This window comes from Apiospora kogelbergensis, assembly GCF_038363985.1.
Source record: "Apiospora kogelbergensis strain CBS 113332 chromosome Unknown utg000018l_segment0_segment0, whole genome shotgun sequence".
NCBI lineage: Eukaryota > Fungi > Ascomycota > Sordariomycetes > Amphisphaeriales > Apiosporaceae > Apiospora > Apiospora kogelbergensis.
Window position 1 is genome coordinate 55667 of NW_027117435.1, and position 68842 is coordinate 124508.

Below are 68842 nucleotides of genomic sequence, written 5' to 3' on the forward strand. Positions count from 1 at the left end.
AATTGGAGGGAGCATCGACTCATATACGCTAACAACGGTGGGTTCTAGACCTGGCCCGCTAGTTGCGCTAGTGCGCCATTGCTACGGCGTGTCTTGACGAGGAGAAGTTCTTGCGCGGGGAGGTTGTACAGTTGGCCCTAGTGGCGCGGGGTCGCGCATTGACTGTGCTTATGTTGCCCAGTATTGCGCTAGTGCGCCATTCAGTTCTGTGATTCCAATATACTTTGCGACGAGTAGCATCGGCGGCTTTGAGCTATCTAGTAGACGAACCACCCACCCTCGATTCTCTTACGCGTACATGCCCATCACATCCTTGTTATTCCCAGTTAGTCCATTCTGAATAATTGCCGGGCAGCGAGTCCTGTCCCTGGTGGTCTGCTACTAGGTACCTACTGGAGCAGAGAGGAAGGGAGTTTTTGAGTACACCGCGTCACATTGTTGTCACGCCTTAGTGTAATTACGGTACTAGGTCTTCTATTAATCCAATATATTTTAACATATTCCAGGCCAGACTGGCTTTTTACAAAGATTTTAGGTTATCAATCAGCTACCTGCTCTGCCCCTTCTTTCTAATCTTTCTCAACCTTTCTCTTCTCTCTTCGCTTATTTAGTCTCTCCGTCTATCTAAATATTTTTTTAGTTCCTGCCTCTAGCTTTGGAACTCCACCACAGTATACCTTCAGAGCGCGACGCATTTGCGCACTTACACACCACCAAGGTCACGCCGCCAAGACTTCCATGATTCAAGTCCAGCCAGTCAAAAATGGCAAGAGAGATGCCAACACCTCCAATGGAGGGCAGCAGTGTAAAGATCTTCACTAGCTCATCCGGCTCTAGTAGCGCAAGAAGGCATACCGCCAACTCCAAGGTCACCAAGCCAGCACACCGCAATGCGAAACGCTCAAATACCCACACCGCCTATTCGCCTGTGCATGAGCACTTGCCCTCATCGCCGCCCAGCGTCTCCAGGATGGACCGTCACAAGCGGGTATGGAAGGCCTGCGAACGTTGTCGGATGAAGAAGATCAAGTGCGACGGCGAGTTCCCGTGCAAGAGGTGTAAGGACGACGGCTTGGTATGCACAGCCGGAACGCGCAAGAAGACAGGATACAAACAATTACCCAGGGGTTACGCCGAGGTATTGGAGAACACTCAGTTTGCACTGAGTGCAACTGTACAGAAGCTTTACGCCATGGTCCGGAGTAGTCAGCAATGGGATTTAGGCGAGCCCGAGTTCAATGACAGAGGTCAACCTGTCATCCATGATATTGCGACAAAATTGGGGTGCATCCGTCTCAACGCGGATGCGGATTTGCCCCCTCATTCAGTCTTTCCCGAGGACGAAGCAGGCCTGGCCAAATTGGCCGCCGAGCTAGAAGTCCAACAGAGGGAAAGGGAATCACAGGCATCAGTTGAGGTGAAATCCGAGGCGGGCTCAACATGCAACCGCACCGACCGGGCCAATTCCTCTGAGCTAGATCACTCCGATATCGAACAGGACAACCGCAAAGTGTCGATTAGCGAGTGCAACAACGTCCAAACGCTTTCACCGAAAAGCTTCACATCGTACAATGACTTTGACCCGAATACTGTGCTTATTACGGGTATTGACCCCGCCCCAGCCATGTTTCCCGTGCAACCACCCTCAGGACCGACCTCGCACCAGTCATGGAACATAGAGGGATCCGCCTCCATGGATATGCCACCGCAATATATACAGAATATGGACGTCGATATGGTCGAGACAATGCTCAACCAAGGCCTGGTGGGATCGGAATTCCGCACGATCAAGCCCCACATGATTTCGTCTCCCAATCTCGGAGTCATGCTCGGGGTCGGGGATCCGATGATATACTCGGGTTACAACATGGAACCACTTTGGTCGTGACTCGGACGGGATATTCCGGATAGTAACTTATAAATATGGTAACGCGAATCATGGTATAGATAGGACTCCATATGCGCATCGGTCCTGACGTGTGCCATTGTTGGTCGTCGTCCACTTGCAAATTGATACTCATCCGTCCGCCGAGTCTAAAACGTTTTTGGGTATCTCAGCAAGCTCTGCATTTGGACCATGGGCATCATGTGTGTACTCTTTTTCTGACGTACAGAGTCTAGACTGGTCAAGCTGCGGTAGGGCAGATGTAGGCCTCAGGATGCAGAGCTGCTGATGGTACCGCCGGTCCAAATGAGCAAAGCCTGAGAACAGCCGCAGCTTTGGGGTCGATGCTCACTTTTGAGTCCTCCAATTCTTAAGTGATGGTGGGGGCCGAATCGACCATTCTGGTCCGCCCGACCATAGTCTCCAATTGTACCCTTTTCGACGTGGTGCGCCGGTCCGAATGGAGCCAGAATCATCCAGTAACATACAGTACTGTCTTTTTGCTGCATCAGCTCGAAGATTGTCACGGGCTGTTTTCGGTCCTGATTTTGATTGGCCCTTACTGTGAAGCAGAATCGGAACCGTTGCGCAAGTGGCACTGAGATACGGAATGGACGCCGGACAGACAGCCTGTGACGCAACCCATGTTCTGGTGCGCAGGACAGAGCCTGGTGTTTCTCCCGCTACGCTTGTACCGTTCCGACCTAGAGGCCGGTCGCCCGGAGCCTGAATCATCCAGCAGCGTATTATCCTTTCGCTGCATCCGTTGAGAGCTCAAAGATCCTCGCACGCTGTTTCCGGCCCTGGCTACATAGCCTACAGATATGTTGGCCCCTACTGTTGGAGTGCAGCGTTGGAAGAGTAGTAATGGCGCACTAGCGCGACTAGCGGGCCAACTCCGCGGCCTCTCTGGACGGCGCAAGAATTTATCCTCAAGCTGGGCCATAAATCATTCTCGCCAAATTGCGTTCTAGTATCAGAACAGCAGCTACCCAGTCGAGCCATCTTCACCCAACTGGCATCTGAAATCACGCCCATCTGCGCCAGGAGCGGTGCGGCCTCCGGTTCCTACCCGAAAATCCAACTATTTCTCGTGTGTTGTTTCTAGCGCCGTGATCCAATTCCACATTGATCCGCAATCATCCGGCAGCATGTGTAAAGGCAAGGCAAAAGCCGTGCTAGAACATGGTTTACGCAAGCACCGCAGCTAGCACGACAGAAAAAGAACTCAAAAATATGTATATACTGGACAGCATTTTCGTACGCGTACCTTTGACTGGCGCGACTGTACTGTATCACGCCATCTTTGTGTGATACTCTTCAGTGATATTCCCTCGCTCAAATCCACTCCGATGGCATCTGCCGAAGCTCAAAGGAGATGCTCATTTCCTTCCGAGAGCCTGCACAAGTACAGCAGACTAAAACGAATGTTGCTTTGGGAGACTACCAAAAGCAACTAGACGCATTTCTCGAAGATATACAGGTACGGCTGCCACATCTCTAGTAGCTCTGCTTTTTCTCTAACGAGACGTTCGCAGAAGATGGACGAGGGCGAGAGAGGGTGGACGAGCTCTAGGCATAAGCCGTTGCAAGATAATGCAGTAGCTCTACTGGAACACTTGCCGAGAAGTGCGAAAGGAGATCGGGATCAAAAAGGAGTCAAGTGTAGGAAAGAGGATGAGTACGAGGAGACACTGAACAGAGCAGGACTGGGCACTAGTTGGGAATGAAGGTGTACGCGACCCTAAGCGAACAAGACTGAGCCTCTATTCACTTTTGATATGTCCCTGCAGACTTTCGTGACATGCCTGACTGTCGATGTGCCTAGAGGAACCGGGACCTGCTGAGTATGGCTCGGCGAGGGAAGAATTGCGAAGTAGATCCTGGGCAGACCAACCATGTGAAGGCTCATGCAGCAGCTCTCATCTCTAGCAACCCTCTCTTCTCTACTGCTCATTCCCCGAAGGCATGCAGCATGCCATCCAACGTCCTCGGTTTGACTCAAGCAGGTCACCCCCCCAGGATACCGGCTGACAGAACATCTACTGATGATCGCCCCAGCGCAATGGGATATGCGGCAAAGGGGACGACGGTAGAAAGCACGCGGCCTAAGGCACTGGCGCCCACTTGTATTCCATATTTCACATCGCACGTGAGAGAGGTACCAAAATGTATTGAGTTTATTTCTTTGTTCGCAGCTCGGCATTCGCCTCGAAGCTTCCTTCTGCGCCATCTACGCCGGCTGCAGACGATTGTAGAGCAGGCCACGCTTCCGAGAACAACCCTCGAGCCGATCCGCACCATGCTTCCTTTTCGTCTTGACCGCAGACACCTGCCGGTGTTTGGGCGCTGGCCGGAGGACGGCTTGGTCAAAGTCAATCACCATAACACGCCCGCGCTCCACGTTCCACAGCAGGTTGGCATCGCGCAGGTCACCGTGGTCCACCCCCGCCGCCCACACCGCCTCCAACGAGCGACGCCTCTGCGCCTCCAGCTCCGCCGCCTCCATGCCCGCGTCCGACGCTGTCTCGCCGCCCCACGACATGAGCATCATGTGCACCACCCTCCTCCCCCCGGTAGCACGTACCCCCAATCCAGGTGCACCAGGCCCAGGTGCACAGGCACCACCCAGCCCTCGAGCATCGCCAGCCGCGCGTAGACCCGGCACTCGTGCTGCAGCTGCTCGAGGCCACCCGACAGTGTCCCCTTGCCAACAAAGGTGTAGCCGTATGGTCCAAGTTCCACTTTGAATAGCACGCCGGTCGCACCCCTCTTACCCCACCCACCTAGCCCTAGGCAACCTCGGTATGGACTGTCGCGCAGCTGCTCACTGACCAGGCGTGTGAACTCGTCGGCCGTGACAGGGTGCCGCAGGCCATCTCCGCCCGCGACACGATGCGCGAGCACATTCGGGCAGCTGTCGTCGAGGGCCCGGCCCCTCTTGAGGCCTAGCAGGCACGCCTGCGAGCAGTATTGCCGCGTAGGCGCCGAGCGGCGCGTCTCGCCATCCTCTTCGGAGCTGCTATGCGATAGGCCGCCCTTCCGCTTCTCCACCGGCCTTGTCCACGGCGGCGGTAAGTCATCTTCCGACCCGTCCTCGTCCTCGTCCTCGCCCTCGTCATCCCGGCGAGACGACGCCGGTGGCCTACAGGACGACCTCGGCCACAAGGCGACTTTCCGGCCAATAGGGCTTTCGTCGGGTACAAAATCTGGATCGGCTCGTCGTGCAGGGGACGATGACGCCGCCTGCGACGACTCCGTCTCCTCTGCGGAAAACTGCGCGGCATCCTCGTATGGCTCTGCCCATGTCTTCAAGACCGCCTTCGCGCTCTCCAGAGCGGCGTCGAGAAAAGGTCCCTGAAGCGCATCCGATTGGAGACTCAACAGACAAAAGCTGCTGAGCTGCGCCACGGCCGTGTAGATCCGTTGGTTCGCCCAGTTTTCGCACGATGTGTCGTCCACATCCTCGCTGGGCACACACGGGTGGCAGAACAGCGTTTGTGGATCGGCCCGGTCGACGTGGAGTAGCAGCAGCGACTCGCCCGCCGCCACATAACCATACGCAACCCCGTAGGTGACCATGTAGTCAAAGACTTGGGTGAGCGCCATGGCCAGCCGTGCTTCGGCTTCAAATTGATCTCGCCCGGCACCCGTCCTCGACGTAGTCCTATTCACTTGTTCGATGACTTCCATAAACAAGGTCTCCTTCGCAATGGCCAGCTTCACATGCTTAGTCGCAATTTTGTGGGCGGCCTTGTAGTCATAAACAAACGCCAGGCTTTCGTCCCCGCCGGGCCGCGTTCAGAGCCCGGCTCCATCCGGGTTTGTCGATCGAGGCTTCCTTCTCAGCTCGGATGCTGCTCGTTTTGTTCGGCCCGGCCCTACGCCGCTCTGGCTCTTCGGTATCCAGGTCCTAGTTCGGCAGTGGGCTTCCGCCGCTAGCGTGCGTGATTTCGCAGTTGTTGTCGCTGAATTGCAGCTGTTCGACCTTCTATGTGCTGTTCGGGCACCTTGGGTGCGGTGGAGACCTACAAAGTCTTGAATCTGGCGAGAGTGGGCGTGCGTGAGTAGATCTCTGCTGTGCGAGGGCGACGGTAAGACTTACTGTTGGTCGTGGTGGGTCACTTCGGATCGGACAGCGTCGACCTTATCCAGCAGCTCATCCACCTTGTGCAGCAGTTCTTGGGTGTCGCCCGACGTTCTTCGTATACAGGACAACACATAGCTGAGGGACCTACGGCGGTGGGGAGCCGAAGGGGCCCGAGTTGAGGCCTTCTTGGTTATCGAAGAAGTTGGGAACGTCTGGAAAGGACAGTAAAGGCTTGTTTGGAGGCTGGAGCTGCGTCGCAGCCGGAGCGACGGTCTTGGGGCGCTTGAGTAAGCGCAGGCGCGGGTGCAATCGCGGGTACAGTGGCGTGACCTGCTAATAGTCTGCGCCGCCGTTGTTAGCGCGGACGCGGCACAAAGTATCGTTGCGACGGAGGCATGCCGACGTGGATGGACGTGACGGGCGAAGGGAAGACGTTCCAGATGGAAGGAGAGCAAGGCAAACGAGGATAGTGGCAGATGCAACGGAGAGAGCTTTGGCCCACAACTGGTATAGTATTTATGCGGCCACTCGTGCGGTCGGATGTCCCGATGACTCATACGTTTATCTTCGTCTCCTTCGCGCTGGCGTTTCTCGTGGCAACGAATAGTCGCAGGAATGTCGGCCCCTAACATCGTGCAAGTGCATATTGCTGTTCGCGAAAATGAGCATGGGCGGCTGGGTTGGGTTGAAAGACATGACTATTCAAAGCCGTCCAGCAGTCTCGCAGTGATCTAAGACGGCTTGCTCAAATTCGGGCAGCCAGTACGAAAGGCAATGCTGCTGCAACTGCTGGGAAGGATCGGCCACTTCAACGTAATTTGGCTCGGCGTCACTGCTCCAGGGTGACAGTAGCGAGTGGTGCTAGCAGAGTTCCTAATCGCAAAGACCTGGACGAGATGGATGAGTTTCTAGCTGGCCTGTGCATGACCGCTGCCCCACCACAGACGAATCATAGCTTCTAGATATTATCCGCAGTGCACTGGAGGCGAGCCCACTCATAATATGCTCACTGCATGGGGACTACCATTGTGGATTTCTTTTAACAACGAGCAACCACCTCCAATTGAGTGTAGACAACACCGCCGGCGGAGATTGCCTCAATTGCAGTTGCCGACTCTCTATTCTCTGGCATCCTGAAATAATGAGCCCTTTTGCGCTTTGTGACGACCAACTAGTCCTTGCCAACGCTGATTCTGGAGCCAGTCTCGCCCATCTATCGGCAGGGTCGAATCCGTCGTAACCAGGGTCTGTCCAAGCAGCTGAAAGTAAACCCGGATAGATTCAATATCCTCAGCATATTGACGGTTAGAATCGAGTTGTTTTTGGGTGTGTTGGAAGTAATCGTGACGTTTAAAGAACCGCGCGGTCCAGGGCTTGCCAACTATTCGGATTCCGCTAGTTTCGGGTATTGAATGGCGCTCTTTTAGGATCAGATTGGCCGCATCCTCTACAAATTCTCTTTGAACCAATGAATTTATTCGATCAAGCCGGTCAATATAATGACATACAGCAGCTTCTTCGGCTTCTATAAGCAAAGCGTGGGCTCGCGGCCGGTCGGAATATGACTGGTGGCCTCTCGGTTGATTTCAAAGGGTAACTCGCGTCACGTCGTAGTTGGCCGACAACTCCGAGATATTTGTCAAGACTGCAGACTTGAAGAAGCAATGTATTCTTGCATACAATACCTTCCGGTGATCGCGAAAAGCGATGTATTCGATAGAAATAACGCGGTTGTAGTATTGAAATAGCTGTATCTGACCGATCTGTTCATTTGAGTGATCAACACCCACTGTTGTTAAGATTCGCTTGGGCTCACAAACCAGAGTGGGGGCGTGGCACGAGTGTGGGATCCTCTTCATTGGGCCACCGGGTCAGACCCCACTGAGGATGGATTAGTGGTACATTAGATATTTACCCGTTCAACCACCTTAAGATCCCAAGCTTGAGGCGAACAGTTTATTCAGATTCTATTAGTCAACACAACTTCATTGAGGGGAGCTTGTGATTTTAACTTCAACGACCCTATCCAGCCAACTAGCTACTCTCGCTACTGCACTTACTGATGCCCTGTATCTGTTACATTACGACGTGCATGCTGCATGCATTCTACTTGCTTATGTGGATGATGTCCTCCCACCTTGCTACCCTCATCACATCACTTCCTATCCGGGAACGGCTACCCTCCTCGAATTGGGCAATAGTCCTTGGAAAGCCCGGGTCCGGGACACCTCCTCCCAAAGTCCAATCTGCCAGCTGCGAAAGATTGGATATAAAATGGCCATGCCCGTACCTGTCCATTAAGCCCCCTCCAGTCATAGTTCTTTCCAAGGTTGTGGGGGCCCTGCATATACCCTGACCTCTAATGTGTCACTACATATAGATCCTCTCACCAGGGTAAGCCCCATAAAAGGTTCGGGATCGCATGGATTAAACTGAATATTAATATCGCCCAAAGGGCAGTCGAAAGAGGAAATAAGGCCGGGCAAGATGGGTCATCCTGCCTGCCTGGGTTTCATCGTTTTTGTTAGCACCAATTGTCACTTTGCTTTGACGGGCACGTAAGCAGACACACGGGCATAGTGGGCATCCCTATGAGAAAATTAAAGTCTGATAACTCCGGCTCTCCCTACTACGCGACGGCTGTTTTATACCACCTAGCTATATCACGGTCGCATCATGTGGTTATGTCAGTTGTCATCGATCTGCTGTCTCTCCAGAGACCCTTTTCAACGATGGCTCGGCTTTCTTCAACGTTGGCACTATGTGTCTTGTCCGTCTTCGCTGCCCTTGTCACAGCTCAGAATGCTACACAATCGGCGAGTTTGGTATCAGTCCTACCTTTGATCAAGGACCAATTGCCAGAATGCGCTGTATGCAAAACCCCACTATATACTGCACAACCTACCTTGCCGCAACGATAATCTAGACTAAACACTAACAACTGTATAGAATGAATGCTTCAAGACCAAAGTCGGGTCGAGGACCTGTGTCGAAGTCCACGACTTCATCGTCACGGAATCTAAGGATTGCATGCGGGCGAGCTGCACAACTCACCAGTTGATGAGTTCGTCACATTGCCCGGTCCTTCTGTTCCAAAACCCCTATACTCACACTTTGGGACGCAGGTGCCGAGAAGCTTTTGACAACAACCTGCGGAGTCGAGCCACGGAATATCCAGCCCATGATCCGGACCGTTGCGTGGACACTCTGGGGAATCGCCGCATTTTCCCTGGCTGGGCGTCTACTCGCCCGCTCCTCGTATTTCGGGGGCATGTTGTTGGGACACGATGACTGGGCTATCGTAACATCATTCGTCGTGCTTACTGCAGTGACCATTGGTGCTGAGCTGAGTATATTGAACCGAGAGAAAACCGTCATAGTTAAGAAGCTGTGGCTAATGTGCAACGACAGTGGTGGTATACGGCCTCGGTACCGACCTGTGGACGCTCGACGACATTCACATCAACATTGTGCTCATTGTAAGTTGCTGGATGCTCTCAAAGATCAAAATCTCTATCTGAATACGGAGCTCCACTGATTCTGGTGCCAAATCCAGCTTTTCTACATCGCCGAGTTCGCCTATGTCATCGAGTCCACTCTTACAAAAATATCGATTCTTCTCCTCTATCTCAGGATCTTCCCAGATCGCAGGTTTCGCAAGCACGTGTTCATACTCATGATCGTCATGGCACTTTTCTGCGTGGCGTTCGTCGTTACTCTCCTGACATATTGCGTGCCCTTCGACTACACGTGGATGAGGTGGAACAACGAAAGACATGGCAAATGCATCAACATGGATGCGCAGACGTACACCTGTGCTGCATTGAATATTGTCCTTGATATTGTCATCTTCTTCATGCCAATACCGCAACTGTTAGTAGATCGATTCCTAGCTGGCTGACCTGATCGCTCATTGAGCAAGATACTGACATTCCCACCCCCTCCACTCAGAATGAAGCTCGATTTGTCATGGAAGAAAAAGATGGGTATCATCCTCACCTTCCTAGTCGGGCTCTTCGTGACGATATGCAGCGTGATCCGGCTCCACGCCCTCATCGACTGGACTCTCAGTACGAACCCGACGATGGACTATGCGAAGCTGGCGGTGTGGTCGCTGGTGGAACTCGACGTCGGCGTCATCTGCGCCTGCATGCCAGGCATGGCGGGGCTCTTCCGCCGCCTCAAGAAGCGCGGCACCGAGTACGTCCGCTCGCGTGGCAGCCAGAACGACTCCCAGATGCCTGCCAGCTCCAGTCGACCCGGCTTCGCCTGCAATGGCATCACCAAGACCACAGTTGTATCGGTCCAGTGCACCCAGGGCGGCGGCGGTGACGACGGTGACAGCGAGTCCGAGGTCGAGCTTGTACAGCGCTCCAAGGAGAATTACGAATTCCAAAAGGGTTATGGCAACGCTATTTGAAAGGAAAGGACGTTCTTATGTTGGAGATATATAAGCCGAAAGGACAATACAAGAATAAATAACTTCACACAGAATTGAACTTGGGGGTCTCATGATATTACGGCGTTGAAGTCTATCATAGATCCTGGACCGGAAGCAGGCGAACGGGCGGCTTTGGTGAGCCATCTCCAAATGCGATCAAGTGGAGTCGAGTAGTCCATGACGGACGGCTGCGTTTCGCTTCGATTTAGTGGCAACGCACCGTTCCTACAACTGGTTGTCCCCTTGCCTCGCTTCAATACACTAGATATGGCGCGTAGTTAAATTATTATAAGCAGTCGTGGAATTGTCTGAATCTCCTGATGGAGAGAGGGGGCCCCCTCCTCGAACATAGCAGCCACGACTGCACTTCCTTCTAGCACGCCACCCTCTAATATCCTCGGCCCTGGCAGCGTTCACTGTCGTCACAGTAGCGATCCGAATTACGATGCCGGTGGACGCGGCTACGACCTCACTGCGATATCTGTTGGACCGCGTCTCTCATGCGGTGACAGACATCCCCGAGCGAGTGCTTACCATCTGACCTGCGCATCGCAAAAGGCGCTGAGTGAACAATTATCACGCGATCGCCTTATTCGGGAAGGGGGAGAGAGAGATAATTATGCGGGGGAGGCGCAGAGATGGGGTCACTATTTTTTAACATCTTTAAATCAAGTTTGTTGCCTCTATGCAGCTATCTCGATACGACAGGCATGAGATATATCATTCAAAAGGCGTTATATTGCTAATTATGAAGACAAGCCCACTCCTTCACGGTATCTCTATAATCCTCAGGCCCATACGGCTCCGTCACCTCCGCCAACCACCAGGCCTTCCGATGCACCCGCAGGCCCTGAGCACCGACTAGGAGGTCCATGTAAGGTAGAGCATCAAAGACAAAATCAGGAAACTGCGCGCCGTGTCCTGCAGGATAACGCCACTTGCCAAAGCGCGCATGCAGGACCGTCTCATAGCGCAATTCGTCCAGTCCTTTGTTTTATTCTTGTTCTTCCGCCGATGTACATGGTGAAAGTGGAGGCAAGACCTGAGCCGGCAGCTTGTCGTGGAAATAAGCGTTGATCCAAAGGGATTGCAGGTGTGCGATGGGCGCTACGCTAAAGTTCATCATGGCACCGGCGAAGGCGATGTCGCGGAAGCGCAACAGGTGCTCAGCGACAGGAACCATGAAGCGGTAGAGGTGGTAAGGGGTAGCGGTATATGGCTGTACTGATGATACGGTGGCGTCATCTCGATTGGAGGAGGCGCCTAGAGTGGCGAGCAGTGGCTGGAGGGTTTTGTTCTGCGTGGGCTGATTCTTGAGTCGGGGGAAGCGGGAGAGAATTTCGTGGTCGGCACTGTCGACGGCTTTGATTGTCCAGATCGGGGCATCTTCGTTATTGCCCGGGGTAGTAGATGCTATCGGAATACCGAGTTGCATGTCGATGCCTTCAGGCTTGTATTTGATGCTTTGTGCATGTCTCCATCCAGTGGTACTCATGAAAGCGACGGTCTGGAAGGAGATACCGTTGGACAGGTGGACAGTCTGCGGCGACAGCTGGTCGATGTCTGCTATATGGATAGTGACAGTGCCGTTTTTGACCAGGTCGAAGAAGTCGGTGGGGACTCACAGGTTCAATCAATAATATTAGCACATCTGCCAACCACCACGTCGATCAACACCACGAATCCGAATTCACCTATTCTCAAGCCATGATGCTTACGTATATCAAAGGCGACTTCCTGCCACGCCTGGAGGATGACCACGTCGAATCTATGTTCAGTTTAAGGCAGTTCAAAGGCTGGTTAAAGGCAGAACGCGTACGAGATACGTACTCCTGGGCTTGGAACTTCGGCTTTGACCTTCAACAAACCGAGACTTCAAGACGGTGCTGGGTCTGCAAGATGTGTGTGCTGCAGAAGAGCCGAAAGCCTGGTCATTTCCAGCATACAGGGCTCCAGAATGCTCTCAGCCACTTGTACAACAAGCACCAGATTCAAGCACCCGGTGACAAGCCCGAATCACGCGAGGAGAAGCTTGCGCAGTCCGGTCCCGTTGCCCTTCGATCCATTGCCACCATTATGGGCCTGAATACCCGAGATCCAGCCGAACAAGCCTTCATAAATAAGCTGATCGAACGATTCGATCACCGGCGCTTCCAGCAGATGCTGACTGAGTGGATTGTGGCCCGAAACGTGCACTACAGCTGCGGGGACTTTCCGAATCAGCAACGAAAAAAGCGAGACCGAAAACCTGCAGCATCACCATTGTTCACCTTGAGAGGATTAACCTTTAGTTATGCGACAATGCAATTAACGACCCGTACGGATCATGGTCTACGTCGACGCACAAGCCATCTGCGCATCGCTTGAGAAAGAGGAAAAATGCCCGAAAAGCATGCCGAACCCCCATCGTGTGAGGCGCAGCGAGAGCGAGAGATACAACGTTATTACCAAGGCTGGCTTTCTGCCCATGGTTCTGCCCTCGATGTTGCTCTCAACGTCAATAACCTCGCGGCCGCAGATTTCATAGACGTCGGCTATGAACCAAAATATCCCAAGGACGAGGCCTTGGCCGCATTTGCCCAGCTCGCCGTCCTGTGTCTGAACGTGAAGCGCGCCATGATCTCGCTGATTGACAAGACCCATCAAATGGTTCTCGCCGAAGCCACACGCAGCCTTTTTGTTGGTCTAGTAAGAGATACCCCATGTGCTGAGCCTGGCTAGGCAGCGCCATGCTCGTCCGTGAAGATGCCATATGCGAACACTGCCTAACCAATACCTACACCGCTTGCGATTCGGCCAATACCCACTCGACGTTTTCCGCTGCAGCCCTTGTTGTGCCTGATTGCCATAATGATGAACGCTTTTATACCGGCCCTACATCGTCTCCGAGCCCGGCGTGCAATTTTACGCCGGTGTGCCCATCGTGTCACGAAACAGTTATAAGATTGGTGCATACGCCGTGCCTGACGAGCGACCCCGTCACGGTCTGACAATCGAAGAGCTACAATTTATGCAAGGTGTAGCCCAAGCTGTTATGGAGCACCTGGAATTGGTACAGGATCGAGTTGATCGATTTAAAGGGGAGCGTATTGTACGCGGACTGGCTTCATTTATCGAAGGAGGTTCACAACCAAATAGCCCCTCCGCCTCGTCTATACACGACGATATACGAATGACCTCACCAACATCCTGTCCTCCCCAACAGACCCTCGCAAGAGGAAAACGCCAACTATCCCGAGCGATTTCTTCAACACCCGCGACTAAAGGGTACTCGGTCGGAGGACAGACGTTGATAGAGTCCCCTGCGCAAAACATCTCTAAAAACAAGCCCATCCCCCGGGCGATGGGCAGAATAAGTCACATGGCCCACAACAAATGCTTACGAGAGCAACGGAAATCTTACATCAGGCTACTTTAGCAGACGGCGTCGTGTTGTTTGATGCTATTACCACTCCGGTCAAGAACAGTACGCGTAGCGCAACAACGAGTAGCTTTCGACCCTCTGGTCAAGATTTGTTGCGGCAGGTGACGCCGCTACGGAAAACAACTGGAGCCCAAGTTATGGTGTTCCTCCGGTTATATGACCATACCGAGGAGAGGCTTGCTAGTGCGTGCTTTCTGTGGACATCGATGGCTGGCCGCATGATGAACATGGACGAAGGCTTGCCGTACCTACGCGCCTTTAGCAATATCATGATGAGCGAACTTGAACGTATTAATACCCGGAAACGTGAGGTCGCAAAGACAACCTTTATTGCGAGCATGGGCCATGAATTAAGGACACCGCTACACGGAATTCTTGGTGCTACTGATATTCTCATCGAGAACGCCGCGGATTCATATCAACTAGTCGGGTCCAGCTTGAAGCTTTCTGAATTGCACGAGGCATTTTGGACGCAAGAGTTTGGCACGTGTTACTTTCTGTGATATGCTCGTTCTAAACGCTGATTCATTACCAACAGCAAATGGCCTTTCCTTTCTTCGCTACAATGTAAGACCGCAAGTAGGAGACAACCTAAGCTTCAGACCAATCAACCGCGCTAGAAGGAAGACCTACGTTGGCTTTAAGGATGGGAAAGCTGAGGGGCGAGAGAATGGCGAACTAAATGCCGAGGACACTTGAGGGCAAGGTCGGTAACAGTCGCGCTTGAAGATGGTCTTCGTCTCAAAGTCAACGCAAGAATCCCTTCTTTTTCCAAGAGTGAATGTACCTCTGCACCACGTCCGTAGAAAGGGGACCGACAGCCGCAAGAGTAGGCGAATCCTTACAGGCCTTGCTTGTATCCAACAAGAGGCCTCCGCAAGACATGCGGACAAAGTTATCTTCCAGGAAGTCGACGAGTTCCCTCCCCGCTGATTTCGTATGCATCTACCCACACTGGCTCCCAAGTGGCGTCAAACTTGATGGCATTCTCGAACACGATGGGGTTGGAAATGGTGGTAGGTAGGTGGTGTTTCTTGCTGCGAGCGCAACAGAGTCTATTGATTTTGCTGAATCCGGTATCGATAGACTGAGAAGCCGAAATAGTCGTATTGATGGTTGACATGGTGCGTAGTAGCTAGAGAAACTAGAGTAAAGGTATGATTTGAGGTTGTTTGTATGCAGGGAAGCTGTTGAATGGAATAGAGCAAACGGCAGTAAGAGATCACTGGGAGATAACAGGAGTAGAGTAGGTATTTATAGTGTGATACTCCCCTAACACCCTTGTAATTGTTATGCTAACAAGACAAAAAGCTTCCTTCCACGCCTTCCATTCGAGTTTAACGCCAAAAACTCACTCATGATGACCGGTATGCGAAACGAAAAGCTTCATTCCCCTGCCTTACGAGAAATTGCGTGGAATCTTTCTTGTTGAAGAACCTATCAACATTGTATGGGCACAGGACCTGGATTCGTGTAGTTTGTAGGTACCGGCCACCACAAGTTCACATGGATACCGGGGTCATTCTCCTGCAAGCACGTTAGGTATCACGATATGCTACCAATTTTCTTCTGCTTACTGAATAGGCACCAGGAAGATGGACTCCAGGGAACTCCCTAGTGCCCGACCCAGACACAGACAGCTGGGCGCATGCTTGGAAGAACTGTCTCATAGTTATAAGCAGGCCACCGCAAGATAAGACAATGTTCTTACTTGTGCACCGCCAATATTATAGGCGCCATGTAGACCGAGGTGCTCTACTCGAAGCAAGTAGTCTCCAGCGACTATACACTGGGGTATTCGGACAGACAGTTCGGTTCGTCCCTCCGACGGCCACGTCAGCTGTGAGATGCCAAAGTCTGGCTGTTCCTGAGCAATCTTGAACCAGACGTCGCCGTCGCCGTCGAACGTCTTTGCCGTATGCGCTTTTGGAGCTTTGGCCATGTAGAATGCCACTGGGCCGGGGTGTTGAATGCTTGGGCTGACCCGAAACCCCACTGTCTCCCCAGCTATGACCTGGCGAATTCCGGCGCTATAAGGGGGACTCCCCAGTTCGTCGCATCGGATCTGTGCTGCGGAGGCATTCATGACCGGGCTTTGGCTCTCGTAGTTCGAGGTTTGACGGACATAGCTGTGTACAAATGAGTCTTTGGTGGCAGGGGCACGCATAGGAAAGGGACTCACGCCCAGTCTTCCGTCACTTCACCATCATGTATCAGGTTAGGGAATATGTCTTCCAACCATATCAGTCACCCATCGCCTGGCAGCCGTGCTCTCGATTACTTACAGTGGGCGTGTACCAGGCCAAGCAAATGCGTAATCAGAATAACATGCTTCATTCTGCTCTCTTCCTCGTTGAATCCACGGTAGTCTCCGGGTTTCTCCTTAGTGAGCAGCTAGTAACTAGGGTCTTTTCACTTTCCCCTGTTCTTCATTTTGGCTTTGGTTCAATCAAAATAAGCCGCAAGACTAGATCATGAGAGTGAAACATGTGTCAGCTCAGCTTGCCTTGGTACGTAATAGCTCATGCAAAACGATGAGAACAAAGATATTCTACGTCTATCATTACCATCAGAAGTCCAGCGCACTTTAAGAAGGACCCATCAGTTGGGTAGCAGTTCAAGAACGTCGTCGTCTTAGTTTAGACCTATCAAGTTCACCATGTCTGTCGACCATCTTATCCAAACCCGGCTTGATCTTCATAATCGTGGTGATGAGATAATCTCTGATCTTGCCGAGACTGTGGTCTACTCCAAGGAAGAGAACGAATATCAGAACCAGCTTTTGGAATCATGCCCAGCGGAGATATGGCCTCACAGTTCTCATCACGCCGCATGCCCCCGGCCCGTTCTTGTCGGCCAACACCACCAACGGATGTTGCAGGAAATGTCTGAGTCACTAACTGCAGCCATTACTAGCATTGTAGAGCGGTGGTGGAATGATCGTGACGCAAGCTTTTCTCGGCGGATGCCCTTAGAGAAAGAGGAAGAAGGTATCTTGAAGGTGAGATACCAAATGCCCACCTACCATATTTCCTTTTCTCATACATAGTGCCAGACTGCTAATCACAAAGATGATCAAAGTGGATTGATCATGAAGTCGCACATGGGAGTATGGCTAGATACCGAGACTGCTTAGGAGCATGGCGACCGGACTTCCTTATCCATATGGACGAGGGCGGAGAAGAGAGATTCAAAGTCACAGAAATCAACGCTCGTTTCTCCTTTAACGGCCTGATGCACCTGGCCTATGGTCAAGCAGCGTTGCAGGAGAAACTTGGCTGCACAAGTGAGTTTGTCGGGGCAACCGATCCGGAAAAAATGCGTTTGGTCTTCCCCCATTTTGCTTGAGTAAATGATTCCTAACCAGTAGATATCACTAGGCGTTTCAGGGGTCATTTGGTATCTTCCAGCCAGAATACCCTTTGCATCTTCTAAAAGGGTTAGAAGAGGGAATTGATATTCACATGTTCATCCATGAAGTGGAGAGACGTTTCAACTTCAAACCTCGACTAATCACCCCTGCCGACCTAAGGCTGCTTCCAGACCCCAGTCTTGTTGGCGGATACCGTCTCTGCTGTGTTGTCGAAGATGTTGCTCATCTCACTTCTCCACCTGGATTCTGGACTGTTGACACACCGAGTGGCGAGATCTGGGAGGAAGTCCGGCAAGTGGGCCTGGAGCTGCATCAGCGTGAGTTAATGGGGTTGGGGCCCCAGATGCTGCGCCAGATCAGTCTTCGCTGTTTCAACGACCTACGCACGATCCTGCTGGTCCATGACAAGCGGATGCTTGGCATCGTCAGACAGGAAATCCCGCAGCTCGTCGTCAGTGGGGTCCTCACGTCGGGCCAAGCAGACACTCTGCTAGGTGGCATCGCCGAGACTCTTCTACCGGCCTCGGAAGATCTTGGCCGCTTCTTACAAGCATGCAGGGCTTCGTCCCAGTTGAAGGATCAGTACATCCTGAAGCCCATTCGAAGCGGAAAAGGTGACGGCATCGTCTTTGGCGATGGTCTTGACCATGCGGGTTGGATATCAGCCTTAGAGGCCCTCTTATCTCCAGGATTGAGGCTCGGTTCCGCATATGTAGTGCAAAGACGCATTGTACATTGCTTATACGACATGGTCTTGAAGGATTCGGTGGGGAGAGTTCGTTACCCGCTTATCGGAACGTTCCATATAGTTGGTGGCCAATTGCTTGGCCTGGGTATATGGAGGGCAAGCGACAGACGGATTGTTGCTATTTCATCTGGCGGTTCTTGGATGTGTTCTGTTATGGCTCGAGCTTAAAGGGGTCGGGGTTCCCTAAGGCTGTAAACTTAGTTGCGCACCTGATAAGTTGGTTCTACCAATATTATTCTCTCCACACTTACACAATGGTTCATGTCTGAGAAAGTAGATGAAATGCTTCACGGACCTGGTGGTAGTTTGAGCTCTTCGTTTTTCGTCAACGCTATCGCACTACGAGAAATGAAAGACATCGACGAACTGAGTGAAACGCCTGTGGTTCAGTTGCTGGAATGGGCCACTATCCAATATATTCACTATCACGACCTACTATGTATATTTAACTCTGTACTAACTTTATCGTTCTACTCCCGCGTCCCTAGGCAAATACTGCGAAGTGTGTCAACGTCACAACTCTCCTCGCACATCCTCCTAAAGGCTCCTTTACCGCTGCCTAGGTTCCAGAGGGTTTTGGGCGTATCATACTCTACTGCCTTTCCATCGCTGAGGACAAGTATGCGGTCAAAGTCGGCGACCGTGCGAAGCCGATGCGCGACGACAAGAAGGGTACAGCCATCAGTTCTCTCCCGGATCGCACGCTGAATGAGCGAATCGGTGGCCTTGTCGACGGAACTCGTAGCTTCGTCAAGCACCATGACTTTGGAGCGACGGATGAGACCGCGGGCCAAACAGACCAGCTGCCGCTGGCCTTGCGAGAGATTGAGTCCACCCCCAGAAATGGGTGATGAGAGGTCATCGAATGTTCCCGGGACCAAATTCACAAGCCGTAGATATCGAAACAGCTCTGCATCCGTGTAGCGACTGGAAGGGTCTAGATTGGACCGCAAGCTTCCCGAAAAGAGCGTAGGGGCTTGTGGAATAATGTCAAGGCGGGATCGCACGTCATGGAGCTTCATCTGGGACAGATCAACCCCATCGATGCGGATCGTGCCAGACTGGGCTTCGAGCAAGCGAAACAGCGCCATCGTGAGAGACGTCTTGCCGGCCCCCGTCCGGCCTACGATGCCTATCCTCTCATTGCTGCTCACAGTAAATGTAAGTCCCTTCAATACCGGTGGAGCGCCTGCCGTATGCGCGACAACCAAATTGGTGACTTCGATACGTCCCTCTGTAGGCCATGCAACAGGTGCATCATGGCCTTCGTCCGCCGGCTCGGTCGGAATCTCGCTGTATTCAATGACGCGCTCTGCAGCGCTCATCTCCAGCTCGGTACTGGAATAATGGCGAACTGCCCACCTAAATAGAGAGGGGTCATGTCAACGCCTATCCAATGCAGTGATGAAAAAATGAGCTACTCACATCAGGTGCGACGGGAACTCCAACGCGAATGACAGTGCAAATCCAATCAGTGCGGGGTCTCTGTCCGGTTCGACAAGAATGACAGCAATTATGAAGAAAGCAAAGAAGGAACCGACAGCAGAGATGCGCCAGCCAATCCACCGGTTAAAAAGCCACATGTGCCAAGTTGTAACAGTCCAGTCGTCGATTCTTAGGTACATCTGGTCCAAGTACCTCTGAGTCTGACCAAACGCACGTATCGTATCCATACCATCTAACGCAGCGCCGCAGAGGTCAAGTACGGGTGACTTGGCTACGCTCTCCAGCCTTTTCACGGGCATGGCGCCTTGTATATAGATACGCGCATAATACATGCCAACAGCTAGCAGCACGGCGGAGAAAACGGCCACCATTGAGGACACCAGAATGCCAGCAATGACGGCGCCAACGAGGCTCATGAAAGATGCAAGACATAATGCGATCGAATACCCGAGCTTGGTATCCACGCTTTGGAAGTCTGCCGTGAAGCGGTTCAAGACTCGTCCTAACGGATTTCGGTGATGCCACCCAATGGGAGCGCGGAGGACGGCGAAGCTTATCCTCTTGAAAAGCGCCTTCGAGGCTCTGATTGACGCACGGAACACGAAGAAATGCTGGAATGTCGCAAGCAGCCCGCCCGTGATACTCAGGAGAATGTAGATTACAAGGTGGAAGTATAGGTTCTGCTGTGGGTGTTGTCGTGTTCTGGGAGGTGCTGAGGAAGGTTGTTGCGTGGTAAACAAGGAGTCATGAGGCTCTTGCGTCTTGTCCGGGCCATTCATCCTCGTCCAGTATCTCATCCACCAGGACTTGCCAAATATGATGCCTTGAGTAACCAAAAAGACGGTGAAGATGATACTCCAGAATTTGTAGCCTCCACTGTGGTGCATGTATTTGGCGTAAACATCCCATTTGACTGCTCCCTGTTCACGGGCCTCGGCTTCAACGAGTTTGTGATCGAGTCGCGCCTCTGGGGCCATCGTGGGTCGACGCCCACTAATGTGCTTGTCCTTGATCTCGCTTGTTCCACCGCTGTTACACATTTCCTGGGCGTTCTGCCAGGCCTCACCAACCGATCTTTTCAGACCAGGAGCCCCGGTGTACACCACTGAGCCCTGACCAAGCTCGATAACATACTTGGCGGCGGGCAAACATAGTTCAGCGTGATGCGTAATGAGGATCCTGGTCCGTCTAGATGCCAATTCTCCATTCAAGCAGTGGTCGAATATATGGCGGCCAACTTGACTGTCCACGGCGCTGAAAACATCATCAAGAATCAAAATGGCCGCTCTCGAATACACAGCACGGGCAAATGTGATTCGCCACTTCTGCCCCCTGACAGGTTGACCCCAAAGCCGCCAACCTCGGTAAGCTCACCGCCAGGAAGCGTTTCGAGGTCTCTGTGCAGGGCACACGCCTCAACTACTTTCCAAAACCGCTTTTCATTGAAGGGGAGCCCGAATATGATGTTCTCTTTAATTGTGGTATTTTCCAGCCATGGTACCTGTGAAACAAAGGCCGTGGTGCCGGGGACGATCCACGAACCATCTGTTGCCTTGTGGTCGTACCTGTGGATCGGCAACGGTGTTGTAGGGGCGTTGATAGAGCCTGATAGAACCTTGGCATCTCCTAGCATAGCGGCTAGCATGAGGCTCTTGCCTGTTCCAGTCTTTCCCAAAATAATTGATAGTTCACCGTCAGGAAATGTTGCGTTGATGCTTCGAAGAATGAAACAGCCGGATGGAAGTGGCTATGTATGTCCCCGGAGGCCAGAAAATCCCCGATCTCGGCCAAGTGGTAGGTGGCCTGCTCCTTGCTGTATGTCCATTCCCCGCCTAACGAGCATACTAGATCCGGAGCTTGCGCGGCCGGCAGGCTCGCGTAACCCAACGGGCTCGAGTCTTCCACGTGTCGAGGTCGGTGCGGAAGCCATCTTTCAAAGTAAGCCAGGCCGGAAATACGAGGCAAGGCTCGGCAGGTCGACCGCTCCGGTGCCAGACGCAACAGGGAGCGCAGACATCGGGTACAGGTTCTTGCAGCAAACGCAAAGGCTCACGGGCTGGTTGTCGCAGGTGAAAGCCCTGTTTGAGCGATTCGTCCCCGTGGCCGACGCCGATCCCTTGGGCGATACCTTTTTCGGTCAGGTATAAGCCTTGAGACAGGGAGTATTGGGGCGAATTGGGCCATTCGCAAACATGATGATCCCTTGGCGCGGAACCACGTTGTCTTTTGGCATTGTATGTGTCGACCGCTGGTGCTCTATTCCTCTGCCAATGCGCTGGCCGTTTGTAGCTCGTCAACTCTTTTCGCACGAATCATGCAGCGCTGCTGGGCTGCCGGTCGGACAATCGTCGAGTAGGATGCGTCTACCGTGCGATGATGCGTGTAGGTCGGTCGTGGCATGCCTGTCATGCTGGTCTTGGAGGACTAGGTAGCCTCGTTCGCCTCAAGGAGTTGCCGGCGTGCTTCGGAGTTCGATGATTATTCGAAACAATGAATAACAACCGTGGTTGCTGTGCTACCGTCTCTTAATTGTCGTCATGCTGCCGTGCTCAAGTCGCCAGCTTGTCCCCGCTCCTGTTGTGCTCGCCGCCATGCTGTGTCGGATTTCGACTCATGTTGTCGGTCGTCTGCCATCGGTCATCGGCGTACGTTGTGCGTCGCGTTGCCAGGGCGATAGAAGAATCGTCATTTTCGTGCGTCCTAAATTACGTTGTTATGTCGGATAAGTCGATCATGGCATTTGTTGCTGTTTCGAGCTGTGACTGCAATTGAACTGGAAGCCTGGCCCCAGTGGCACAGCCGCCTTTTCCTGTGGCTGACACCAGCCACCCCCTGAACCCGCTTCGTCCACCGTCCAATATTCATGCTCTTTTGGCACGTGAGCCGAATAGTTTCCATGCAATGGTCACAATCACAACAATCTTTCAATCCAGGTAGTACACTTTCCTTTTCGATATTCTACCAACAATTCTACGGCAGGTCCTACGGTTTCTCCCCATACTATTTAGAACGTACACCCTGTCCTGCCTCGAGCACATTCATCATGAACAGGAAGTCAGCGGCTGGCAAGCCATGTACCTCAAACCGTGCCGTAAGTCTGCAACCCATTCAGAATGCGTTATTTGTTTCCATGTTTAATGAGATCAGTCGAACTATGGGACAGCTCTGGGAAGCCGGAGCGTACCGCCGCCAGAAGACTGGGACATGGTGGAAGCCAGAGCCCAGTATCTAGCTTTGAGGGAAGAGGTTCTCCCAGAGCCTATAACAGGACCCCTTTGTGTGGTCTATACTCCATAAAACCACTCCGATCGTAGGGTTTACTCGCTCCGAGCCGTAATCCTTGGAACCAACCGCACCCACAAACCCGGCTTCTCCCAAATGAGGTATATCTTCATGTTCTCTGCCCAACCCTTGCTTTGCTCCTCGAGTAAAATATCATAGTTGAAAAGCAAGCGCGCCAAGATCATGCGCATTTCTGAGTATGCTAAGCTGTTGCATGTCAGTCTGATTGTGTGAGGCAGTTCTCAGGAAAGGCGCCACACTGAGTAAAGAAGCAATTGGGGAGCTGGGGAAGTGGACAAGATAGTAGGCGACAAAAGTAGGGGAGCGTACTTCTTGCCAATGCAGTTTCTGCTGCCGTAAGAAAATGGCTCAAAAGCTTCATTCTTGTCGCCGGCGAAACGAGGGTCTTCGCCCAACCAACGTTCGGAGATGAACTCATCCGGCAGCGCAAAGTTTCCTGGGTATCGGAAAATGGCGCCTTGCCAAATACCGAGCAATGTCTATATAGCTATGTCAGTGGTCTCCATATTAAGATTGCGATATTGATGCAGAAACGTCTATGAGATTGGACGGGATTTGCATAAGAATATAAGCTCAAGGTAAACTTAAAGAGAGCGAGGGAAGTTACGTTCTTGGGGACGAAGTCGCCACAAATTACCTGCCCTTCGGGTGGCGTGATCCGCGGCTGGGACCCCGGCACGGCGGGGTACATGCGCATAGCCTCATCCAAAACCGCCAGTAGGTAACGTAGACTCTGCACGTTGAGTAGATCTATATCGCTTTCGGTCCGGAAGGCGGCGCGGACCTCTTCGGTGGCCCGGGCCATGACATGTGGGTGCGAAGCTAGAAGGTACGTGGCAAACGACATGACGGTCGCCGTTGTCTCAGAGCCGGCAATGATAAGCACATTCGAATTCTCGAAGATCTGTTCAGGCGTCATGTTTCCCTTATCCTTGCGTGTCATCGAGTCAATAAAGTCAGGCCGCTCGGTTGTCATGCTAAGCCGTTTGGCGACCTTCTCGCACACGAGCGACCAGTGCTGCCGCAGCTGGCCCGCGACGGTATTGCCCATGAAGAACGTAACTATCTCTGTAGCTAAGGGGGAGAGCTGTCGGCCGGCCGCAAGTGTGTTGCCCTGCTTGACCGTTTTAAACACTAACGCAACCCACGGATGCAGCTTCGAGCTCGCAAGACACCCGAATGGCTCGCCGAAAGCCAGATCGCCAATAATGTCGAACGTTGTATAGTTGAACCACTCCATAACATTCAAAGGCTGAGATCCTCCCGCCGAGTTCTCCCGGAGCCGCTTGAATAGGAGGTCGACATAGTGGCGGATCAAGGGCTGCTGCTCCAGCATGCGCCGCGCGGAAAAGCCATGGCTGAGGATACGGCGGACACCGCTGTGATCCTCACGGGAGGCACCAATAATGCTGTTACTGAACATGGCAAAGTGGACTTGGTCCTTTTCGTTCTCGGATTGTCCACTTTTCCGGTGGCCCATGACCTCTCGCCATACGTCGGCGCGCACATACGATAGTTCATTCGGCGCCGTTCGGATCACGTCTCCGTACTTTCGGTGTAGATCGAGAACAGTCTGCGCGCTTCGGCCACTCACAGTCATCCAGGCGTTGGGGGTGCGTGATGCTGCCCAAAGTTTCGGGCCTGGGAACTTGTGGAGCGGGTGTAAATACAGATTGTAAAAGGGTCGTAGGAGGAAGCAATAGGCGATGACGAAGGCGGTGACGATCTTCATTACGGACAGGCTCAGCCCAAATGGTTCATGAACCATGGCTGCAATAGGAGTTGACATGGTGCATACTTGATGCTCTATATCAGGTGCTGGCTCAATACATCAGGACAGTTGTGATAAGGTCTATTTTATATAGCTTCTGACGTCCTATGTAGTGTCTGCGCTGCGGTTCTACAATTGCCATCGAGAGTTGGTACCGAGACTGATCAGGATGCCTGTGCGTCTCTTCGGGTGGTTTCGTTATGGGAACCTGATCTTACAATACTTTTGCGAACGCGCCTTGTGGGGTTCGTTCATGCAGCACCAAATCAGCACAGTATAGCCACGCTGATTGGTGGACTGCTTAGCCGCGTGACGAAAACCGAGGCGCTTTTAAAACCCTAGATGTCACCGGCCAACGCAGCGGCCCCGTCGGATTCTTTGTCGGCATTACGGGGTCTGCCAATGGCCCGTTGGTCGCGGGGCCATGCTTCATTGAATTTGAAATATCCGGTTTGGATCCATGTAAAAGTGGCTCGCACCTTTCCCTGCCGCTAAGTCCGTGTAGAGGTCTTGCGGGCTAGCTAGTCGAAATTATGGACTAGCACTTCAAGCCTTATCAGCTATAGCACCATCGGCAGCAGCAGTAGATGCAGTACCCGCGTGGTCTCCCAGGTACGGGAGAGGGGCAACGTGGGCCCGGCACCCGCGGACACCAATGGGTTGCGGGATTGCAGGGTTGCGGGGTTATTGCGGGGCCATCGGGGGACGGACGACAATCAATCCCGTTAACAGCGCAGCCAGATACCCACAAAGATGGATTATAATCCATATGGCGTCCACAGGCGGGACCGCAAGACCTGGTTGTTATCGACTCACCCAAGACGGTCGGCATGGCCAAGAACGCTTGCTGGAACAGGCGGTCTATGCAATTGAATATTTTTTTTGAATCAAGTTTATTGTCCGTATGCAGCTATCTAGCTATGACAGACATTATGACAAACCTAGCCCTGATGAGGGCTTACTCCTTTCAAGCCAGGAGTGTCCAAATCCAGAAATTCCATCGTTCAACTTGATGTCCATGCACAGCCTGTTCGGTGAACTTAGCAAAAGGGAAGCTTTGTTTCCCGTAGGAACGAGAGCAGAGCTCCCCTTCCACGCATGGTAGTGAAAAGAACGCTAGTCGTGAGAGGGAGCCCCATAAGCTGCCTCCGTAGTTGCATTCGCTGTCTGCTGAAGTGCCGACAGTAGAGTAGGAGATGTGTTGTCGTCTGCCTCGTTCTGGCGCAATACCTACAGACGTCTGAGTCGGTTTTCCCTATGAGGTGTAAGTAAGTTGCTATGTATCCTATGCCTGTGCGTAGCTGGATATACGCGGACGTGACACTCCGAGGGAATCCAGAGTAGTCGAAGGGTTTCATTGCAAACTTTGGCGGCTTTCTAGCCAGCAATCGGTACTGCTTCCCCAGGCCGTGAACGCGTCGGCCATGGCCTTCATTTTGTTCTTCGAGGTCCCACAGCTGCTTCCATCTTTCTTTCACCTTTTGGTGAATCTGGCTCTTCAGCCAGCTGAGGGATACGAGCTGGTCTTGCCGGTCGTGTCGTGGGAGAGGCTTCTGAAGCCCCTTCTTCGCTAGCTTGTCGGCAATCTCGTTGCCCCGGATCCCACAGTGCGCCGGACACCAGTGGAGTTGGACAGGGTGTTGGATCTGACCCCTTTACCGTGCCGTGGGTTCCTATTATCGAGGCTAAAAGCGCCACCAGGTTGCTGAGGCTTATTTCTACCATCGGTAATTCCACTGCGGGAGTGCTTCGAAAGATGCGAGAGAGCACGCGATGAGTACTGGCGTACCGTGCCTGCGATAGGGTAGAGCCAGATGCGGAACATAGGGAAGACCATGGGTAGGTTGGTAGTAATCACGGCCACAAAGTTCTTGCGGACGGCCCAAGACCCGGCTTGCTGGGCACCGGTTACGGGTTCTGGGCGCCGGATGTATGGATTAGGACGCTGCACCACAGAAGAGAGGATTGTTGTCCACAGCATGCGGACGAATGAGTCCAGGTGGATGGAGAAAGAGCTCACCGTTATTATCGACACGCAGCGCAGAACCCCTGCAGCGGTCACAAAAACCCCACCCGAGAACATCACTATCAATGCAGCCTTCTTGACCGGCTTGATGCTCTACTGCCATAGCATGGGGATTGGGATAGTGAACAGATAAAGATCAGTCACAACATTGAGCACGACTCTGACGAAGATATCGATTTTCGAGATGGCTGGCTGGCAGAAATCTGCATCCTGGTTAGTCGTGATGTCCATGAAGTAGCTTCCGGTAGGGGCACATGCTGCCTGGGTCAGGATAAATCTGCCAATTCTTCTCCAGAGGCTGGCAACCAAGAAGGATGGAGAGAAGGACGGTGGTCCATGTGGATGCGATGAGTGTGAAGCCGACATAGATCCTCATTAGTAAGTTAAGGCCATCTTGAAGACCCCACTAGTTAAGGCCTCAGGGCCACGTGTATAACTACTAACTAGACGGACAGGCAGCTCGTTCTATACCCCCCGGGAGATTGGAGCGGCAAAACCGCTCCCTAGACGTTAAATAGAACAACCAACGAACGTCCTACTGATCCGCTTTGAGGATAGACAGCCCAGCCTTGACATACAAGGTTATCCAACACGCCACGCCGGCTTGAAATGCAACGGTACGCAAGGGCGCGAAGTCTCTGTTGTCCTGGAGCCAGACGTACGTGACATTGTAAACGACACGGCTGAAGAGGTAGCTGGCTGCTAGCAAATTAACTGTCTTGGCGGACAGACCTGCTATGTTAGCTGCGAGCACGGCGCCTATGAACATGGGCAACCCCTCGAAGCCGTTTAACGCAGCTGCTTGGCTTCGTATGAGGCGGTTTCTGATCTAAGTGAGGCACGCGTCAGCGGGGGTATGATGACAAGTAGGTCTCGTTACACAAGGAATACCGTCTACCGGTTCTTTGCCAAAGCGACTCACCGTCTTGTCTATCTGATCGCTCTTCTTGATCGATTCCACAAAGTCTCGCGGATTGGCTGGGTCGAGAATTTTCCGCCCCTTCACCTTGCCGTAGGTCGAGGGCCACATTGCTAGAAGCCAAGCGGCAGGAATCTGGATGTGAGTTTAGCATGCACCTTATCGGATGTAAGCTTCTACTTGATGGCAGTTGGCCAAGTAGCAAACGTACAGAGAAAATAGAGTAATTGCTGCTGAGATCGAATAGGGCGCTCATTTTGACGACCCAGTATGATAGATGGATGACCGGACCGTATTCTTCTGAAGTAGTAAGTAGGCTTAAGTAAGTAGGCTTAATGTACAAGTACTGATGCTGTCGACTACTTATGTACCTATCTATGATTGGGTGGTTACCTCATTGTTTCGACTCGGAGACATTTACTGAAAATGTTTAATGCTGACAAATCCGTGGAGATCCGGTCTCACTAATCTATCCGCCAACCCGCACCCACTATAAGTAGTGTAGGAACAATTGCTGGACAGGTGCTTTAGAAGTGGGGACAGTTTGTGGCTGTAGCGTTGTGGCTTTTGCGATTCGTGAAGTATGTGGGTTGTGCAGCCCCCGTCCCCGTCACTCTTCTTGAGAAATTAAGCCTCCGTTCTTGGTCTTTTGCCTGTCGCAACCCCTTGACACGCCCTACCTCTCTAAATCATTAGTTATCCCTTGAGAAATTTGTGTCTACTACCTCTTATACGCATCAATTGGACCTAGAGCTTCATACCAACTGGTGCTATCTAAATCCATCTTACGCCGTTCTATGTAGCTGAATAAAGAGCTTGCTGTTCTTCTTGGCCTTACGCTGCCCTCCCTAAAGCTTCCGCATGCGTCTCCTAATAGAAAGACCATCCCCTGACTCTCAAGCTACGAGAGCATCCATCCGGTTGTTCTCGGATATGCCCCAGTTTAATACGTCATCATCTCCTTTCGCGTCCAATCCCTCAACTCAACTGAAGTCGTACATTGGTTGCCTATCTGCTTCAAATACAGGCACAATTCATGACTTGTTCTGTTAGATAGCACTGGAAATGCATTGCTTTCCGATATATCTTGTTATTCACATAAATTCCCGGAGATTGAGCTTAATACCAAGGTATCTCTTGCCTCAACATATCGTTGGTAGATAGCCCTTAGGTCGTCGTACTTGATAGGCTGAGATGGGACCTGCTTTACCTCGGACTCCAATCCAGGCTTAAGCGTAGGGGTAGGTGCATTTTCGGCTTCGTTCAAAGGTGACATGGTAGTTGCAGATGGGGAAGACGGTAGCCGGATGACTGGCGTTGGCGACGGAGATACTGCAGGTGGAGCCAGTGCTGATAAGTCGGAAACCTCTACTGGTACAATTTGTTACTGTTCTGATATCCTTACCATGTGCGATCTCAGCTCTGTGTACCTTGAAGGGCGTATCGTAGAGGCTTTCGCAAGCTCGGGCTGTTCGAAAAATCCGTATGCCACAAAATAAGCATTTGGATGGTCTGTATATACTCGTTAATTATTTGCTGTACTAAATTATGGATGCGGCTTTACCGTTTTGGGGATAATTGTCAGCTTGCCTGGTTACTCATTATGAATCATCGCCTTGGTCACCTGTGGATGAAACACTTCACATCTAGTGCCAAAGACGGATCGTATAGCCAGGGTCATGATTGCAGCTTATCCCTTTGTGTTTATCTATATAAAATGCCCACCGCTTGCGGTTTTGTCTTCATCAATCTGCCTCAATCTGCCTCAATCTGCATCAGTCTTCCGCTCGTTACTAGAGAACCCTTCACTCGCTTATCTCATGTCGCTCCACTACCTCCTGAATGGCACTCCATTTCGGCCCCTTATTGATGGGAAGTCTGAGATCTCGCCATGGTATGTGTCATGCGTCGTCACGGCGATATTACTCGTCATCTTCATGTATGGCATGCGGGAGAGCTATCTGGACCTGCCGCGGCTAGACCCCAGAAGGCCCACGGAGCTGACGACATCCAAGCGACGTGCTGAGTTCTGCTCAAAGAGCCAGGAACTTTTGGCTCAAGGCACGCAAAGGTTCCAAGACAAGCCATATAAAGTCTACTCGGAAAACGGCGATGTAGTAATCATACCCTCCAAGTATGTGGACGAACTGAGGAACGACCCCAAGTTGAGCTTCGCGGCTTCGGCTGAGGATGTGAGTATTTCTTCCTAACATACGGCCGACGACCCGCGCGTGTGGCTACTCTGACGACTAGGGAGCATAGGACAGCCACGCATATATCCCGGGTTTCGAGCCGTTCCACGCCCCCTCTGGATTGGTCAAAGTCGTCAGTAACAATCTGACCAGATCACTATGTATGTAAACGCTACCAACAGATCGCCCCGCTATGTCATGTTATGAGGGGATCGACTAACCATTGTTTTGAAAATGTTAGTGTCTTTGACGGCGCCTATATCAGAAGAAGCCGCCGAGGCTTTGCGGGACGTTTTCACAGACTCAAAAGGTAAGCAATCGAAGCGACTTGCCCCCGCAGCGGGCGTACCATTAATACGCCGCAGAATGGTGCGAGGTCACTCCAGGCAGCCTCATGCTTGTCGTTTCTCGCATGTCGTCACGTATCTTTATGGGCAAGGAGCTCTGCGACGACAAGGAGTGGATCCAGGCTTCGTCAGAATACGCGGCTATGGTGTTCGACCACCGCTTTACCCTTTCTGAATGGTCCCGGCCCTTGCGCCCGATAGTCCACTGGTTCCTTCCGGGCTTCTCCGAGGTCCGCAGGCAGCTCCAGCGCTGTCGGGATGTTCTCCAGCCCCACGTCGACAAGCGAAACGCCATCAGGAAGCAGGCACTCGCCCGTGGCGAGAAGAGCCCGTTCAATGACTCGATCGAGTGGTTCCAAAAAGAGTCGCCAGGGACGGCACACGACCCGGCTTCCGAGCAGCTTACCCTGTCCATGGTCGCCATACATACCACGACCGACCTCCTAGCGCAGACCATGGTTGATATCGCGAAGCATCCTGAGCTGTTTGCACCACTGCGGGCGGAAGCCCTCCGGGTTCTCCGTGCGGATGGGCTCAAGAAGACGGCATTCCAGAAGCTGAAGCTGATGGACAGCTGTTTTAAAGAGTCGCAGAGGCTGCGGCCGATTATGGTTGGTACGTTGGGCCACAGTCACTTTCCTGGTGTTGGGCGACAAGACTTCTAACGCGCGCCGCAGCCTACTTTCAACGGATGGCCCTCGACGACGTCTCGCTGAGCGACGGCTTTAAGATCAAGAAGGGAACGAAAATAGCCATGGACGGCGCCAGTATGCTGCGCAGCCAGGATAACTACGAAGACCCACTACAGTATGACCCTTACCGCTTTATGAAAATGCGCGAGGTACCAAGCGAAGAGAGCCGCGCGCACCTGGTCAGCGTGAGCTCTAAGCACTGTGGCTTTGGCCACGGCCTGCGCGCGTGCCCCGGCCGCTTCTTCGCCGCCAACGAGGTCAAGATCGCGCTGGTGCATATCCTCCTCAAGTACCACTGGAAGCTCGCCAAGGGCACTGAGGACTTGAAGCCCCGGGCGATAGGTCTCAGTTACGCGCTCAACCCTGCCACCAAGCTGCTAGTCCGCCGGAGAGAGGAGGAGCTGGACCTAGAATCGCTGGAGTGCTAGAGGGCATGCAGGTGGGGAGTTGCCAATCTGACAGGGGCCGAGAAGCAGAAGGAATCACCGCGGTGCTCTGATAAAAGATGAATGCAAGGTATTGTTACGCGTCGAACCGTTTAGGGGTTCCGGCCTGTGTGGGCCAGTTACCCACTGGGCCAGAACAATTGGCTTCTAGGAGAGGTTTTCCCATTCGGTACTTGAGAGGAACTTTCCATCCTCACCTCAATAGAAAATACTCCGAGCACGGACTTGTTGGTCACAAGTCAGTGAAGCCTTTCACAAGAAACAGAGCTTATCCACCTCCACCGTGCCAAGCGACCGCTTCTGGACACCATATCTGTCCAGGGCGTCAACGTCAGACCCAAGCCCATGTTCCGCTGGCTTGGCATCTGGTTCGGTTCGGGACTGTCGTTTCGGGTCTACGTAGAAAAGCGACTGACACTAGCCAGTGGAGCCCTCCTAGGTATCCAGAATATCTTTTTTGGATCAAGTTTATTGTCCGTATGCAGCTATCTAGTTATGACAGACATTATGACAAACCTGGCCCTGATGAGGGCTTACTCCTTTCAAGCCAGGAGAGTAGAATCCGGAAATTCCATCGCTCAACTTGCTGTCCATGCACAGCCTGCTCGGTGAACTTAGCAAAAGGGAAGCTTTGTTTCCCGTAGAAACGAGAGCAGAGCCCTCTTTCCACGCATGGTAGTGAAAAGAACGCTAGTCATGAGAGGGAGCCCCATGGGCTGCCTCTGTAAATGCTGTCGCTGCCTGCTGAAGTGCCGACAGTAGAGGAGGAGATGCGTTGTCGTCTGCCTCGTTCTGGCGCAATACCTACAGACGTCTGAGTCGGTTTTCCCTATGAGACGTAGGTAGGTTGCTATGTGTCCTATGCCTGTGCGTAGCTGGATATACGCGGGTGACACTCCGAGGAAATCCAGAGTAGTCGAAGGGCTTCATTGCAAACTTTGGCGTCTTTCTAGTCAACAATCGGTACTGCTTCCCCAGGCCGTGGGCACGCCGGCCATGGTCTTCATTCTGTTCTTCGAGGTCCCACAGTGCGCCGGGCACCAATGGAGCTGGACAGGATGTTGGAGAGATTCTGCAATGCTGTTCACTTGCCTGGCCAGATAGCTAGTTCCTTGCGTCTGCCGGAGCGCGACCTGGCTGTCGGTAAAGATATAGCAGGGAGTGTTCCATGATCGGGCAATTCGCAGGGCTTTGTGTATGCATGTGAGCTCTGCGTCCGCAATCCGGAGGCCTGGGCCCAGATTCCAGGAGTAGCATTTGGCTGCTCTCGTGTGCGGAGTGAGGGAACAAAGGCCCGCTGCAGCCCTCGTCGTGTCCTCTCGGGTGTCGAAGGAGCCGTCCGTGTAGATGATGGCTGTGTGCTGTGGGATCGTTCGGAGGAGTTTACGATGTCTCTTCGCTGCCTCCTCTTTCCCTACGCTGAGAATAACCGGGCGTAGGAGCGGGCTATACCATGGCGGGAACCAAGATTGGTCCGTCCTCTCTATGTTCTGTGACTTCGAGAGACTCATCAGCAAGAAAATGAGGGACTGAAGTTGTGTGAGGAAGGGCGTTGAGGGTTGAGAAAGGCCGTGGTTGTAGTTCCCCAGAGCGGGTTGGTTTCGTGGTCCGTTGGTAAAGCCTTGTTTGACGGGGTGGTTGTGGGGTAGCTTGATGAAGCGAAGTGCATACTGGTATGCGAGCTTCATGTGCCTGCATTCCGGCGGGAGGAGGGCAGCTTCGACCTCCAGTGCTTTGGTCGGTGACCTGGGGAAAGCTCCCACGATCGTGGCCAGTGCTTGGTTCTGGAGCTTCTGGTACTGCCCCCACAGGGACTGGCAGCCTCTTCGTCCGAACCAGAGCAGGGATCCATAGTCAGCCACCGAGCTTACACAGGCCACGTATAACTGGCGCAGGGCATTCAGCCCGAGCCCTCTTCGCTGGCGGGCGATGCGCTGGATGCCTTGGAGAGCTCCGTTGGCTAGGGTCAGTCGCTTTTCCACGTGGGTCCGAAACGTCAGCCCAGAATCGAACCAGATGCCGAGCCAGCGAACCACGGGCTTGGGTATCACCTCGGCGTCCTGGATCGTTATGGTGTCCAGCAGGGGTTTTCTGCCACGGTGGAAGTGAATCAGCTCTGTTTTTTCCACTTCGAAGGTCGCGCCCGCCTTGTCGGCCTTGTCGAACAGTTCTCTCAGGGCGTCATGAAGCATCCGGCAGTTCTTCTTTGCCGACGTCGAGCTTGCTGCGAGGGCAAAGTCGTCCATGTACGACAGCTGCAGCGTGCCATTCTGTGCGCTGACAAAGCGGACATACAGCAAGAAGAGGATCGGGGAAACAGGGGAACCCTGTGGCAGCCCCGAAACTGCGTAGGATTTGGAAAGCTGGCCGTTGAACAGCAGTCTGATTTTGCGCCCGCAGAGAAAGTGAGTGGCCCAGCGGCTCAGCTCGTCGGGCAGATGGAGCTTCCGGAGGGCCTGGACCAGCTTTTCCGGTTGGACCAAGTCGAATGCGCCCAGTATGTCGAGGAAGATCACGGTGGTGATCTTCTTTTCCTGGAGGCGCCGCTCGATGTAGTGTTGTAAGAGTAGGGCAGCGTCCATGGCCGAACGCTGTTTCCTGCCGCCGATCTGCGAGCTCTCTAGAAGGTCCGGCTCGACGTTTGCCAAGTACGCTAGCCGATTGACAAAAAGCTTTTCGAGGAGTTTGCTTAGACAAGGGAGGAGCGAGATGGGCCGGTAGGCCTTTGCTCTGGAATAGTCGGGCTTGTTACGCTTCGGCAAGACGACCCCGATCGCGGTCTTCCACGCTGCAGGGTGGTAGCCGCTGTGGAACAAGGCTTTGTAGGCTTTATAGAACACGTGCGGGATGGCCGCGTACGCCTCGCGGATGATCCGCCAGTTGATGCGATCCTCCCCTGGGGCTGTGTCCTTCTGCGGAATAGCCTTTTCGATCTCGATCGCTGCTAGGGTAGGCCATTGCCAATCGCCTTTGCTGTTAGATCGAGCCCGGCTTCTGGGGCCGGCAGGTGATGGATGCGGCAGTGGAGGTAGTGTTCGTGGCGATGGAGGGTGATCCGACTGCTGTATTCCCTTGAACAGGGTGGAGACTAGGGCCTCGCATTTTCCCGAGAACGAGTTGACGATCTCTTCTTTCCCGCTCACCTCGTAGCGTAGCGCGAGTATGAATGGGTCTGTTCTTGGTTTGGTGTAACTATACGCAGTGAATATCTCCTTGCCATTGGCCTCCGCCAGAAACGTAAACCAGTGGTCTGTTTTGGCCCGGTCGATAGCCTGGAAGTAGCTGTTCCTAGCCTCCTTGCAAGCTGTTTCCATATCCCGGCTCGGATCCCTTTTGTATCGTCGGAAGGCTCGATGATAACGCATCCGCTGGACGGTTAGGTCTGGGCACCACCAGGCTTTGGACCTGTCGCATGGTCGCTTCACTGGGATCGACCCATTTGTGGCTTCTTCGATGGACTGTTGAAGCGATAAAGCGACGCTCTCGAAGTCGCCTCGATCGGCTGCAGCATCTATGGTGGACTCGAGAGAGACAGCAACCTCCCTGAGTTGTCTTCGAAACCTTTCCCAGTCGGCCTTTTTGGTGCAGAACTGGGGCGGAAGCGGTCTTGCTGTCTGGTATGCTGGGAGGAACGCTCGGAGGCTGACGGCCTCGTGGTCAGATCCCGTACCTGGGAGGTACGACCAGTCCTGCCAGTGGAGGCACCGGAAGCCGATGGAGAAGGCCAGGTCTATCACCGACGTTCTCTTCGAGTTCGGCCTGTGGAATGTCCCACCATGCGACTCTATGGCAGCATGATCGATAAGTAGTGTGGCCTGGACCGACTGGAGATGACATGTAAGACGCTCGGCGAGTGGGGAGCTTTTAGCCAACGGGTTCCACCATGGGTGGTGGAGGTTGAGATCGCCTACGATTAGTGCAGGCGTGATGGGCAAGTGGAGATCGAGAAACCTCTGTACTGTCAAGGAACCCTTCTCATCGGCCTGGTTGTAGATGTTCACGATGTAGAAGTTCTCTATGGGCGTGATGACCTCCAGGACCTGCATGTAGGGATCGGAAACGAGGTCGAACCGGGGGTTCACTTCAAAGGGAAAGGACTTTCGGATGTAAGTCATGACTCTGGGGCGATTCTGTATGCTAGAAAGGTCCGTGGACTCTTGTGGTACGAGCGGTCGGAACGACGGATGGGAGATACAGCTGTACAAGCCGCTTCCCTGAGGACCCTTGTCTTGGAAAAGATAGGGTTCTTGAAGGCAGAGGATGTGTGATTGGTGCTCGAGGGCAATCTGGAATAGGGATTGCAAGCTATGAAGCCCCCGATTCAGGTTGTGCTGTACCAGCGAGATCGCCTCTAGCATAGCGCTTTGTACACTTCGCACTTCTCTTTGTCAAAGGCCGTGTGTCCAGTCTGGCTGCAATTGGCGCATTTTGCAGGCGCGTGTGTGCAAGGGACCTTGCTATTGCAGTCCTTGCAGCTGTGCTCCTTGGTCGGATGTTTCCCAGCGCAGTAGCCGCACACGTACCGTCCCCTACAAAGCACAGGGTCGTGGCCCAGCTTTAGGCATCTGCGGCACTGTGTCTTTGGTGTGAATGACTTGAAGCGGACGACCTGGAGGTGCTGGCCTTGGATCCAGATTCCGTTCTTCAGGCATTCGGTTCCGTCTCCCTCCTGGACGGCGAAGACCATGGACGAGTGAGCTTTGCCTTCCGGTTTGGACAACCATCGGACATTCCCCTGAATTTCGATGTCGTTGAACCGCTTCACCTCCTCGGCGAAGGAGGTCGGACTTAGCGATGTCGGGACGAAGTGGGCCACCAGCTTAGGCCAGGTATCTGGCTTTTCGGCTGCCGTGATCGGCCAGCCCTGGAAGACCTCTTGCCATCTCTGTTGCTCTTGCAGCAGTTGCGAGGCCGTGAGAGAGAGCGAGGTCAGGACGACGTTCCCTTTCGGGGAGGCGTGTACGCCCTTGATTGCATTGCACTGGAGTCTGGCGTTGATCCGGTCCCGAATCAGCACGGGGTCGAAGCGAGGAAGTGCTTGGTCTTTGTCTTTGAGAAGAACAAGAGTGTGCTCCTTTCGGTCGTTTTCTTTCTGTTGTCCAGGTACAGAGGCGTGTTGGGGTTTGGTTGTAGCTTGTCCCTTATTGAGGACTTCGCTGTAGGTATTCCCCTTTTGGGTTGGGCCTGTTGATTTGGCAGTCAAGATCAGCAGCTCCTTTAGCTCGTGTACCTCTTTTCGGAGGTTGGCAAGTTCCTGGAGCGCGTTGCAGCAGTCGGGTGTTATGTTGGGGCTTTGTGGGTCGGCGTCTTGTCTGTGGCTAGTGCTTCCAAGTTCTGGGTCGCCGCGGTGTAATCAAAGCCAGAGTAGGACTCCTTGGCCTCCTCTACGAGCCGGAGGGCTTCTTGGAGCAGATGGCATGCTTTGGCCTTCTGTTGGGCGGGTCTGTCTTCGATCGTGTTCTTTCTGGGCGGTTCGGTGGGGCTAGGTGTGGGCACGTTGCTGCAGTCCGCACGGACGACGATGGTTGGGCCTTCGTCTATTAAATGGTCTGGTGTTCGTGACCGCGTACTCCTTCTTGGAGTTGTCGGCCATGGTGACGACCGAGCAGCTCTGTTACGAACTGGCGGCATCACCGTCGCTGGTGAGGCTGGAAAGCGCCCGTGATAGTGGTAGAAATTACTGAATTAGGAAGGTACCCTCGATGCAAAAGAAGAAAAGGAGGTGGATTGGGTTTTGAGCTCTGATCTCGTTCCTACGGGAAACAAAGCTTCCCTTTTGCTAACTACAACGAACAGGCTGTGCATGGGCAGCAAGTTGAGCGATGGAATTTCCGGATTTTACTCTCCTGGGTTTAAAGGAGTAAGCCCTCTTCAGGGCTAGGTTTGTCATAGTGTCTGTCATAGCTAGGTAGCTGCATACGGACAATAAACTTGATTCAAAAAAAATCAAAAAAAACGTGGATTGACAATAGGTCAGTTGTTCGTCAGTCTAGCCAGATCGTTCCAGCATGCCTCCGGCTGTGTTTTTTTGACATTTTGAAATGTATGTGTATGTGTATGTGCGGCCGAGTACAACTCTATAAGGCTTCATTTCCTTTCACTATTCACCTAACGCCATGTACGTAAGACATCTGTCACTGCTAGCCGGTGCACCCCAAACGCAGTTCATGCACTGTCTCTGCTCGAACGGCAGCAGAAAACTTCGCTTGGCTTCTTTGCGTGATTACTAATAAGCTCTCTCCCAAACGCGCCAGGTTCGAAAAGCCTATTGAGCCTCTCCTCCGCCACATTCACGGTAGGTAGATTCAATGCATGAAAGCAACATCGTCAAAGTTTCGATGTCGCCTCTCTAGACCACGATACACGCGATACACAGTTCACCCAGCCGTAGACATCCATCAACTCGAGCTTTACCTTATGCAGCAATGGACATCCTACAACATACATCAAACATACACACAAGCCTCTTCCCAAAAACGTGGTTTAATGTCGTTTATTTTAGCCCACTTCTCGATGACTGAGTCACACAGTGTTGCATATGTGTGTTGTTGAATTGAGGCTTTACACTTCTCGCAATCCCACACAGGATACCGTTACTGAAGCTTGCACCACAATCATGACCTCGAAAAGGCTCCACATGGGATTCCAAAGTAACGAGCAATTGCCTCATGCCTATAGCAGGCGCCAGCATTATACGATTCTCTTCCTTGGGGATGGGCCACAGGCACGATTCGTGCAATCCTCGTATGATGGTGCCTAGCATATTAGCCTCGCACCGATTAACCTGGCCGACCTTGGGGCTGATACAGCTCAGGACGCCCGGTCTTTTCTCTATGAGCGCTTGCACAGCATCATGAAGATGATCCAGAAAGGTTTTGATCCAGTGAAGTCGTATTGACGCCACTACTTCTGAAGAACAAGTTAGGAGCCTTTCTTCGAACAACTAAGGGGCTCTCCTTACCTTTCAGATCAGCTGGCGGCATTACTTCTTGGAATCTGAGACGACATGCCTCGCCTTCCTTAGTCTCCTCCTTTACGAGATCGCCATTTGTGTTAGAACGACTGTAGTATGCTATGTCGGTAGCGAATTTGCACACGAGGTCGTAATCGCCCAATTCCCAAGCTATCCAGAGGCCCTTTTCGATCTTTTCATCTGATTTTGACCACTTGCAGTATCCATCAATGAGAAATATTCTCCACTGGCTGGCCCACGGCCTCAGCCAACGGACTAGGTCGTATTTGTCGCTCAAGACGGTGATTTGGTAGAGGAGGTCAAGGTCAATTTCCTCGGCGCTCGATGGAACCTTCTCAAAATTACCATGAATGATGTGGCAAAACACGGCGAACGCCTCATGGTCATCGTCGGGTAGCTCGACTGCCCATTGTCTGCCGTTCTCCCGCGTTTGGGACTCAGCGAACCCACCACTAAACATCCGTTTGAACACAGGGGATGCTCGGCACAATGTTCTTGAACACACTTGGAAAGTCCGCGCGACGCGGGTGTAAACCGACGTCCCGCCGGCTGCATCGCCCTTGTGCTCACATATGATTTCGCCCACCTCTAGGATCAGGTCGCCGTCGCAATCAAAGGTTATTAGCTCTGGAGGCTCACATTGATCGCAGCACTCCCAGTCGACTTTTTCTGCGTGCTCCGCCTTATGAACCTCGGTATTTGTTGCTGTGGCAGCGGCGCCATCCAGTGCTGTTTTCTCTTGACATAGACTGCCTGTGACTATGTCTTCAGTGCCTATGGTTATGCCTTTAACAGATTCCGGAACTGTCATTGTGAAGTCAGTAGTGGTCTTCGTCATAACCACAAGGTGCTGAATATCAGGTAGGTCGATTCTGGCGCATTGGAACCACTGAATCTTATATATGTCTCTGATGCTAGGTTCCAGCTTCCTCTTGAAACATCTATAGGTTTCTACTCCACAAGTTGGTACAGCCCCTGTCCTCTCCCCACCTACCACCCACCACACAGGCCACCTACGGTACGACAAGGTCTTGTAATGCAGTGCCGCCATGCGGTTGAAAAACGGAGACGTTCTACATATTATGGGGAGGAACCGTTAAATATTTTTGGTAGAATTTTGAAAATCAAGGTTTGCTACCTGTATTCAAAATTGACCATCGCATGGAAGTTATTGTCGCTCGGCCCAAGTGCAAAAAAGCGCTGAAGCTTGGAGGTGGAAGAAGCGGGCTAAAGGAGTGGCTGCTTTCGTCAGCCACAGGAGAAGGCGGCTGTGCTACGTGGGGCCGGACTATTACAGGCAGAGCTTGAAACAACAACAAATGCCATGGCTAGCTTTTATCCGACATAATGGAGCAGTCACGAAAATGACAATTCTCATTAAACGCGCCGACAACACAGTGTAGCATCCGCTTGACCATCGCCAACATGACCGCAGTCCGATACGGCACTTCCTGGCACTCCGCTCAGGACACGGAGACTTCGACTGATACCACCGGAAGTTCCGGTACCCGCAGAACGAGCGGTGCATCTGCCGAATGCTGCGGACGCCAGAACACATAGTACACTGCCGAAAAACGAGACGGTACCAGGCCCGATGGCCGATGTTCGACCCCGAACCGAGAACTTTACAAGAATACTTGCAATGGATGAATCGATATGGCAAGCCTATAAGGGAGCGTTGGGTCCCATGACTTGCTGCCTCTCGTCGGTGGCCGGTCTAAGGAATGGTGTATTGATGATACGACGGTTCGCTCCAGTTGTTACGAGCCCTGTTGAGGCGTGCAGGGATCTAACCGAATGATACCCTCGTCTCGATTCCTTCGTGGTAAAATGGCTTGTTACTCTGTGTGCAATTGAGTCAAATTCGGTAATACTCGTTTTTAATGCTTGTTGCGGCAATGTGGACTTTGGTGGAAGCAGACCACGACTAGGATAGAACTTGAAACGGTATGATGATATATAACTTTCAACGGAATCATTCTAAGTTGGCAAACCAACTAAGGACTGGCATGCGACTGACTAAGCCGCGCCAAAGATGTACGGGAGACTAGGAGTTGCGATGATCAGAACCATGACAAAAGAGGCCTCGTAACCGTAGTCTCCCAATGTATAATCGACGTATTCGCAATAGAACCAGAATTTTCCAGTGGCAAATCATACTCTCTTTTTGCTGCATCAGATCGAAGAGTCTCACTGGCTGTTTCTGGTCCTGAGTTCTGTTTGCCTTTACTGTGATGCATAACCGGAACCGCTGCTCAAGTGGTATTGAGAGACAGGCATGAACGCCCGACGGATAGCTTGTGATGCTTCCCATACCTGTTCTCGTGCGCAGGACAGAGCCTGATGTTTCCCCCGCTCCGCTTGTACCATTCCGATAGACGTCGGTCGCCTCGGAGCCTGAATCACCCAGCAGCGTATTCTCCTTTCGCTGCATCCGTCGAGAGCTCGAAGTTCCTCGCGCGCTGTTTCTGGTCCTGGCTTCATAGTTGCTGCAGACCTGTTGGCCTAGCAATGGCGCACTAGCGCACTAGCTCAGCAAGCGGGCCAGGTCTAGAACCCACCGTTATTAGCCCGCATTATTTCAGAACCAACTCCCGAATCCTCCTGAACTGCGCAAGAACCTCTCTTCCTCAAGACACGCTCGAGTCGAACAACAGGAACAAAGGAAGGTAATGAGAACCCGCTGCAGCCCTGTATTTGTGTCATTGTACTGTAAAATTCAGGTTCAGCGTCCGGATTTCAGTCCGCACTTTCTTCTCGATTGACCGCGCGCACCTCTAGCTTTAATCTTCCCGAACCGCGCCAAACGCCCCGGTGAACCGGCAACCCAATTGGCCCGAATCGCATCGCTTGAGCCTTATGTAAGCAATGCATGACACCTATGCTGGTCGCATCAGCCTTGTCTCCCTAATGAAGTTTTGACCTACATCTGAGCGAGATCCTTTTTACGAACTAGTCGATGATGTAGTTACGAGGAGCGCAGCTGGTTCCATCCAAGATCTAGACCCCTTGTCCACTGTTGGTCTCAGCGGCAGTACATACGCCTTTTCGTGGCGCCATAACCGACATTCGCCGCTCCTGCTTTGTCGTATATGGCCTCTAATACGGAATGCTGCCCAAATGCTGCTGTTTTTCTTGCGCAGTTATTCTTGCGCAGTTCAGGAGGATTGGGCAGTTGGTTTTCAAATGACGCGGATTCGCGAACCAGCTCTACGCTAATAACGGTGGGTTCTAGACTTGGCCCGCTGGTTGCGCTAGTGCACCATTGCTACCTTCCGACTCTGCGCCCCTACAGCAGCAAGGACTAACAGTAGTCAGGACCGGAAACAGCCCGTGAGACTCTTCGAGCTGATGCAGCAGAAAGACAGTACTATATGTTACTGGATGATTCTCGCTCCATTCGAATCGGCACACCACGTCGAAAAGGGTGCAATTGGAGACTACTGTCGTGCGGACCAGAATGGTTGTTTCGGCCCCCACAATCACTTAAAAATTGGAGGGACCCGAAAGTGAGCATCGACCCATCTACGCTAACAACGGTGGGTTTTAGGATGGAAGCAACAGGTGAATACAGAAAGTTAGAGGTGGATGAGAGCAAGGCGACGAAAGATAATGGAATCTGCAACTCACTGACGGAGCCTCGACCCCATAAGTGGTATTTGTTTGGCCAAATTCGTGCGGTACTGTAATGGGGCTTTCCAGTTGGGAAGTACTGGTCCATAACTTACACCCCTGGGGAGAGGCGAAGTTCTGGACGAAGCACGACTTGTGAGGCATAGCCATGCAAGAGCCTATTAGCAGCATCTGACTGGGAGCAGACATGGCGGAGGGTCGAAGTGAGCCTGCACCGAAGGCGGCCGACAGCATGTGATTTCGGATCTTTGGCCTATTCGTGAGCAAGCGGCTCATCTGCAGCTGCCGTCAGTCCGGACTCTACGTGCGGGACGTACCACCGTGTCCTAGCGTAGATTCTGGCTCAGAGGCATTCTACGTCCTACAGTCCTCCATTCGGAGCCAGGTCAGCAGAACGAGGTCGACCGGGGCTAGGATCAAGTTCTGGATTGGCTGCTCCCCACCCCCGAACTGCTCTAGCAGCGCATCCGCCCCCGCGCGTGAACAGCCCTCCTTTCGGTGCTGGTTCTGGCTCGCCAATTTAGACGCTGGATGGTTTCGGTGCGCTACTGACTGTCCCGTTCCTGAGCCAGTCTAGATGCCTGCAGAATTGCATGGGCGACTTCGCATGCATTCAAACCTTTCCTGGAGATATTGCCGGACGAAGGATATCAGATGAGTACACAGCCTGGTGCATACGTGTTTGATCGACTACTCGAATCCAAAAAAGCATCTATTGTATTGGAATACACCAGCAGCACCTCTCCCCAAGCAGACCTTATTCGAACCTCCTTGACCACCGAAGATTTATGCTTCATGACTGCACACCTTGACTTCCTATCACTCGTCGAGAAAAGGCGACAGACGGATCGCGATGCAGCCGTCCAGACATCCCAATTAGAAATGTTAAAAGAAGAAGGATGGGTAGTATTCGATAGTCCTAATTCGGATTTCTTCAGATGCATTTCTTCGCGCGACACTCGCAGACCGTATGCGCGTTTAAAAGGGCCATTGAATGGTTCACGTCTAGGCAGCGAAAGACCGCCAGTGGCTCTACAATACCACACATCCTTCAGCAATGAAACGGTCCAGTGTAGAACTGAATGAGAAACTTTCAGCTAGTTAAGGAACCCACTATTCTGGCCCACTCAGAAAGTACCTGACCTACGCAGGCCGGAACTCTTAACTAAACAGGTTCAACCGGTAATAGCGGGCTCCATAACGACGACCCTGACGGTGGTGTCTTCGACCTTATACGAACGGGCTCTTTGACTGCTGCCAATTTCCGCCAAGTTGTAGCTTTCCGGGTTTTTTGTTTGGTTGCCTATATACTTGCTCTGTGACAATATAGGATCATGTCTCGCCTATATCCGGCTAATGTGTTGGGACATTACCCCGCATTTTACGACCGGTTCAGCCGGAATCTGTCATGTGTGAAAGAAAATGAGACCCGCTTAAAGCATCATTACTATCTACAGCAGTTTCTGTCTTTCCAGCCACTTGCGTTATTCAACAATTTGTGTTATGTTTCCCTGAAGTCGTCTAAGCTTCGACCGCAAGTTGATATAGCGGCAGCGCACTCTCTTGCATCCTTTGTGTTTCTCACTAGTTACACATTCATCCCACTCCCGCCCTCCCATATTGCTGGGCATTATGGAGCAGGCATCGAGTCGGATCTCTACGCTAGAAAGTTCGTCACTCGAAGGTCCCCAACCAGTCTGGCAACCTTGCTATTACCCTACCAACGAAGTGTCATCGCTCAAAGAGACATTTGGGAGCCGCCATGGCGTTCATTTCATAGGATTTACAGCAAACTTTCGCTTCTGCAAGCTGGCTGTAACGACTGAAGCTGCGGATGTATTTCGCGAAGGATCTGTCCAAATTCAATGGGAGGACCAAGACGCCGCGGTAGCGAAGCCGCTAGTAACTTTCGCCTCCATCCAGGGAGAATTAGGAGTGAAGACAAAAGCACTACACAGCTTCCGGACCAATGCTATTTGGGGCATTGAGAAGTACGGCAGACAATTAGCACCGATCTACCGAAGCGACCCGGGGTTTTCGCAAGTTCAGCTTCAACTCGAGAGTAGTATTTTGGTCAGCGACATCAAGGTAAGTCTGGCCCCCGAGGCCTACAGTTGATCAAACAGCTCACCAGTGATAGCGGTCATCTTCAGGAATACAGGAATTGTTTGCGCAACTCCTGATCCAGGCTTGCTTGTATTTAGAAGAGGCAACAGATTTCGTCCGTGTAATTACGGCTGAGCGCATTGTTGGACAATGCCAAGTGTTATTTATTGACAAGCCAGACACCCTGGATAAAGAAGGGCAAAAGGCCAGGCTCTACCAAGTGGCCTTGCTTCGCCGTCTCTTCCAGATGGCTGGAGGCCAGGAAGATGAGCTGTTGTCTCAAACTTATCCACCCCCCGGCCGGGAATCCCTATAAAAGCCTTCAGTTGCTGGGTATAGTAGTTGGAGTTCCCGAGGGTTCCTTTCGCAAAGCCAGTGGCTTGAGCAATATGCTTCCACTGCTGTCCCGCTGCGAAGCTTTCAGGAACGGGCTCCCAACAGAAGAGGATTTAGAACTAAGGGCTCAACAGCTACGTGAACGGGTGCTCGGATTGCCGCCAATTGTGAGGTTTTCCCAAGTCGGGTTGAATTCTGACTTGTCGCCTGCAGAGTCTACTCGCAGCGAGAACAGATGAATTCTGTTTTATCTTCAATCCGTTAATCGCATCTGCAAGCTAGCGGCTTACGTATACCTTCCGATACGAGAGGATCAGCTTAGGGGAGGCACCTAATGTTTCTTTTCTAGCCCATCTTTACGAACTTTCCCGCTTTTGTTATGTAGTTATGCAAAGCCACGATGAGTCGCTTCATCTCGCAATCTTTTATCGGCCGTTTCCAGTTCCCAAGGCTGTCGTATTTGGCCACTGACTTACTAACAGCTCCTTCATCTATGGCTGAGACAGTGCGTCTTTTCAATAACGCTGGCAAGATGATCACGCTGTTAAGGAGTCGTATGAAGAGGGCTATAGCAGGTATGGCCCAAAGCATTAGATGTTGGAGCATGACAGGCGCATACACACCAAATATTCCACTGAGTCTATGTAGTCATCAAACTGGAGGCAGTTCCAAGGTTTTCTGGGAATCAATCCAGAGTCTGTTTGGATTTCCACAACACAGAACAGCCATCTTGGGATTGAAGATATTACAATTACCCGCCTCGTAAGATACTCTTTTAGCTAACAGGACAACAGGCCTCTGCGTGATGTATCGTGGCCTTGACCGTAAGCTCATGTAAAACTGCATGCAAAACCGCAGTGGATAGAGATCTCGGCAAGCTGGCACTGAGACATCCTACAGAGCACGGGAAAGAAACCTCGCGGCCTTGGCAGTAAAATTGCGGTTAGAATATAGAAAATGAAGGTCTAATACCTGTATTGAAGGTAGATTGTTGTGACTGTGACCATTGTATGGAAGCTATGGTTGTTCGGCTCGGGTGCCAAAAGAGCATGAATATTGCACAGTGGTAGAAGCGGGTTAAGGGGGTGGCTGCTCTCGTCAGCCACAGGAGAAGATGGCTGTGCTGCGTGCACACTTCCGTCCATTACGCACTTCATCGACGGTATCAATGGGGGAACTACCCCGGAGAGGAAACATTTTATTCGTCTGTGAACTACGACTGCATGTAGGAAGTGCGCTTAGAGCTTGAGAGACAACATATTATGTACCCGCTCATTGTCTTGAAAGACCATATACTCACCTAAGCAAGGCTGGAAACAACCACACCAACGTACACCAAGGGTTCAAGGTGGATTTGGTTGATTCTGACTAATAAAAATCGAAGCTGGGTGGGTGTACGTGTATTAGGTGTAAATCAGGAGTACACCAGGTGGATTTGGTGTGCGTCAATGAAGCTATTCAGGGCTATCGTCAACCTCGTCGTTACCCCTATTACGTGATCCGGGCCGCGGTTCCCCTTCCGCTAACCGTTGCGTAACACGTGCGACTTGGTCACTGTATGCCAGCTGTTCTAAGGCATCCTGTTCCACGCGTTCAGCTACCGTCATACACATGCTGACAATGACTATATCCAGGCTGCTACGTGATGAATTGAGAAGCCTCCCAGCGGCTGAAAATAAGCGTTCGCACTCAGCAGACATAGCAGGGATAGTTAGTGTATCCAGCGCCATCTGCGATAGTCTGGGATACTTGAATCGTCGTACAAACCAGTAAACGATGGGATCCGTGACGTACTGGTCATTGGGGTCAGGCAACTCAGCCATCCAGGCATCCCACTCGTCACCAATTCCGCCGGCAACGGGTTATCGATCCGTTGCGTGCTCTGTATGAACGCATTCCAATCGTTGGCGGCGTAACGGCCTTCCCGACGGGCGGCCTGTGGTAATATAGCTGTATGGGCTGGCTGCTTGGGAGGTCCAGTCGTTCCAGGTCTCGATCGAATCGCTCGATCGCACTGGTGAGAGCCTCATCAAAAGCTTCGCCGAGAAGATCCCCATTTTCAATGAAGCTAGAATCTGCAATAACACCACGACATACGTGCTCGATCTCGGTACGTTAGTTGATCATTGATGCTGAGGAAGAAGACAATGATGGGAATAGCGACCTTTCTTGGGGATGGGACAAAGAATTCTGACCGTCGATGTTACAGATACCCAAGTAAATGCTTTGATGGCAGCAGTAGAGGCCAAGGGTGGCCGCGACACTTCTGGCTCTATGTCCTCCTTTAGCCAGCTCTTCTAATGGTCTGATAGGTGGCCCACGCAGCAATGGTACTTTTGCTCAAGGCGGCACTCAGAATTAGCCAGATCCCGTTGAGCAGTACATAAGCAAAGCACCCCCTCCGGGACCACCTCTTCACGAGCGCATTTTTCCACCGTGGACCTAAACGTAATAATATTGATTTATATTATAACTCCCGATTCCGGGTACTATATAATATCTTGATTCCGTTCGTTTTCCTTTGATAATCTCTGAAGGCCTCATTGGAGACATAAAGCGCGCACAGGCTAAGCTTCAAGCGAGGTAGAGGACTGTATGGTTCCAGACATGTATCGAAGAAGACAAAGACAGCCGTCGCGACTCAAGAACGCCACACCGTTGGTTTTGCTGTGCTCGGCTTGCGGATATGAAATGTTGATGACATTGATGACATGATGAGCTCGAGTTGAGCGACCCTCGCTAGGGTAGCTGCTGATCCGGTTCCAGAACCCATGTTGGCAAGATGGATTTCGTGCCTAGCCTCTCTTCGACGTGTTTGCCCGAGAATAATTTCTTGCGTAGCAGGAGGATTGGGCAATTGGCCCTAATCGCGAACCGGCTCCACGCTAATGGTAGGGACCTGGCTCCCTACAGTAGGATCGCTAGTGCGCCATAGCTACTCTTTTAATGTATTACATCCCTCCAGTAGGGACCAAACAGAAATTGAGAGGTTTTGAGCTGATGTACCATACAGTACTGTCTTTCTGCCGCACCAGCTCGAATACTCTCACGGGTTGTTTCCGGTCCTGAGTGCTGTTGGCCCTACTGTTGGACTACAGCGTCGGAAGAGGAGCAATGGCGCACTAGCACGACTAGCGGGCCAAATCCATAGCCTCATTGGACTGCGCAAGAATTTATCCTCGTCAAGACGCGCTGAAGGCTAGCTGGGCCATAAGTCATTCTCGCTAAAATGCGTTCTAGTATCAGAACAGCAGCTACCCAGGCGAAGCCATCTTCACCCAACCGGCATCTGCAATCACGCCCCATGGGCGCCGGGAGCGGTGCAGCTGGTGCAGCCCTTCGGTTCCCACCTGGAAATCCAATATCTCCCGTGTGCTGTTTCTATCGCCGTGATCCAATTCCACATTGATCCGCAATAGAAGCAAGGCGAAAGCCGCGCGCTAGAACATGGTTTACTCTCAAGCACCGCAGCTGGCAAGACAGAAGGACTCGAAAATACGTATATAGGACAGCATTTTCGTTCGCGTACCTTTGATTGGCGCGACTGTACAGTATCACGCCGTCTTTGTGATACTCTTCAGTGATCCCCTCGCTCAAATCTACTCCGATGGCATCTGCCGAAGCTCAAAGGAGATGCTCATTTCCCTCCGAGAGCCTACACAAGGTACAACAAATTAACACGAATGTTGCTTTGGGAGACTACAAGAAGAAACTAGACGCATTTCTTGAAGATACACAGGTACGGCTGCCACATTAGTAGCACTGCATGTCCTCTAACGAGACGTTCGCAGAAGATGGACGAGGACGAGAGAGGGTGGACGAACTCTAGTCATAAGCCGTTCCAAGGTAACGCAGTCGCTCTACTGGACCACTTGCCAAAAGTGCGAAAGGAGCTGACTGTCGATGTGCCTAGAGGAGCCGGGACCTGCTGAGTGTGGCTCGGCTAGGGAAGTATTGCGAAGTAGATCCCGGGCAGACCAACCACGTAAAGATTTATGCAGCAAGTATCTCCAGTAGCTCTCTCCTCTCTATTCCAAAAACCAAAGGCGTGCAGCGTGTCATCCGCGTCATCGGGTTGAAAAAGCCATGACAGAAGCAGGTCGCCCCCAGGAGACGGCTGATAAAACACCAACCGATGATCGCCCTGGCGCAACAGGCTATGCGGCAAAGGGGACGGCGGTAGAAAGCACGCGGCCTCTAAGGCACTGGCGCCAACTTGTGTTTCATATTTCACATCGCACGTGATAAAGGTACCAAAATGTATTGAGTTTATTTCTTTGTTCGCAGCTCGACATACGCCCCGAAGCTTCCTTCTGCGCCATCTACGCCGGCTGCGACGATTGTAGAGCAGGCCACGCTTCCGAGAACAACCCTCGAGCCGATCCGCACCATGCTTCCTCTTCGTCCTGACCGCAGACACCTGCCGGTGTTTGGGCGCTGGCCGGACGACGGCTTGGTCAAAGTCAATCACCATAACACGCCCGCGCTCCACGTTCCACAGCAGGTTGGCATCGCGCAGGTCGCCGTGGTCCACCCCCGCCGCCCACACAGCCCCCCGACGAGCGACGCCTCTGTGCCTCCAGCTCCGCCGCCTCCATGCCCGCGTCCGCCGCTCTCTCGCCGCCCCATGGCATGAACATCATGTGCACCACCCTCCTCCCGCCCGGTAGCACATAGCCCCGATCCAGGTGCACCAGGCCCAGATGCACAGGCACCACCCAGCCCTCGAGCGTCGCCAGCCGCGCGTAGACCTGGCACTCGTGCTGCAGCCGCTCGAGGCTACCCGACAGTGTGCCCTTGTCAACAAAGGTGTAGCCGTATGGTTGAAGTTCCAGTTTGAACAGCACGCCTGTCGCACCCCTCTTACCCCATCCACCTAATCCTAAGCAACCTCTGTATGGATTGTCGCGTAGCTGCTCACTGACCCGGCGCGTGAACTCGTCGGCCGTGGCAGGGTGCCGCAAAGCCATCTCCGCCCGCGACACGATGCGTCTGCACATTCGGACAACCGTCGTCGAGGTCCCAGCCCCTCTTGAGGCCTAACAGGCACGCCTGCGAGCAGTATAGCTGGGTAGGCGCCGAGTGGCGGGTCTCATCTTCCTCGGAGCTGCTATACGATGGGCCGCCCTTCCGTTTCTCCACCGGCCTTGTCCACGGCGGCGGCAAGCCATCTTCCCGCCCGTCCTCGCCCTCGTCATCCCGGTGAGACGACGCCGGTGGCCTACAGGACGGCCCCGACTGGAGGCCGCACTACTCCCGCCGGAATGCAGGCATACGAAGCTCGCATACCAGTATGCACTTCGCTTCACCAAGCTACCCCACAACCACCCCGTCAAGCAAGCCTTTACCAACGGACCACGAAACCAACCCGCTCTGGGGAACAACTGCAACTAAGGGTCTTTCTCAAGCCCTAATGTCCTACCCCACACAGTTCCAATCCCTCATTGTCTTACTGAGGAGTCTTTCAAAATCACAGAATATAGAGATGACAGACCAATCTTGGTTCTCACCATGGTATAGCCCACCCCTGCGCCCGGTTATACTCAGCGTAGGGAAAGAGGAGGCAGCGAAGAGACACCGTGAACTCCATCGAACCACCCCGCAGCTCACAGCCATCATCTACATGGACAAAGACAGAATATTTGATGAAGAACGACGAGGATATCAGCATCTTCACACGCCTTCCTCAGAAGTTTGAATCGTGGTCTTTCTACGCTCGGCTCCAGAGCTTCGACCCCGCCACTCTGTCGTATTCGCGCCTCGAGAACTGGGAGAGCCTGGTCTCGCAGAAGAGCCAATATTATAGTAGTTAACCATGTCTTTGGTTTGCAGGGGGTGACCAGGATTCTCCCATCCATTGGAAAGACTGGAGGGTCATAGTGCATCTGATATACTCTAACAGGTCCAGAGTGGAGATACACTCTATACCAGGTTTGAGCAAAAAAATGTGCTTGAGTTGGTTTTAGATCGGTCCGTCGGCTTGGACCTGCCAGCGACTCGTTGCTGCTTGCTGCGCCGCGGTGGAGGATGGCTCGCGAATGCTTCTTTCGTCGCGGTTAGAGTCGACGTGCGTCGCATGTTAGGTCTTCGCAGCAGTGGAGGAGCTGCAGCGATGTGGAAATGTAACGCGTCGTGCTCGACGTTCGGGTCCGGTACGCAGACAATCGAGGGTGCAACGTAGCGGCGGGATGCTATCAGGCCCACGAGAACAGAGACGTCGGCGGATCGCTGTGGTAGGATACTGTATAGAACCTAAGCTTCTCTCGCGGATTAGTACACTAAGGTAGCATAGCCAACAAAACGTCCGCTAGCTCTTGAATACGATCATGTAGAGCTGTTTTGGGTGCTAAGCCACTACAGTTGCTCACCATTGGTGGTATATACGTGTAGAAAAAGACTGCAGCAATTGAGAGGCTAACGGGAAGGCCGCAGGACTGTCCGGAAGAGAAGCAGCATCTCCTTCGTTCTAGTTTCTGTCTTGCAGCTCTATGGTGTACCGCTGTGTATGTACGAGGGAAATGCAACTTAGCACATTGAATGCCTTTAGAAGTTGGTCCTAGTTAGCGCGGGGTCGCAAACTAGCCTCGCTAATGACGGTACGTTCTAGAGGGGACCTGGCCCACTAGTCGCGCTACTAGCCACCCTGCAGTAGGGACCAACAAATGTTAGGACCGGAAACAGCCCATGAGAGTCTTCGAGCTGATGCGGCAGCAAAAGGAGAGTGCAGTATGCCACTGTATTTCTGGTTCCATTGCGAATACGTCGAAAACGGTTCAATTTCGGTCTACGGTCGGCCGAACCAGAACAGTTGTTTCGGTCTCCCAGTGCCACTTTGAACCGGCAAGTGCGCCACGACCAACAATGTGACGCGACTGGCGCGCGGGAGCGTGAATTGGCTCTGCTCCTCGCCCGTAGCTTTCCGTAGTCCTGCTCCTTGGTCCTGCGCTGAGTGGCCCAAGGGACGCTGTCAGTCGCAACGGCTTGCCTTGTTCCTCCGTATCTTGGATCGGACTGTATGGTGCTGTAGTCTGCCGTGCCGCAGAAGCCTCTCGGTACATTTAAAAGCCCAGGATGCGGCGTTTCTCAACATGATTGCCGTGAGAGGCACGGCGCTCGCCAACGAGCGGACAGGACAGAGTATCGGAATAGAGCGTGATGATGTCCAACGGAGTAAACCACAAGGCAGCAGATGCTCTTGCGTGTACATATATAGTATACTACACAGAGCACGTCCCATACCCCTCGGGAGGTCGGGGCGACTTCGCCGCTCCCTAGGCGTTAAAGAATATAACAACAACAACACCGTGTCGCGACTAAAGCAATAGTGTTTTGCAGCAGAATGGAGGGACCAGCCTGATGGTGTCGTCCATGCGTTTATCTGGGAATTGAGGTATTTTGAAGATAGAGAAAAAGAAGATGAAGAGATTGCACTCACGAATATTCCCACATGATACGTGGCTGTTGAGATATTTATAAGTGACTGTTCTGGAGTGAAGCTCACGATGTTCTCTCTCTGGTGGCGCGTGGGCCGGTAAGCCTGCTCAGTGACAGAGTCAGCTGACCAGTCCCAAAAATGAAACACACTTGGCTAATTTAGGGAACGCAAGGGAGCAAAGACCCTTTTACTACAAAGCGCCCGAAAACGTTCTCCACCGCAAGCATCACCATCCCCATCATTTCCTACCAATCTAAGCATCATCATGTCCGGTCGGTTGGAGGAAGTCAGTGGCGCACAGCTGGGCGAGGCCATCGACAAGCTAGACTTGCAGACGCTCCGAAAGGTCGTCAAAGAGATGTGCGCCAGCTCCAAAGAATGCCACCAGGAAGCGGTGCTACGCTTGATCATTCGGGAGGCCGCCAGGCCCCTCTCAAAAGCGTGCCACCGATGGCAGCGCCGGGACACGCTTGGGAAACAAGAAACAGAAGCGAGAAGGGCCCAGGGTCTGGGCGAAATATGAGAAATGTACGACGTGTGGAGAAACTTTTGATGTAATCACCAACAAAGTGACATCTTGCAAATTACATGATGGTAAGTCAGCTCCAATCCATGGGCTCGAGTGCCTGCTAAATGAGCCACCAGATATACTGGAGCTGGATCCAGATGCCTTCCCTGACGACGACCAGGTTGAGTTGGACCCTCATAGTATCGATGTCATGACGGACTGGCGTCGTGAGGATTGCCCAGAAGGGTTTGTCTGGCGGTGCTGCGACCAAGGCTGCAATGCTGAGGGATGTGTTGTCCAAAAACATATTGCTGAGAAGAAGGATTCCTTTCTTCTCGATGTCTACGGGGGATAACTAGGCCTTACATTGGCTGTTCCGGCGCGCGACGAATGACTTGAACTGTAAGGGTTCACGTGCTTTATTCAACGGACTTGATGCTGCTACATACGGTTATTCTAAACTTGAGGAACGAAAAGGAATGAACCCCCTTTGGGAGTGATATGACAGTCGTGGAGAAACAATTTCGTAGGCTATCTAGGTCTTGGCTCGTGCGTACCGATGATAGAGAGGGAGAAGTTGCGGCAAGGTCATGACGGGTGGGTCGTGTGCTTCACGAGCAGCGTAAGCCCTCATCAAGGTTAGGTTTCTCTCATCATATGCCATAGATTGATTGATAGCTGCACATTGACAGTAAAATCGATTCAAGAAAAAACACCATACTAAAATTTTGCGTGAATTCACCCGGAGCGGCGCTGAACAAGCTAAAGTCTGTCAGTGCTGTGGAACCCTTTCTGGGACGAACGTAGACTCCAGTCAGGCGAAGATGCTTTGCTTCCGCCCTCTCTTATACGTACTGTGCGATACTGACAAGTCCCAGCTACCCCACCTCTTATCCTCCAAGGTACTAACAAGCTGAATCGTGAGACTAGGCATCGCTTTAGAAAGCTCCCGCATAACATTCATAAAGACTTTGTTATCCGCTCGGTCCACAACGCGCAACGTCTTCAGTTTAGGTGCCCAGTTCACGTTCGCCCGGAGCGCTTCGAATGCCGCTCCTTCTACCTTAGATCCTCCGTTCCGCGAGGCGTCCGTGATCTCAAGGTAAGTTAGCTTGAAGCAGTTCGAGAAGAAGGCCAGCAGTGACTCGTCCCCTAGGTTGGATGTTCCGGGGAGTGCGACTCGGGTAAGGTTGGGACACGCCGAGGCGAGGCTGCCGATGGCACGCTCGGTCAGAGCCTCAGCGTTGTTATGCGCGCCGTAATCAACGTCCTGGTAGATGAATTCGAAGTGGGTGAGGCTTCGGCAAACCCTAGGACCTAAGGCTATAACCTGGTCGATATGTTCACTAGCAACGTTAAACTACCTCGTCAGGCTCGAGACACAGATGTATACTTACTCGGTTAGGACGAAGCTGCTGCCAAAAACCAGTCTCCTTGTCGAGGTGCCAATTAGGAAATAGTATTTTCCTTCCCAATCCTGTCTGTCATCGTGGAATTGCGCAGCTATATGGCCTTTTGGGATAGGTTTGATAGGGTGTAAAGGATGAGCAGGTGGAGGCCAGATTGGGTCAGTAAGCGGAGGAGCGGTAACAGGTTCCAGTTTACCTGCATGTCCGGAGGCGCAGGACCCGCACGACGCAGCATCCCTGCCACCATCAATCCCATCCACTTGAAACAGCCGCCCTCGTACTGAGACCTTGCCGCGAATCGTAATAAGGATAACATTTCACGCTCCAACTATGCCTCCTGTAGTTTCTGGTCTGTCGCCTTCCGGATGAACAAGTCCTGTCTGGCTAATTGTCGGCGCAGTTTCATTGGCGACATGTTCATCGTTCGCGCTACCCAGGACCTGGCCTCAGGTACACGGAGCTCGAGATCAACTACCACATAGGCTCAATAGGGCCAACGACCACGAACCTGGAACAAACCAAGACTACGTAGGGTTTCGCTTGCGAGTGTAGACAGTGCATAAGAGGCTCAGCATTCCAACTAGTCTCTTTGGGCAAAGCCGCGGGCCATACTTGACAGGCTACTCATACTGATGCCCTTGGCTGATCTACCCTTCATCGGTAATATCTTCTCTTGTCAGTGCTAGAGGCCCTATGGAATACAGAGAGATCAAACGTCTTGAATCGTCAATAATTGCTCTGGGGCGTGGTGACTGATTCGGAATTGGACACCTTTCTGCTTCTTGTCAAGGGGTATATGAGAAGCAAACAAACGCAGATGAATTCACGGGCTTGTTATTGGGGCCTTGTCCTCCTTGCATCATGGCTAAGGTATCCTTGGTTGTGTGATCTGGCGTCCAAATGAGACACGCATCTCAGATACTGACAAGTAATTCAACGTTCCTTATACGAAATGGCGATGCTCTGCGACGGAGCATGAGGCGGGAGTGCAATCTTATTTTGCTAGCCATAAAGTAAGAAAGCACGGTCGACACATCAGGCTCCGCTGATCAGTCGCCGTGAAATAAGATTGTACCCTTGCTTCGTTGGGTTTTTCTTAGACTATGCTCATTTTGGCATTGCAAATTACTCCTTTATGATGCTAAGCACAAAATTAGATCTTCTATAAGCTTCGCCTCAACACTCAGACATGTTCTCTCTCAGGAGCCATGGACATTTCCCTGCTGTCACCTGTTTCTCCAGCAACACTGGGAGCTTCAACAAGACCCCAAGATCCTGCGGCGAGAGCTTTCCCTTTGTACTTCAATATCATGCCTACGGCAACAGGCCCAATAATGGTGTTAAGCAGGATGGCCCATACGCCCGTAAGAAAGGCCGCCTTGGACACGTAGGATGTGTTGTTGTATCCGATTTCGATGATGAGGAGGCCGATTTCTCCGCGCGCCACTATGGCCATTCCCAGGAGCGAGGCCGGCACGAGATGCAACTGGGCCGCGCCTCTCTCGGCCGCCGGGTCCGCCTTGGGGTCCACGGCCGACGGGCCTCCCCCCTTGGGCCGCCGGCGCCGGGAGTGGAGGGCGTGCAGCCAATCGTGCGCGGGCACGACAGTGCCGACGAGGGCCTTGCCGTGCCAGATAGCCTGGCCTTGCCACAGGCCGAGGAAGGGGATGGCAAAGCCGATGCTGGAGAAGAAGAGGGGTTCTAGGACGTACTGCTGGAAGTCGAGGCAGTAGTACTCGAAGGTGTGGACGAAGGTGGGGCTCTTATCCTTCTCGCGCTCGCCCTCCTCGCGGCTCAACACAACGAAGGGGCCCGTGGGGTGCTTCGAGGGGAGGTAGGACAGGAAGGCGCCGGCGAGGAAAGCGCCGAACAGAATCGAGGTGCCCGCGTACGAGGCGATGGCCAGGAAGGCGCAGAGAACGAGGATCATGAGGCCAATGTTGGAGTAGTGGTCGAACTTGGCGAAGTGGTGCTCGACGAGGCCGCGGAAGGCGGGAGCGAAGACGAACTTGCCGAGCAGCGGCGTCAGCACCGTCATGGCCGCTGAGGCCACAATGGGCCGGCCGATGAGCCAGCCAAGGTTGACGCCGCCGCCCCCCCTCTAGCTCCCCCAGGTCGTGGATCACGCTCAGCATGACAAGGCCCATAACGTCGTCGATGACGGCGGCGCTGGCCAGCACGGCGCCGATCTTGGTTTGAGACAGGTTCACAGCGTCGGCGGCGCCGGCCATGACGGCGAAGGTGGTGCCGAGGCTGGTAGTGGAAAGGGCGGCGCCCAGGATGAAGGCCGTAGCCGAAGCCGAGGAAGCAGAGGTAGCTAAAGGCGATGGGTAGAATAACGCCGATGGCGGCGCCGACGAGGCTCAGGGTGAAGTTGGCGCGCAAGAGGTCGAGGCGCGCGGTCAGGCCGCCCTCAAAGATGATAAGGATCAGGCCGATGAAGCCTAGGTATAGGAACGTGTCTTGCCATTCCGAATGGAGGATGTTCGCGAGGGGCGGCCCGTATATGATGCCCGTGACAATGGGGCCTATGATGCTGGCATGGATAAGTCTGCCGGATATCTTGCTGGACAGCCAGAGGAAGGTGAAGAACGAGATCAGGATGAGGATGGATACGACTAAAGACGGTTAGCCAGCGCCCCAGAGGCGGGAGGGAATAGAAACACCTACTTCCAGGCTCATGGTACTGCAAGAATCCGCCGGCCATTTGCACTGCAGATGCACCACCTAAACAGTGCTGGTGAGAAAACCAGAAACAACCCCGCGACACCTACTTCTTAGTCTGGGAAAGGATGGCGGCACGTCCAACGCACTATCGTTGTGCCGGACAACTAGCGCGGATGGGCGCGCAGGTAACAAAACAGTAAATAACATCAGGCCTGCGTGGTGATGACCGCCATGGAGACAAGGCCAAGAAAGTGTGGGGGGAAAGAAAAAGGTCAGGTTACCCTTATGTGGACGCCTCATCATCGGGCCTCGGCGGGCGGCTTGGCGGGCATGGACGAGAGAACCCGCCAGCCCGCCACTGGTGTTGGTACGAGAGTCCTGTATGGTCGCTGAGAGGATGCAGAGCACGCTGGCACGGGGCAGTGGAACGAGAACACGGCACGCTGCATCCAACGCTTTTCTACGTTTTGTCCATCGTTAACCATGCAAAATCGAATGTCTCGCCGACGCCATTCTACTACGTCATCGCAGGCAAGCTTATGATACGAAACACCCTGGTGGAGTCCTGTGAACACGCCGCATACACGTACTCCGCGCGAACAGCTAATTCCTCACCAGGTTTGCACATGTCATCGTTTGTTCTGGCTAGGGGTTTTTGGCGCTGTCAAGCTTGATGGTGAGGGTACACCAGGTTGAGGGCCGGGATCGAGAGGCCATGCACCACGATGGAGAAGAGGACGGGCCAGTAAACCACTGCCCGTTCCGTTAGTCGGGCGGTCTGGGGGAGACGGGTCGGGGGCGGAGGAAGTGGGGAGGTTGTGGTGAAATCCTACCGGGACCGATAGCACGCAGCAGATTGGTTTCCCCTTCGTCGGCTTTCTCGACCTTGGGGAATAGATGGCGGGTATGCTCCAGGTAGAAGACGGCACCGGCTCCGATGGGGCCGAAGTAGCCCATAAAAAGCGCCTCCTTGATGTTCTTGCATACACGGGGCATGCACTTATAGAAGACGAGAATGGCCAGGATGCGGCGCAGTACGAGCACGAGGAAGCCGAGCCCGACCAGGCACGGATACGTGATGCCCGTCAGCTCGGGTTGGTGGAACTCGCTCCAGGGTAGTGAATCCACATCGTCTGTCTTTTTTTTGATATTTAAATTGGTAGGTTTAAAGGTAATAAAGGTCGTATAAGAGAATAGTTCCAAGTCTAAAACGACCCATTGCTGAATCGGGATGACTTGGAGCTGATGGCCCCTTTTGGGCTCAGATCGACCATCCGGACCAGGCTGGCCTCGTCGTTATCCTTCTGGTACTCGATCGTGTAGGACTGGGAGTAGATGATGTCGCCGTCTCCTTGGCTCTGCGACTGGGTCGCGTTCTTAGTCCCGCTCTTGGGGTTGGTGCGGTTGTATTCGGCGTTGCTCGCATAGTACTGACTTTTCCCGTTGGTGGATCCACCAAGGACCTTGGGGAAGAGCCTGACGAGCAGAAGGCGGATTGAGGGCATGCAAGCACATATGATACCTTTTTATTTGTGAAACCACAGTCAGTAATGATTAATAGAGAAAGGGGGGAGGTAGGGGGTTTTCGTTAGGGGTTGTCCGTACCTGTGTTGATCTCAATCGTTGACCAGTTGGCCACGTCAAACTGATCCCAGGTAGGGTTGCGGGATTCGGCGAAGTGGACGAGCGATCGGAGACGAAGGATGCTGACGATGGTGACGCTGTGCGAAATGTTGTGTCAGTTCCCCTTTCACAAGATAGAGCATTCGAAAGAGGATCGGGTGATGAAGCAACTTACAAGGTGCCGACGCTGAACATGGCAGCGACGCCAACTTTCTTCTTCCAGTGAAGTTTTAGCGACCTCAGCTGCCATAGAGGGATCGCGAGCATCCAAATGTCGAGGGAGATGGAGATGGCGGCGTTGGACCACCCCATGGCGTTGATGTCGAAGCACGTGCCCTGATGGAGCCCGTCCCATTTCTCCCAGTAGAAGGGGATGGGCGAACACTGGAAGACTGCGACGAGGGAGAAAGACATGCCGAAAAGGCAGTTGAGCACCACGGTGGTCCAGAGAAGCCGGCGGGTCTCCCGCCCGGGGAAGATGCGCATGTAGAAGAACAAGAGCGACAGCTTCACCAGCGAGACCTGGGAGAAGTACAGGATCTCCAAGATGTAGAAGAGCTTGCCGAAATTGGTGATCTGGTCGTCGCGGAGCGTCCAGACGTCCTTGCCCAGCCCGTTTGGCACGACGCCGTGCGTGTTGATGACGGAGCTCGGGATGCCAGCCATGACGGTGGCCAGGACGGCCCAGTCGTCCATACCAATGTCGGTCTTGAGGACAAACAGCTTGAAGGCCAGTCGCACCAGGACGAAGAAGCCGGACAGCGACCCGAAGGTGATGGAGATGGTGTTGTACATTTCGCTCTTGTCGCGGACCGGCGCGTGGCAGTTGGTCGCCGTCAGGTTCTTGGTGAACAGGGCCTCCTTGATGGTACAGCTAATCGTCACACAGGCCTCGACGTTGCTTTGCAGCGGCACGTTGGTGCAGAAACATGTCTGGTTCCCAGGAGCGCATGTTGATTGCACAATGGCGGCGCGAAGGCAGTTTTGCTAGGGAGTCGTGTATAAGCGAGACTTCATCGCACACTGACAGGCCAACCTTTGACATAGGTATCGAGAGAACCAAGACTTACAGCACAAAGCGGCAACGCTGCCAGGGGATTGGCGGCGCCTGACGAGCCAGTAGCTTGCTGTGCCTGGGCGGCGGCACACGCGAGGCTCACGAGTAGGGCAATTCCAGTAGACAACCTCATGTTGCAGATCCCATTAAAAGGCAAGGGAGGATCGAGTTGAACCAAATGTTTTCGGAGAGAAACAAACACTTTAGACCCTTCTCTTCCAAGAGTGAGGCCCACAGCAGCAGGGAGGGATCGAAATATACTTCAGATCTACGCCGGCGTAGAGATTTTCAACTTTTATCTCAGGCGATCTTCTAGACTGAACTGTGCAGGTTTGCATTTGAATACAACATCGTCTACAGGGGGAACGAGAAGGGGTATCTGATCGTTGAGTAGTATTATTACGCCGCTATTAACATAAGAATGCTACTAACTCTCCGTCCTTGATAGTTTTGTGGCACCTGGGTTCCATGCTGTTAGGGCGATTGGAGATGGATCTCCACCTGGAGGAGAGCTATCCATGTATATAGGTAGGTAGCATGGACCCCTAGCACGCCACATAGAGGGGCAGGGAAAAAGGGGAATGGATCACAGAAGGTCGAGGCCCTGACTGGCCAGATCCCTGTGTTCATCGCGGATATTTCACACGTGGTGGAGATTCGCGTGTGTGTGCCATGCCCGATGCAGGTGTTTCGCTTTATCGGTGCGAACGACTGGTGACGAGTGAGGGCTCACGCTGAAGAAGTGCCACCATTCATGGCGTGCATAAATAGTGGACGTCCAAAAGACTCGGCGGGGCTAATGAAGGTTGCAGTGGTCGGACACCGTCCGGTCGCCCAAAAGGTCGCCCGAATGTTTGGGGAGGGTTGGTTTCGTATTTCATTGACCAATTCCAAGAAGGCGAGGGAGGTTGGAAGCGCGAAAGAGAGGGAAAAAAAACTAAGAAGCAATGTAAACCACCGAGGAGTTCAGCCGGGATCGCCAACATGAATTAAGTGGTGAGCGGGCTGTTTAAGTGCCGAGTCATGAGATGTTGAACAAGCTGGAGAAACTAGCTGCCGGTTCCTGGCTGCTGGCTCGATTTGAAGAGGCTCCGAGGGGATCAAGAGCGAAAGCAAATAGTAGTAGGCCGCCTCCGCTCGATTCGAAAGTTGACAGGTAGGACAGGTAGGTCAGGTAGGACAGGTAGGACAGGTAACGTTAACATGTCTTGGCGCGCCATGATGAATGGAGGACAAGGTCTACTTAGTTTTGAGGGCGGCTTCCTTGGAAAGAGGGGCAGGATGACCTTAAGGCTTATGTGACAGGGACTATCGTGTCAACGAGGTCCAAACGTCTGACGTCCAAAAAGTCCGAACTTGAGACTGCGCTCGACAGGGAAACACGCTTGGCCATACAAACTGTGGATGATTCGGCTATCAATAAAGACATACATATAGGCCTATATTATATCATATGTGGTGATTGAGATATAATACGTAGAAAAGAGTGTCTGGCGTTGATATGACAAAGTGGAACAATTGATGGAACAGGCCCATATGTCAGAGCAGACAGATTCGAGATGGACCGGTATTGCTTCCGCAGTGGCCACAATTGGATGGATTATTAAAAGCCCCCCCCAATTTTCAATTTTACACCTTGACTCCCCCCCCCCTTCACCTCGTATCATGTCTGCAGTTCCTGATATTAAACATTGCGGAGGCGAACCGACAATTATTGAGATGTGGATGGAGTCAAGTTGGGAACCAATCTAAGTTTTTTTCTTCTTCTCTTTCTCTGTTGCTGCATCAGGCAAGGCAATCTGCAGGCACGATGGCTTAGATGTTCCAGGAAGCGGAAGCTCTTTCCGTTCAACTCTATTCTCTGGGCGAGCACTACTTCGCTTCCTTGCTCCCGTCAGAGGGTCAATGCGTTAGAGGCTGCTGTAGTGCTTGAGCCTATTTTAGGCTGGGTGGGTGTGGCAGTGTTTTAGCCCCAAACACCTAACATGAGTTCGCCAACGAGCACTTATTACATCAATTACCTTACCTACTTCGCTTCTTCGCTGCTTCGCAGTTCCGCTGTGTGACCGAATGATACAGGAGACTCTTCTTCCTATGCATTCCGATATCAACAAGCCTGTTTATGACGACTCGATGTGGGAGTGGGAGTGGGAGGGCTTGACACATCGGGCCATGATTCCATGGTGGGAAGGTATGTTTTTAGGCGCAACTCCCCAAAGCAGTTCCAACAACCCTTCACCCGCATTGCATGTTTTAGTATTGCTGGGATGTCTCTCCTGCCATTTTAGACTAGGAATCTACCGGGAAGACAACGATGCTACCCAGCTGCGAACTATTGCAAAGCCTAGAATGACATGGCTAGTTGTGACTCGGCGAATCTTCCCAATCTGCTGGCCCGCCCAGCTGTGGCTACACCGTCAAACGGAAGACGGGGGCCCTTTCAGCCTCTTGCCGAAGGGTTGTTGATCTGCCGCTTCACGAACTTGGTGCATGGATCAATTGTCCGATCCAAGGCCCGTCTCCCCTTGTGTCTTCTTGTATCGGCCAGTTGTACAGTAAACTACGCCTTAGTAGAGGTATCCTCTAATCTCACTAGCCAAACCGAGCTGGCCCTATCGATCTTACTTCTCTCTACCCCCCTCCCCCGGACCCTCAATTCTCAAGTACGATTGCGGCACATTTGGCTACGGTATTGGTTCCAGGTTGGGATAGACAGTCCGGCGCTCAATCTTACCTGTGCGCTGTACGCTGTGCCTCGCTGTCGCTGTCAGGGCAGATGTCAACTGTAATGTCAACTCTTCCCTCCACACTCCTCCCCACGTTCCCCATCGTTTGGCTGCTTGTAGGTATCGCGATAAATATGACGATAATATCACACCAGATCGAATCTGAGCTGTCACTGCCTAACGTTAGCTGCGGATAAAGTTCCTTTTGACCAGCGTCCAGTCTCCCTGAGGTTGCACCTCCGTGCTGTGCCGTTGGCTATCGTCGTTCCGAGTCCCGAGCACATGGTTTGGTGGATCTTCCGAATGGCGGCGCTCTCACAGATAGGCGTCCCGCCACGAAAACGAGGATTTGTACTTCGCCCTGAGCGGTGGCGGCCCGGGCACCTTCGGCGTCGTCACCTCGATGGCGGTGCGCGCGCACCCGGACGTGAACGTGGGCGGCGCCACGCTGCAGATGGGCGCCGCCGCCACGACGCAGGACAAGTTCTACGAGGCCGTGTCGCGCTTCCACGCGCTAGTCCCCAACATGACGGACCAGGGCGCCATGGTGGTCTACTACGTCGCCAGCAGTGTGCTAATGGTGAACCCCGTGACCGTCTACAACGCGACGGGCGACTACGTCCGGGACACGGTGCTGGCCCCCTTCATCGCCGCCCTGACGGAGCTGGGCATCGCGCACAAGGTCAGCTACTCGACCCTGAGCTACCGTGACCACATCGACCTCTACATGGGCCCTCTGCCCTACGACCACGTGGCAGTCGAGGAGTACAACTTTGGCAGCCGCATGATCCCGCGTGACGTGCTGCTGAACGACAACGACGCCCTGCAGGCCGTGCTGAAGAACCTGACGCTGCACGGCGTGCTGGCGGTCGGCGACGCGCTCAACGCGACGGCGCCCTTCCCCGTGGCCAACGCGGTGAACCCGGCGTGGCGCCGGGCGGGCGTGCATATGCAGTTGACGACGGCGTGGGACGACGCGGCGCCATGGGCGGACATGGTGGCGGCGCAGAAGCGTATCACGGACGAGTTCGTGCCGCAGATGGAGGCGGTGACGCCCGGGTCGGGCGCCTACGTCAACGAGGCCGACTTCCGCCAGCCCAACTGGCAGCAGCATTTCTTCGGGCCCAACTACGACCGCCTGCTGCAGATCAAGCGCAAGTGGGACCCCGAGGGCCGCTTCTACGCCATCCGCACCGTCGGCAGCGATGCTTGGGGCGTGGCGGCGGATGGGCGCATGTGCCGAACTTCGTAGAGATGAATGACAAGTGGGCAGCTGTAGAGAAAGGAGGGTTTGACGAGGCGGATGAACCCATTGACCAACTGATATAAAGATATACATACACATTTAGGTACAACATTGATTCAGGGTCTCTTACTACTGGCTATTGCTTGGCGTTGGCTTAATCTCTATGTGATCCTTATTATCTTGGCTTGTATACATTCCTTCTGCATCGTAAAGGTGAGTCGGAGATGAACGATGTCGGCAGCAGTCCGCTTGTACACGCTGGAAGTAGAAGCTATCTGTGGGCCGCAATCCAAGAATGCGCTGAAACGATATCATGCTCATCATTGGTCTTGGGAGTGAGGTATGGATGCGATGGACCGCACCTGGTTTCCACCAGGCAGTTCACGTCGGCAGCCACACAATGACCTTGAACAGACATCGGACAGGTACCGGACCCACGACGAATTGATGGAGACGAGTTCAACCAGCGTATTAATTAGTATTGGGCGTGGCGCACTTGCTGGCTCCCAAGAGGCATTCTGGGGTCCCTCCAATTCCCACCGAGTAGTATGCAGAAATGATACTGGGAGGCCAAACTACCATTCCGGTCCGCACAACCGTAGTCTCTCATTGTACCCTTATCGAAGTGCGCCGAGTCCAAATGGAACCAGATTTATCCAGTAATATACAGTAGTGTCTTTCTGCTGCATCAGCTCGAATACGCCCACGGGCTGTTTCCGGTCCTGACTACTGTTAGTCCCTGCTGCTGTAGGGGCGCAGAGTCGGAAGAGTAGCAATGGCGCACTAGCGCAATAGTGGGCAACGTAAGCTCAGAGCCAATTCGCGACCCCGCGCCATGAGGGCCAACTGCACAACCTCCCCAGACCGCGCAAGAACTTCTCCTCGTCGAGACACGCCGAAGAGAAGCTGGGCCCGAAATCCATCTTGCCAACATGGGTTCTGGAACCAGATCAGCAGGTGCCCTGGCGAGGTCCCTGGCGAGGTCCGCTTCACCCGACTCGAGCGCATCATGTCATTAGCATTCCATACCCGCAATCTAAGCGCGACTATATCTAGGCCTCGACGTGCGGAAGACTCGAGCCCGTTGTGTCACGCGAGCCTGGCGGCCGCGCAGGCTCCGAACCTAGTATGCTCAGTCAGCGCGGGACATGCCCCGTCCCTGGTGCAGCCTCCATCACTTCCTCCGTCACATCCTCCGTCACTTTCCCCAGCACTGCGTGAGACCCTGGCTGTCGCGGAGATGGCGGTCGGGGTCGGGGTTCCGATGGCGGCTGTGGCAGGCACACCTCCACCCCTCCATCCTCCCCATCGTTGCGGACGCGAGCTCTTCCAGCACCTGTCCCTTGGCCATGTACAGCTCCTGCGTCATCTCGTTCTTCATGTCTTGTAACTCATCACAGCTACGGCTCTTCTCCCACTGGTATAACCGCAAGTCTTCCTGAAAGCCCTCGAGCTTTTGCATCAAGATCGCGCTGATTTCATCGGTTGTGTCGAGAACGTGTCGAGCGTCATGATGGTGCGGAAGGCGTGACTCTGACAGAGGCTTTGGAGTGACGCACACCTCTTCCTCGCTAGCATCGTATTCGTAACAACTGTCGGCCATGCCGTAGACTGCCATGAATCGCATCTACTTGTTTTCTGAATGGCGATTTCGGGTGCGTAGAACGAGGGCGATGAGTCTGATTGCCTTGAACCGGACGAGGTCCTGCGTTTGGGCTTTATAATCGGCGTAAAGTATACCCAGCGTAGGGCATTCATTGCCGGCGTGCGTGCCAGCTCATAATCGACCCCTGAAATCATTTGAGCCGCTTTGCGCGCTCGGCAGCGCAATTGCCATGCATCGTAACTGGACGCTCGTACTGCATCTCTGTCTGGGTTGCGCAGGCGTATTCAGGGATGCTTTGGAGAAGGTGTAGGTCGAGGGCCATCGATGTGATGTGTCGGGTGTGAGAATGGTCGAGCCGGTGGGGGCGCAGATGTGTCGGCACTCTCGTGTATCAAATTCGACTTTTAGGATGAAGGAGTCGACTCCGCATGAGTCTGGGCTTTCGGTGTCTGTTCCCATTGTGCGGTTGTCAATATGGCTAATGTTTGCGATGGTAAGTGTTGTTAAAAGTGATAGAAGAGCGTTCGAACGGGCTCGATCACGCAATCCCGCATAGGACAGGTCGGCACTCTTGACAGGCAGTGGTTAACGCTTAAAATTTAGTGGGTTGATTGACTGAGGCCATGATCCTAGGCTCTGACAGGATTCCATTCAACTGACTATGCAACATGTCGAGTTTGTATTCTAGCTCCTTCATCTGGTTCACCGTTCTGGATTAACGTTAATGTACTTGATCGGCTCAAAACGGGGCACGAAGAGCATGGATGTTCTAAGGATTGCGTAGGGTCAATGATCGTAGCAGTTCGCTGGACCTCTATGCGGGCTCTTAGACCTATACGTACCATCTATGTTGCACGTCACTCAATCCTCTAGCAAGCACCCTGGCGAGCTGTACCCAGGCGCAAGCCGTCGAGCAACTGCTAGATTATGTACCACCTCTGCGACTGTCCCTTAACCCGAACGAACCCATGCTCCAAGGACGTGTTTCCCTACCGACTCAGCATGCCGAGCATGCTTGAATTCATTCCAGCCATGGAATTTTCAGTAGCGGTGCTGCGTGATTAGAAGCATCGAAATGGCTACTGGCGCGCCGAGGTCGGCATGCGCGGAACTACAAAGTACTTTATTAGTGTTGATTAGTATTATTCTAAAATCCTGCCGTTCCCCAATAACCGTGGCTCCACCTCTCAGCTTACTCTCCCGGAGTTAGTGTGCCAGTCAATGGCCCAGAAAACCGGACTTATCAGGTCAACTCCGACTAGGCTCCTGACTCTGCGATCTCCTATGTTACCACCACACAAGGAGGCTGGAAATGAAATTGATAATTTGAAACCCGGGACTGGTTTGGTATCAGTGACCGCTCAAATACTGTTTCTTAAATTACCAGTCCTCCTCCCTCGATGGCTGTCTTTCTCAGCTTTCATGCACCCTCTACCCTCTGTCGCATCAATCGTATTCTCTCATATACACGACGACTTGTCCCAACCGAGCCTAAAGACTACCATGGAGCGGGAAGACTTCCACAGACACGGAGCGGTATTCCTCGGAGATATGAATCACCGGGGCTCGTATGATGGTGTGCCACGCCGCGTAGCTTCCTGCCACCCGTACTCGTTTCCTGATTGAGCCTTACGCCAAAAAGGTGAAGTGAATGCTCAATGTCATACTCAATACCCGCATAGTCAATTTCGACGCATGCGAAGTCGGGACCTGGGAAACTCGAGACATCGGGCCCGTGATCTGGTTCGGCGTCGCCCACGTCAAACACTTCCTCATCATCCGGTGATTATGAGTCATCAGAATCGTTGGCTTCGGCGACGTAACGCTGGGGTCGTGGTATACTGCGGGTGATGAAAGTAGTGCCGAGATGTGCTCACACGCCGTTGTGATGTTTGCGGTGGGCAACCTTACGAAAGAAGGAGAAAAGAAGCGGCCCGAATAAGATAGAACGCAGTGGTTGCGCTTTTGAGGCAACTCTTGGGGCTATAATGATAAGAGCTGACGCGAATGAAATAAAGATAATGAAGGCTTTTTCGGATACTGCTGAGCAGAATCTGACGGCTAAGGGACAATAGATCCCTGTCGGCAAGGCAGATTGCTATGTCTGGGTATTGAGTGTACCATGCCGGCCTGGGTGCATGACCTGCAGCTTCGCCGCTCTGACTGAACCCGTCACTTTTGGAATATGGAGATGGCGGCAACGATCGAGCGCATCAAATGTCGATGATCGAGTCGCCCCAGGAGGCCATTAGTAGTAAGAGCGAAACCTAAGTATTGTAGCATGTATAAGTGTCTCAATGAAACTCTGGGAGCCGAAAATAAGCATTAAGAGCGCAGACTGGGAAGCCATAGTATGTCTTATTTTATATGATAAGAGCATTCATGCAGTATTTATTCAATTAGACATGTCGTCAAGATTTCAAACGAAGAAAATCGTTATGGTGGATAGCCCTATGTCCGGTCGCTCAGGTACAACCGCCAATACAATTAACCGTGCCATCGTATCCATTCAGACAATGGTGAGGTAGCGCAGCAAACGTGGGTGACTCGTCGCCATTCTATTGCCCGTACAACCTTGCTGTGAACACATACGTACCTCTCCGTAATCTTTTCGCGAGGAGTCATCCTTACACTTGTCCGAGAATACATAGGATCATTTACATTTCTTCGTGCCTGTTTGGTGTACATTGCGGCGTTTCACAGCACTCCAAGGTTGTGTAACCCCTCATGCGATCCAGTACTGCTAGTGCGTCGACTGCCATAGGCTATCCCAATGCGCATCAGCCGCAGGTGTTTAAAACCATTTGACAGTGTGTCCTTGTCGACGAATGTGTAGTCGTATGGTGTTGCTGCTATTGATGACGGCATTGGCATATGTTTGCCATTTTCCTCCAAACTTTTGATATCATCTTCGACGTACGTTGGGAAATTGCTTCCAGCCGCTAGGGAGGAAAGCCGCCCTCGTACTTTTGGAGGCATCTGAGTGGGCTATCAGCATGCACGACAGAGTCTGCCGTGTGGGGTTCCACTGATCCTTTTGGGAGTGTGTCAAATTTCTCCGAATATGGTGAGGAGCCTAACAACCACGAGACAGGGGAGCATTCGATGATGCGACTGGGATGGTTAAACCAAAAGTCGTGAATGAGAATGGCCATTACCAGGATGAATTCAAAATGTTGAGGACCCATGGTAAGTACAGCGCAAGACGCCAGGCAGAGGGTTGTCACCCAAAGATTCTGGGCCCGGCAAATCCCTTGGATCGTCTTAGCGTCTGTCCTGCGACACCACTCGGGATGGGATTCGCCATGTTATAATTGTCAAGATCGCTGGACCAGATGAGATACAGGGCAATGGTTACATTCGGGACATACCCTAACCACGTCGGACACAGTCTCCTTAATGCGGCTCCAGTGGTACCGTTTAGCGATGACAGCTGTCGTCTTGTTGATGCCTGAGTGCTTTCCAATCTCGTGCATCCGCTTGGCAATCTCCATCTGCTGCCCCTGGTCGCTGATGACTTCCTTTCCCTTGAGCATGAGTACACCGTTGTCAAGAAGCTTATAGTGTGTCGCGGCGCTCCGTAGCCTACTTTTGACAGCACGGGTTGATCCCTTTGGATATCGACCATGCTTAAGGTAGAACTTGATCTTGTCGAAACGATCTTCACTTGCAGGCCCCTCGGCGTCTTCTTCTGCCAGCAAATCTCGCCCGTATATGATGGCATCCACGAGGCGATCGGGATATGATTTGAGTCTGCCACAGCCCTTTACTCGGCCTATGCGCTCGAAACCGAGTGCATCCCAGATTGTGCACGATGCAACATTCGTTTCGTAGACGAGATTGAAAACTGAGTAGGAGTAGCCAAGTTTGGGAGCCCAGTCGATGTAGCTCTCACATAAAAGTCGATCCACGTCGTGGTTACGCGAGGCATCCATGAACAAGAAGCCGCCATTGCAGACATGACTACTTCGCCCGGGGTAATTTGGTTTGATATGGAAAGCGCCCAGGCATTCCTTGGACCAATCCTTTCCTTCAACCATCATATTCTCAGGGCTTTTGATGTCGCCAAGAAGCATAATAGCAGCGAAATCCTGGAACCAGTACGATGAAAAATCATCTAGGGACATTGGTTCAAGCATGGGATATGTATCACCATCATTAATTTCTTTGGCGAATCGATCTGAAAGGCATCGAAGTAAAGTGAGCGGTACTTGATCTTTGGACACAAGAGGAATAATACTAGCAATGGTCTGGCGGTCTCGCAATATTACTTGACGAGGACGCATCTCGAGAGGCAGTTTCGGAATTGCACTCGTGGGGTTACCCATGGTAGCCGACATTGTGTCTTCTAAGACCCCAACTCCAGAGTCAAGCGACCAGATACAACTGAGAATTTGTGTCAGCATCAATGTTT

The 68842-nt window shown here is 52.8% G+C and overlaps 15 protein-coding genes across 15 annotated transcripts; 7 read left to right on the forward strand and 8 right to left on the reverse strand.

The window, feature by feature from the left end:
* Positions 1 to 763: 763 nt before the first annotated feature.
* Positions 764 to 1888, forward strand: PG998_014988 (uncharacterized protein; the record flags this gene model as incomplete). Its single annotated transcript, XM_066881804.1, has 1 exon — positions 764 to 1888. One exon carries the CDS (start codon positions 764 to 766, stop codon positions 1886 to 1888), a length of 1125 nt encoding a protein of 374 aa, XP_066723151.1.
* Positions 1889 to 8707: 6819 nt separating this feature from the next.
* PG998_014989 (uncharacterized protein) lies at positions 8708 to 10395 on the forward strand (the record flags this gene model as incomplete). The annotated part of the gene is made up of 6 exons (XM_066881805.1): positions 8708 to 8845; positions 8925 to 9039; positions 9101 to 9325; positions 9387 to 9454; positions 9532 to 9848; positions 10008 to 10395. The coding sequence occupies 6 exons, from the start codon at positions 8708 to 8710 to the stop codon at positions 10393 to 10395; spliced, it is 1251 nt and encodes a 416-aa protein (XP_066723152.1).
* Positions 10396 to 11410: 1015 nt separating this feature from the next.
* Positions 11411 to 11851, reverse strand: PG998_014990 (uncharacterized protein; the record flags this gene model as incomplete). Its single annotated transcript, XM_066881806.1, has 1 exon — positions 11411 to 11851. One exon carries the CDS (start codon positions 11849 to 11851, stop codon positions 11411 to 11413), a length of 441 nt encoding a protein of 146 aa, XP_066723153.1.
* A 275-nt stretch (positions 11852 to 12126) lies between these two features.
* On the forward strand, positions 12127 to 12783 carry PG998_014991 (PIF1-like helicase domain-containing protein; the record flags this gene model as incomplete). Its single annotated transcript, XM_066881807.1, has 1 exon — positions 12127 to 12783. The coding sequence occupies one exon, from the start codon at positions 12127 to 12129 to the stop codon at positions 12781 to 12783; it is 657 nt and encodes a 218-aa protein (XP_066723154.1).
* Positions 12784 to 12795: 12 nt separating this feature from the next.
* Positions 12796 to 14343, forward strand: PG998_014992 (uncharacterized protein; the record flags this gene model as incomplete). The annotated part of the gene is made up of 3 exons (XM_066881808.1): positions 12796 to 13104; positions 13361 to 13507; positions 13825 to 14343. 3 exons carry the CDS (start codon positions 12796 to 12798, stop codon positions 14341 to 14343), a joined length of 975 nt encoding a protein of 324 aa, XP_066723155.1.
* A 937-nt stretch (positions 14344 to 15280) lies between these two features.
* PG998_014993 (fungal cellulose binding domain-containing protein) lies at positions 15281 to 16007 on the reverse strand (the record flags this gene model as incomplete). Its single annotated transcript, XM_066881809.1, has 3 exons — positions 15281 to 15367; positions 15418 to 15501; positions 15552 to 16007. 3 exons carry the CDS (start codon positions 16005 to 16007, stop codon positions 15281 to 15283), a joined length of 627 nt encoding a protein of 208 aa, XP_066723156.1.
* A 492-nt stretch (positions 16008 to 16499) lies between these two features.
* Positions 16500 to 18129, forward strand: PG998_014994 (uncharacterized protein; the record flags this gene model as incomplete). Its single annotated transcript, XM_066881810.1, has 3 exons — positions 16500 to 16841; positions 16922 to 17167; positions 17221 to 18129. The coding sequence occupies 3 exons, from the start codon at positions 16500 to 16502 to the stop codon at positions 18127 to 18129; spliced, it is 1497 nt and encodes a 498-aa protein (XP_066723157.1).
* Positions 18130 to 18431: 302 nt separating this feature from the next.
* PG998_014995 (uncharacterized protein) lies at positions 18432 to 21040 on the reverse strand (the record flags this gene model as incomplete). Its single annotated transcript, XM_066881811.1, has 3 exons — positions 18432 to 19323; positions 19387 to 20661; positions 20745 to 21040. The coding sequence occupies 3 exons, from the start codon at positions 21038 to 21040 to the stop codon at positions 18432 to 18434; spliced, it is 2463 nt and encodes an 820-aa protein (XP_066723158.1).
* Positions 21041 to 22724: 1684 nt separating this feature from the next.
* PG998_014996 (uncharacterized protein) lies at positions 22725 to 24499 on the reverse strand (the record flags this gene model as incomplete). The annotated part of the gene is made up of 3 exons (XM_066881812.1): positions 22725 to 22896; positions 23020 to 23189; positions 23318 to 24499. The coding sequence occupies 3 exons, from the start codon at positions 24497 to 24499 to the stop codon at positions 22725 to 22727; spliced, it is 1524 nt and encodes a 507-aa protein (XP_066723159.1).
* A 2101-nt stretch (positions 24500 to 26600) lies between these two features.
* PG998_014997 (uncharacterized protein) lies at positions 26601 to 27682 on the reverse strand (the record flags this gene model as incomplete). Its single annotated transcript, XM_066881813.1, has 4 exons — positions 26601 to 26784; positions 27170 to 27336; positions 27430 to 27561; positions 27638 to 27682. The coding sequence occupies 4 exons, from the start codon at positions 27680 to 27682 to the stop codon at positions 26601 to 26603; spliced, it is 528 nt and encodes a 175-aa protein (XP_066723160.1).
* A 1564-nt stretch (positions 27683 to 29246) lies between these two features.
* Positions 29247 to 31085, forward strand: PG998_014998 (uncharacterized protein; the record flags this gene model as incomplete). Its single annotated transcript, XM_066881814.1, has 5 exons — positions 29247 to 29618; positions 29689 to 29779; positions 29860 to 29928; positions 29984 to 30580; positions 30643 to 31085. 5 exons carry the CDS (start codon positions 29247 to 29249, stop codon positions 31083 to 31085), a joined length of 1572 nt encoding a protein of 523 aa, XP_066723161.1.
* A 3157-nt stretch (positions 31086 to 34242) lies between these two features.
* On the reverse strand, positions 34243 to 36696 carry PG998_014999 (reverse transcriptase; the record flags this gene model as incomplete). The annotated part of the gene is made up of 5 exons (XM_066881815.1): positions 34243 to 34246; positions 34302 to 35408; positions 35627 to 36421; positions 36475 to 36585; positions 36674 to 36696. The coding sequence occupies 5 exons, from the start codon at positions 36694 to 36696 to the stop codon at positions 34243 to 34245; spliced, it is 2040 nt and encodes a 679-aa protein (XP_066723162.1).
* Positions 36697 to 38024: 1328 nt separating this feature from the next.
* On the reverse strand, positions 38025 to 38887 carry PG998_015000 (uncharacterized protein; the record flags this gene model as incomplete). The annotated part of the gene is made up of 2 exons (XM_066881816.1): positions 38025 to 38032; positions 38065 to 38887. 2 exons carry the CDS (start codon positions 38885 to 38887, stop codon positions 38025 to 38027), a joined length of 831 nt encoding a protein of 276 aa, XP_066723163.1.
* Positions 38888 to 43341: 4454 nt separating this feature from the next.
* Positions 43342 to 44131, forward strand: PG998_015001 (uncharacterized protein; the record flags this gene model as incomplete). Its single annotated transcript, XM_066881817.1, has 2 exons — positions 43342 to 43797; positions 43850 to 44131. The coding sequence occupies 2 exons, from the start codon at positions 43342 to 43344 to the stop codon at positions 44129 to 44131; spliced, it is 738 nt and encodes a 245-aa protein (XP_066723164.1).
* A 23614-nt stretch (positions 44132 to 67745) lies between these two features.
* PG998_015002 (histone acetyltransferase s.t1.c10 protein) lies at positions 67746 to 68768 on the reverse strand (the record flags this gene model as incomplete). Its single annotated transcript, XM_066881818.1, has 1 exon — positions 67746 to 68768. The coding sequence occupies one exon, from the start codon at positions 68766 to 68768 to the stop codon at positions 67746 to 67748; it is 1023 nt and encodes a 340-aa protein (XP_066723165.1).
* Positions 68769 to 68842: the final 74 nt, after the last annotated feature.